This window comes from Petaurus breviceps, unplaced genomic scaffold (assembly GCF_028583685.1).
Source record: "Petaurus breviceps papuanus isolate PSGF00001 unplaced genomic scaffold, PetGlider_PUasm1.0 37, whole genome shotgun sequence".
Taxonomy (NCBI): Eukaryota; Metazoa; Chordata; class Mammalia; order Diprotodontia; family Petauridae; genus Petaurus; species Petaurus breviceps.
In genome coordinates this window covers 18,219,826-18,283,949 of record NW_027186296.1, presented here as the reverse complement: position 1 = coordinate 18,283,949, position 64,124 = coordinate 18,219,826, and the positions used below count along the sequence as shown (strand labels likewise).

General features: G+C 36.4%; 1 protein-coding gene across 1 annotated transcript; it reads left to right on the top strand.

Moving 5' to 3' along the window:
* The first annotated feature begins 14,313 nt into the window (after positions 1–14,313).
* On the top strand, positions 14,314–60,270 carry FAM227B (family with sequence similarity 227 member B). The gene is made up of 6 exons (XM_069098019.1): positions 14,314–14,531; positions 35,456–35,523; positions 44,696–44,731; positions 46,158–46,262; positions 59,339–59,437; positions 60,097–60,270. The coding sequence occupies exons 1-6, from the start codon at positions 14,444–14,446 to the stop codon at positions 60,130–60,132; spliced, it is 432 nt and encodes a 143-aa protein (XP_068954120.1). The 5' UTR covers positions 14,314–14,443; the 3' UTR covers positions 60,133–60,270.
* The last annotated feature ends 3,854 nt before the right edge of the window (positions 60,271–64,124 follow it).

The window sequence follows — 64,124 nt, the reverse complement described above, 5'->3', positions numbered from 1 at the left end:
CAATAATTGTTTTGGGAAGATTTTCTTGAATCGCTCATTGGGAGTATTTGGCTGATTATACAATGAAAAATTATATTTAGGTGCAATTATCTTAGTTATTAGTAGTGATGAAAGAAGAAATAAAAGATTATGTTCCAGCTGTACTTTGATTTCATTAAAGTCTAGCCTCTATAAGCATTATAATTTCCTCTCTTCCTTTTTAAAAAAAAAATTTCATCTTGTACAATACTCACAAGTGTTTATTTTTGACAGCAAGAGTTGGTACAAATTTAAAGAGATATACTTTGGAAAATATGAGAAAAGATTTTTTTTTTGAAGGTCAATCAAGTCAATAGTTGAAGAGTAGTGGGTCATTAAGATTCTGATTCTTGGACCTAGTATTAAAATTTATAAATATATGCTCTGTTGAAACTTAGAAATGTATGCTAAGGTATTCCAAACAGCTTTCAGAATTCTTGGGGGTTTTGACTACACTAGAAATAAAATCAGTTTCATTAGTTAACATCTGATTTTTCAACTCAATAAATACATATATTTTTTGTCTTTATGGAGGGGGAAAGAGAGGGCAATTGGGGTTAAGTGACTTTCACAGCTAGTGTTAAGTGTCTGAGGCTGAATTTGAACTCAGGTTTTCCTTACTCCAGGGCCAGTGCTCTATTCACTGTGCCACCTAGCTGCTCCCAACTCAATAAATATTTAAGAGCTTACTAGAGATCTTGATGAGTAAAACAGTCCCAACCCTTGAGAAGCTTCCAATATTGATCAATGTATAAGACCTATGTTCAAATCTGGACTAATACACTTGCTAGTTATATGACCCTGGGCAAGTCATTTAACATCTCTCTACCTTAAATCCCTTATCTATAAAATAAGGATAATAATAGTATTTGCCTTCTAGGGTTGTTGTGAGAATAAAATGACCTAATATTTGTAAATCTTTTTGCAAATATTAAAGTGTTATATAAATGCCAGCTATTATATAAAAGGGCATATCATGAAAAAAATTTAAGGGACTTGGAACTATCTTTTACAACTATGGCTAAAAAGGAAATACTTAAAAGGATGGAAATGGTCATAAAAGATAAACTAGACAATTTCATTTACATAAAATTAAAAATATTTTGTTTGAACTAAATGTTGCTAAATTAAGAACAGAAACTGTTGCATGGATTTCTTTGCATCAAATGTCTCATACCGTATGTATGTGAGTGTACTCAAGAATTGAAATGATTCAAATAGATGAAGAACTATTCCCTAGTAGCTGAGCAGCCAAACTGTATGAATTTTTTTTACATTTAAAAAAAATTTTTTTAAAAAGAAAACTATCAACAACTATAGGGAAGATTGCTTCAAATAAGTAATAAAGAGAAATGAAAATTAAAACAACTGAGGTTTTACTTTATATTCCTCAAAATGTCAAAATGTCAGCCTGGTGAAGGTTGCTGACTTAGGTCAAAGGATTTTGTTTCAAATAAGACCTATGGTACTCACTACCTATGTGACTTTGAGCAAGGAAGTCTCTTTCTCTTTTTAAATCTCTGGTTTTTTTTTTTAATTTTAGACTTAAATACTAAAACTTAAATACAAAATGCAAAAAGAAAAAGAAATATAAACTTAAATATAAAATAAGAAAAATACATGTTATGTGCACAGCAGAACAAAAATATATAGCAATAAATTTCCATTTCAAGAAAGCCTATATAACAAATACTACACATTGTGTTGAGAGTTGTCAATTTTTGCTTCCTTGAAGGTTTTCTTTTGTTCTCTGCTGTACACTTTTTCTTTGTTCTTTTTTCCCCCTTTCTCCTCTCCCCCTCATGCTACAATTAAGCATGAATATATTTATAGAGAGAGATATAGATTACCTACACATATACATATATACCCATACATACATAAACATATACTTTCCCAAACAGATTCTACTCCTAATCTTTATTTTTATATTTGTGTATATCTCTTATTTCCTATCCCTCCTGACTCCTCTACTTTATTTTACCCACCACCTTGCCTTGCTATTACTTGACCTACCCCCTACAATCTCTCCTTTATCCTCCCATTCCCATTAATCTAAACACCCTACTATATGCTCCTTCCATCTGTTCCCTTATCCTCCCCTCTAGAGATTCCTTCCTTATCCTCTCACCCCTCCCTATCCCCTTAACCTTTTATTTCTTTCTAAATTAAAGACTTTTATGCTCTTCTAGATTTGTATATATTGTTCCCTCTTGAATTCATTCCCAATGAAAATGGGTTTCCAGAACTAATAGCCCTCCTCCCCCATCTAATTCCTCTATATCAGTTCTTCCTCTCACACCTCATTTGTATAAGATAATTACTCTTTTTAGCTCTTCCTGAATGGTTTTATTTTAAAAGTCATACCATGCTTAAGTCTACCCCAAACTTTCTTATCAACTACCCAGTTGCTAATAACAATCTCAGACATACATTTTACATACACATAAAAGGTAAACAGTCTGTCCTTTTGAGTCCCTTGTAATTGATATCTGATATGTACCTTATGTTTCTCTTGGCTCTTGTATGTCAAATCTTCTGTTAAATTCAGTTGTTGGTTTTTTTTTTAAACAAAGTCCTGAAAGTTTGACAACTCATTAAATGTTCATTTTTTTTTTCATTCAGAATTATGCTTAGCTTTGCTGGCTATGATATTTTCAGCCACAACCCCATTTCTTTTTCTCTTTGATATATAGTGTTTCAAGACCAGTAGTCTTTTAGTGGCACCACTATATGTTATTTTTTTTCTTGTTGCTTGTAATATTTTATCCTTGAGCTGGGAGTTTCAGAATTTAACTACTATATTACTGTAGGTTTTCCTCATAGGATCTCTTTCAGGTGGTAATTGGTTGATTTTTTTCTATTTCTACTTTTCCCTGTTGTTCTAATGCTTTAGGACAATTTTCTTTAATTATTTCTGGTGTTATTTTGTCAAGATTCTTTTTTTTTTATTGTAGCTTTCAGGTAGTTCATTTATTCTTATGTTTTCTCTTCTTGCTCTGTTCTGCAGATGAGTTGTTTTTCTTATGAGATATTTCACCTTTTCTTCTATTTTTTCATTCATTATATTATGTTTTATTATTTCTCAGTCTCTTATAATTTCACTGACTTCCTCTTGCCAATTCTGATTTTCAAGGAGTCATTTTCTTCCTTAAGGTTCTGGATCTCCTTTTCTAATTGATTGACTTTCTTTTCATAATTTTATTTTTCTTGGATTGTTCTTATTTTATTTTCTTTTAGTTTTTCCTCAATCTCTCATTTGATTTTAAAAATCTTTTTTAAGTTCTTCAATGAATTCTTTTTGGGCAGGTGACTATTTGACATTACTCTTTGGAGTAGTAGAGGGTTTCTTTGCTTCAGTATCCTCTTCTGAAGATAACCCCCAGTCCTCCCTATTCCCACAGTAACTCTCTATGGTTGGGTTCTTTCTCCTTTGCCTGTGCATTTGTTTGTTTGTTTTTTTGTAATAATTTTGTTTTCAAAATCTCCTCAAGTCCTGGGGTATGGTGGATGGTGCCTCTGGCTTCAGATCCTCCTTAATTTCTCCCCTCTAGCCTGGAGCTGAACCCAAGAACTCCACCCTCTGGTAATTCTCACAGCCAGTGGTGTCCCTGCCCCACTGCTTCTACACTCACCATGGGTGTGCTGGTTCTCTCCCCCTGTGGCTGAGTCTCTGGCAACACAGCTGAATCTGACTCAGCAGGGCTTCCCTCAATCTTCCCCACTCAGATGCCCAACTCCCTTCACTATGCGGGGAGGGGTAAACATTCCTGTAGCTGGTACTGAGGCAGCCTCCCAACCCAGCTAACTCCAGGGTTGGCAGCTTGTTGTTTATGCAGTCCCTAGCCTAGAGGTGTTTACTCCTCACAGGGATGTCTTAGGATTTTTCTTCAGATATTCTCTAGTTGTCCCAAGAGGACCACTGTTCTCCCCCTACTCTTATTTATTTTCACTGCTCTGTGTTCATACTCAGGCACTATTTTATCTCTTTTGTGGGGGAAAATCTTGAGAGTTTGGAATTTTCTGACCTATTCTGCCATCTTCCCAGAATCTTCTCCCAGGGAAGTCTCTTAACCTCAGTTTCCTCATCTGTAAAATAAAGGGGTTAAACTTGATAATCTTTGAAGTCTCTTCCAATTAAAAATGTATGAACCATTGATCATAGCTGATCAAAGAAGGAAATAGTTACCATTGATTAAAAAAAGAAAACACTTGAATACAAGCACAATAATTTACTATTATTGGGGCTATGAATTGTCCCCAATAATTCTTAGGAACAATTTGGAATAATGGGGGGGGGGAAGATCACTAAACCCCTTTGGTCCAGTTAGCCCACCACTTGGCACATATCCTAAGAAAGTTTAAAAAAAGAAAAGATAGGACAGCTTCATATGCGCCCAAATAGCCATAGCAGCACTTTTTGTAGTGGCAAAAAAAAAACAAAACAAAACTGGAAACAAATTAGGCATTCATCATCAGGTGCAGACTGTATGAACAAAATGTGGTGTGTGAATGTAATGGAATATTATTGTGCTGTAAGTAAAGACAAATACAGAATTCAGAGAAAACAGGAAGATTTACAAATCAATGCAAAGAAAAATAAGAACCTGGAGATGAATATACAGTGACTACAGTAATGTAAATGAAAATATTCAAAAGCAGTTAAACAAATTGAAATGATCAATCTTGGTCTCATAGTACTGCTACTGAAACACAACTTAATCTCAGTAGAAAGGTGGAATACTACAGATATTGAATGTGGCATATGTTATTCATGTATTAGCTAGGAAAGGACACCTTACATTATCTCTAGAAAGGCTTCCAGAAGGTCTGTCCAATTGGATTGACCTAACTGAATAGGTTACCCTAATTGAATGTGGTGGATCTAGGATATCTTTCCATCTCCCAGTGCCCCCAGTGAGAACTTTTGAATAGAAGGAAGCAAATCCAAAGGTTTTATCATCAAATAAACCTCCACTTTAAAAGGGAGAAAAGTTCACAGAAGAGCAGTGTGCTGATCTCTGCACTCTAGACATAGTCATCAAAGATTTGGTCTTTTCCCTTTTCCTAACATATGACGCTCTATCTCCTATGTTTGTGCCTTTGAAATGGCTAAGGTCCATGCCTGGAATGTATTTCTCCATTACCACTCCCTCAGAATCCCTCTTCAAGAAACTGCTCAAGGACCCTCTTCTACCTGAAGCCTTACCTGAATCCCTCAACCTGATAACGTCCTCCTTTTCAAACTACCTTGCGTTTGGCTACTTTGTATTTATTTTTATTCTCTTTAAACTTATCATGTATACTTATATATGTCTTAATTATCTTCCCACTAGAATGTAAGTTCCTGGACATTGAAAATTGTTTCATTTGTTATATTTGTATCCCCAGTGCTTTATACGATGTGACTGGCATATGACAGGCACTTAATACATTTTTTTGATTGATTACTCATTTCACAGGAAGTAGGAAAACATAGCAAAAGAAGAATTAAAAAGGGTATCAAGAAACTGAGAAGTGATATGGCATAATGGATAGATATATAGAATTTTGAATTTGGAGTCAGGAGGAACTAGGGTCAGATCATGCCTCAAGCACTAGCTGTGTGACACTTAGCAAGTCCCAACCTCTCTGGGTCTTAGCTCCTTTCTATAAAATGGGGTTGGACTATACAGTCTCTAGGGTCCCTTCCAGCTCTAAATCTGTGATCCTATGAATTATAAGTGTAACCTTTACCAAAGGTGAAAACCAAAAATGAGTTGAGGCTTCCAAAAAACTAAGGAAAATAACAAGGAAACCTTATGTAGTAGTCAGTAAAGACAAAATCATAAAGTGGAAGAGACCTCAAAGGGAATCAAGTGCAAACTATCACTGACGAAAACATTATCCAACAAATTTGGTACCAAGATTTTCTCCCATGAAACTACTTCTCTCTTTACCCTAAATGTTAATTTTTTTATTCAGAAACTTTTCAATTTCATATATGCAGGAATCTTTTTTATATTCTGAAACTGTCTCTATCCCTTGTTTAGTTAAGAATGCCTCTCCATAGATTTGGGGAAAGGGTATTCAGAAGGCTTGCTATTTTGGAGTGGGGGTAGGGGAAAGACAGGGAGAAAAATTTGTAACTCAAAACCTTGTGGAAATGAATGTTGAAAACTAAAAATAAATAAATTGGAAAAAAAGAATACCTCTCCTACCTATACCTATGAAAAATACATAATCTACTTGTCTTTAATTTTTTATGGTGTGAACTTTAGCATTTAGTATTGGTATTTAGTATATATTTAGCAAATCTATCCCTTCTAATGTCTACACAGAAAGTCTTACCTTATAATTAAGAACAGAAAAGAGAGAGGAAGAAAAAAGCAATGGACCTTATTCTTTTAAATTAAAAGAAAGTAGATTCCACAAAGTCATTCAATTTGGCTTCAATTGCTATCAAATAATTCCACAAATCGTTTGTTAGTTCTTCGAAGGAGAATGAAAATCACTATAAGCCTGTGTGGATTCACTAAGAATCAGTAATGCCATACTAATCTCATTTCCTTCGGAGATATATTTCATAGACTATTAGATAAGGAGAATACAGTGGATATGGTTATTCTAGATTGCAACAAATTTGTTTGACAAGAATTTCTCATGAAATACTTGTGGATAAAATAAAGAAATTGGAATTTAATAATATAGATTAGATGACTTGAATTTTTGTTGAATAGCCATACATAAAGTGACCTAGACAGAAGTCTATGTGACAAATCACACCTGCAGGGAAAACTTCATGGAAGCTTCCATTGGTCTGGCCCTTTGAGGCCCTCTCCTTCAATCAAACATTCCTGTTGGTAACTCAGCAATCTGACTGTACCAAGTTTTCAGGTTCCTCAACTCCAGCAATTGCCTTTTCCATTCCCTTTGAGTGACAAATCAACAAATATAGTCATGTAACTTACACTTTATTATCTTTTTGAACTGCATCATATCCAAGAGCCAAAACTTTAAAATTTGATAGACCCCCCCCAACAGCCAATTATTCTACCTTCTCCAATTACTCACTTGCATTAAATATACTCTCCCTCGTTTTCATTACTTTTGGTTCCTTAACCCATGCTACATTCCCAGAGCAACACCGGACTCTACTTCCACTTGCTTTTGTACCCAGCCTTGATGTCATGACCTGTTTCTATTTGCTTCATTAACTTTTTAACTGGAATCCCTTTCCTTCTGACCTACTGCCACCCCCTCCAACCTCATCTCTATAAATTCCACTCTCATATTTCTTTGTGCTGCCTGGCACAGTGGAAATAGCATTGGATTTAGAGCAATTAAGCCTGGATTTTATTTCCAGTTGTTTGGCTTACTACTTGTATAACACTGATGAAGTCACTTAAACCGTCTCTGAGCATCATCTTTCTCTAAAGCTGCCCTTCCTTCCAACTTGACGATTTTGGTTGGTGTACCTACCACAAACTTGAAATTATCTTTGATCCATCATAGAATCATGGGTTTAGAGTTGGAAAGGGCCTTTTTAGAGGCCATTGAGTCCCACTTCATTTTACAGATGAGGAAACTGAGGCATAGAGAAGTTAAGTGCCTGACCTGGGAACACACTCTTAGTAAGTATGTTCTGAGACAGGATTTAAACCCTGGTGGTCTTAGCTCCTGGTCCGGCATTCTGATCCACTATGGAAAGCTGCCTCACAAACTTTTCAGCTTCATTGTACAAGCCAACACAGCTCATCTGATTTTACTCATCTCTCATATTCAAGAAGCTACCACCTTCTATTGATCCAATCTCTACAGCCTTTCTGAAATCCTCTCCTCTCTGTTTCTGCTGTCATCAATGAGGGCAGGCCCTCATTACCACTCACTTGTTCAAGTGAGGCAGCAAGGTGATGCAGTAGAAGGCTGTGTTTAGGAAGACTGAATTCTAATCCTGCCTTATAGGCTAACTAGTTGTGTGACCCTCATTCCTCAACTGTAAAATTAGATTAAAAAAGAAAAATGATCAGATGGGGAAGATTGTTTTATCAGATTTTTCAGATGAGGGTTTAGTATCTAAAATATCTGGGCAGCTAAGGGATACAGTAGATAGCATACCAGGACTAGAGTCAGGAAGATTCATCTTTGTGCATTCAAATCTAGTCTTAGACACTTACTAATTATATGACCTTGGACAAGTCACTCAACTCTGCATCAAGTTTCCTCATATGCAAAATGAGCTAGAGGAGGAAACAGCAAACTACTCCAGTATCTTTGCCAAGAAGGTCCTAAATGGGGTCACAAAGAGTCAGACACAACTGAAACAACTGAAAAACAACAAAAATCTAAAATATCTACATATATGTATATGTATTTGTGTATATATGTATACATATGCACATATGTACATACACACATATATATGTATATGTGTATATATATATGTGTATGTGTGTGTGTATATATATATAATCAAAAGCCATTCCCTAATAGAAACAGTTCTTAAAAGAGAAATTACAAACTATTAACAACTATATAAGAAATGTTCCAAATCACTAGTAGTGAGTAAATAGAAATGTACATCAAAACAAAGTAGTCGGGGCAGCTAGGTGGTACAGTGAATAGACCACCAGCCCTGGAGTTAGGAGCCGGCCTCAGACACTTAACACAAAAAAATTAGCCATGTGACCTTGGGCAAGTCACTTAACCCCAAATTGCCCTCCAAAAAATAGCCCTGAGATTTCACCTCATATGCCCAAAATAACAAAAGATGAAAATAGTAAGTTTTGGAGGGGAAAAATAGGCATGCTAGTGTATTGTTCATAGAACTGTGAATTAGTAGAACCATCTGAAAAGGAATTCAGAATTATGTAAGTAAAATGACTAAAATGTCCAAACTCTTTGACCCAGAGATTTCATTACTAGGCATAAATCCCAAGAAGGTCATTGGAAAAAAAAAGGTTCAATATACATAAAAATATTTATATAGCACTTTTTGTAATGGTAAAAAATTTGAAGCAATGTAGCTACCCATCACTTGAGGAATAGCTAAACAAATTATGATTCAGTAATCTAATAGAATATTTCTATGGTATAAGGAATGACAAATATAATAAATACAGAGAAGCATGAAGAGACTTACCCAAAGTATGCAGTGCTAAGAAAATAACATATACAATGACAACAATATAGGTTGATAAAATAAACAAAAAGAATTGCTGCAAGTTGTTGCAAAATTACAAAGAATAAACTAAGAGATGTAAGAAATCACTTGGGGGTGGCTAGGTGGCCGCAGTGAATAGAGCACCGGCCCTGGAGTCAGGAAGACCTGAGTTCAAATCCTGCCTCAGGCACTTAACACTTACGAGCCATGTGACCTTGGGCAAGTGACTTAACCCCATTTGCCTCCAAAAAAAAAAGCAAAAATAAATAAAGCAATAAAATTTAAAAAATAATTACTTGCCTGCACTCCTTTGCAGAGGTGGGGAATTCCATGGATGTGGAACATCACATATATTATCAGTTTAAAATATATATATATAAATTGATTTTGTTGATGTTTTTCTCTTCCTCTTTTAAAAAAAATTGTCATATGAGATGGCCTCTCTGAAGGAGTGGGGGAAAGGGAAGAACACACGAGAAATTTAGATGATATAAAAAAAAACCCCTCAATACTTGTGAACAATATACATCAGTAATTTTGTAACCAACACAATAATATGAAAGAATAAATTATCAATGTATTTTATATCTCTAGAAAATGGAGTTACCCCCGATGACCATTGAAGAGTTCTTAAAGGCTCAAAGTTTGGTAAGTAGAGTAGCTTATTTTATATTTCCCAAAATATTTCATACCTATGTTGGTTATGAGGATTTTTCTTGACTTTCCCAACAATTGGTATTATTCTTTCCCTAACTTCAAAAAAGACTGAGTAATGGTTGATAATGTGTTTGCTGTCTGACAACTGCAGGTGAAATTCCAAGAGCAGAACATAGGTTTGTACACAACATTTGTTGATCTGACTAAGGCCTTTGATACTATCAATTGTGAGGGCTCACTCACTAAGTGCTCTAGGGCTCTGTCCTGTTCCCACTTCTCTTTTCTCTCCATGCTATTTCATTTGGTGATCTCATCAGCTTCCATGAATTTGATTATCATTTCTATGCTGATTCTCAGATTTACTTATCCATTTCTAATCTCCCTACTGAGCAACAATCTCACATCTCCAACTTCCTAGTAAACATCTCAAACTTGAAGTCCCACAGATATTTTAAATGCAACATGTCCAAAACCAAAGTCCTTATTTCCTTACCTCCTAACTTCCTTATTATTGTTAAAGTTGACACCATCCTCCCAATCACCCAGTCTTGAATCCTACGTGTCACCCAAGGTCCTCTCCCCACATAATCTATTGCCAAGGTGTATCAGCAATGCCATACGCACAATGCTTATGGAAATTACAGATATGCTGATATAATTATCCATCACAAAATACATCATGCTTGCCATATGGGGGAATAAGCTAGAAAATTTATTAAAATACCAAAAGACTGAGTCCCAAAACCAGAAAGTGAAAGCCATCAGAGTAGTTATGACATTGTCACAGGTAGATAAAGTAGAAAGCACCCACATTCTCAAGCCTTTAAAACAGAACAGGCTACCTCAGGCAAAGGTCCTCCTCTCCCCACTCACAGCATCCACCCAGCACCCAGGAAGCGCACTCCCAGCAGCTCCGGCCCCTGGCAGTCCTCAGCAGGAGTCCTTAGCAGAAATTCTGGCTGAATCAAAAAGGGCTTCACACTACTGCTGCCTCTGCTGCTGCTGCCGCCGTCGCCGCCACTGCTAGCCACCGCAGGAACTCTAGTTTGGCTTCCGCTTCCTCTTGCTCCACCCCTTCCTGCTACGTCAGCAAGTCCAATGGGGCATGGAATATCTTTAAATCCCATAACCCTTACACAAGGTCTTACAGTTTTACCTTCATAATATTTCTCACATAAGCCCTTTTCTCTCCTTTGAAATTGCCACTACCCTGATGCTGATACCTCACACCTGGACTATTGCTATAGTCTTCTGGTTGATTTTCCTGGCACAAATTTCCCTCCATTCCATTCCATCCTTCAAAAAACTGCCAAAGTGATGTTTCTTATACACAGATCTGACAATGTCACCCATGACCTGTTCAAGGATATAATCTCTGGAGGTGATATAAATATAAAATCTACTCGCTATCTTTCATAACCCCACACAAACCTTTCCAGTTTGCATACATATTACACGTCATCTGTGCCCCACACCCACAGATAAAGTCCAGTCCTTTATCACTAACTACATGATGTATATCACCAGCAAAGCTATCTCAACATGTATCCCATACCTAAGTGCCACCTATCTCACAAACATCCCTATTTCTTTTGAAAGTATCAACATAATCAACCAAGTTTCCAATTTTGGTGTCATTCCTAAATCTTCCTTCTTCTTCACCCTTCTTTTTTAAGGACCATGTCTTAAATCCAAATCACTCTGGTTCTCATTGATTGGCCAACAATAATTGGTCCTAGTCCAAGACTGATTTGGTCATTCTTTGGGCTCTGATGACTCAGAATGAGTGTAAATAGCAATTGTTTCTGTTTTGGCCAGAAACCCTGGGGGTCTGACCCCAGGAAATTGATTTTTTTTTTTTACTAGGTAAAGGAGGCCATTCTTTGCTTCATTTCTTACCTGGCCTTAATCACTGATTGGGTGTTACCTAAGACAAATTGAAACCTGGGAAAGATCTTAACTTAAAAAGGCCAAGGTCTTCCACTGCATCTAGGGCCATCTCTGGTCATCCTGATCTGGGCCACTGGACCCAGATGATTCTGAAGGAGTGAGGCTGGTGACTTTGCATAGCCCTCCCTCACTTAAATCCAATTCACTTGCAAGTCATGACATCGCCTTCCTGATGTCATGATCCACTTCAAGAATGAAGGATAAACAACAATCATAATCAACCAGTTGCCAGTTCTTGTCAATTCTGCCTCTGAATCTTTTACATGTATCCTCTTCTGCCTACTCACACAACCATCACCAGGTTCAGGCCCTCATTACCTCTTGCCTAGATGATTACTATAGCTTCCTAATGTGCTCCCTACATTGATCCCCTCCTTTCTCCAATCAATGATATTTATTGAATAGCAATTCTATTACTAAAACACAGATCTAATCATGTCATACACACCCTGACTCAAAATTCTTCAGTGGCTTTCTATTACCTCTGGGATAAAATTTAAAACCCTCAGTTTAGGATAGAAAACCCTCTGTGGTTTTCTGCCTCCTTATACTGCTTCCTTTCTTGCCTCCTCCATTTTACCCAAACTCCTCTCTACTTCCTGTTCCCTTAACTTGGTGTCCTGTCTCTCTCCATAGCCATGGTTGTGCATCTGTAAAATGCATTTTTCTTAACTCTATGCCCAGTAGAATTTCTAGTTTCCTTCAGTACTCCTCTCAAGTGCCACCTCTTATGTAGTCTTTTCTGATGCTCCTTATTTTTTTATGTCTTGGCCTTCTTCAAATTTTCTTATGTAGACATATATCTGTACATATTATCTTTCCCAAGTTGAATATCAGGTCGTAGAAGGGAGAGATTAGGTGGTTGGGTTTGTTTGTTCTTTTGTCTTTTTATCCAAGGCCTATCACAGGGCCTAGCATAAAATAGAGCCTTAATAAATATTTTTTGGATTAGATTGGTACAGGAGTCAGCATAGGAAAGTGGAGAAAGGACAAGATCTGGAGTCAAAAGATCTAGGTTCAAACCCTGGCTCTTACTATCTGTGTGGTATTATGTAAGTCACTCAACCTCTCTAATCCTCAGTTTTCTGATGTACCTGGGGTACATGAGGTGTTCAGGGAGGACTAACACCAAGCCCTTTTCAGGGGTGCTTATCCAACTCTGGTGTCCACCTTTACCGACTTTCACCTCTGGTTTCAAGAAGCTGTAATTGGCCATACCCTGGTAAAATCATCTTGGCAGATGGACCAGACCAGGCCTCAAACCTGTTGGTGAGTTAGGGGAATGTCTACTCCAAGCACCTGAAAACTCATCCTGATGGAATGGGTAGATGAGAATAATTTGTTGCAACCGCCATGAAGACAGATAAAGAAGGTGCTTTGGAACGCTCAGAGCTTATTTAAATATCAAAGACTTCAAGGTCATTCACTGCATCCTGGGCCATCACCAATCATCTTGACTTTTATCCTGCCATTGGACTTTGATGACTTGGGAAAAGGGAGTGAGGTTGATGACTTTGCACAGCTCTGCCTCACTTAAATCCAATTCACAGGCAAGTCAAGATATCACCTGTGACTTCATTGGTCCTCTTTAAAAGCAGAGGACAAACAATGACTAATCTGTCTAATGAGGGGATTGGGCTAGATGACCTTTAAGGCCCCTTCCAACTCTAAATCTAAGGTCCTATTATCTTACTTTTGTGTTCTTGGGAAATTCATTTAACCACTCTGGACCTCAGTTTTCTCATGTGTAAAATGAAAAAAAAAGTTGGATTAAGTGATAACTGATATATTTCTTAGCTTTAAATTCTATAACCACCCATAAACCCTCGTTGCTTTGAAATAAGAAGGCATCTTCCTGGAGAAAAAGTAATGGGTAAAAAAATATGAAGAAAAAAGAAAATTAGGTCTGGTAGAAAAGGGGGGGTTGGAGGTTGCTGACTTTATATAGCACTTTAAACATTGTTTTAACACATCATTTCACGAGCCTCACAACAACCTTGTTAAAGAGGTTGAAGTATTATTAACATTTTACAGATAAAGATTCTGAGGCTCCACGAAATGAAATAATTTGTCCATAGTCATACAGCTACTAAGTACCATGAATGTCAGAGGCAGGATTCATCCTGACTCTAAGTCCAAGTGCCATCTTTACTATACCATGGAAAGAGGAAAACAAAAGGAGCACTCTTGGTGATTCTTACCCTTTAGTTATGAAACCATAAAAAAAACAAAAACACCAAAATGAGAACCAGAGCTTACTCTGCTCATTCTAAACATTTTCAGAATGTTTATTTCCCTTACTTTACATATTCTCTAGAAAACTCCCTCTCTCCCAGCTTTTTAAAAAATCATTTTGTTGATTTTCTCTGTATCACCTATTTGAACACAGCAAAGTTGTCTTTTGTAATGACTTTCAAAGATGTATACTGTGAATTGTAATATCAATTTTAGATTGATATGCCTAGAATTGCATTATTTTAATTATTGAATATGTTTATAAAAGTTTTTTCTTCTCTACAATGTTTCCAGGAGGAATGGCCAAAGTCTACTCATTTAAAATATGATGCTTATAAATCTTCACTAGCTGTCAAGAGATTAAAAGATGCCTGTTCATTGGATGCAATTTATACATACTTATGTGACAATGTTACTACAAAACATAAAGCTCTCATAGAAATGGAATTTAGAATGAAGGACTTATTTGATGACTTTCATACACATGCCTCCCTATTCATTGATTATACAAGAAGTACTGCCTTGGAAGGTAATGATATTTCTTTATGCCAAAAATTAATGGTCAAATATTTCTTTAACTTCTATGAAATGGTAAAGTTATATTAAGGTTTATATAAATAATTCAGTTATATTTTCTAATCTTTAAATCCCAAAATGGTCTTTAGCTTTGTAATATTTGAAAAATCAGTAATTGTATTGTGATTAAATTATTAATGTTGTAGTTTTCATCAAGTGGAGACATGTGTCCTTTGATAGGAATGAACTTATAGAACATTGTAGTGTCACAAGTCCTTGTTAAGTGGTGGAATGTATCATGCTAACAGTACTAGGTTCCAGGAAAAAGCAGAGAGATAAGCGCAGTCAGAATGTTACCAAGATTTTAAACACAGAGGGAAGACTCAATTAGGATTTATTATAGAACCAAGGATAGTTCCAAGAAGGCTATATGGTTGCCCTACTAATTGGGACATTTTCTCCTCAACTGTTGGAACAGCATAATCATTCCTGACCCTGTAGTAGAAACTTCTCTGACTTAAATAACATTGAATGCTTAGAGCAAGTAAGATTTTGAGAATGAGAGATCCTTTTTGCCTATCCTGAAATCTCTACCATTTATGTCTAAAAGTAGAGCCACATCCTCTGGAAAGACTTAGGGTTCATGGAAAGGGTTATTTTATGTTAAACACAAGAGTGGGCATTGTTGATCTAACAAAGTAGACTCCAACCTCTTTATAGAAATGCTTTCATCCTCAATGGTCTATCTATTCACCTGGAGCTAGGTACAAAATCATATGTGTGTGATATTGATACAAACGCACACATATATCCCCTTTGACAATCTGGTGAAACCTGTGGACTCTTTCTCAGATTTAAGAAATAAATTCAAGAAATAAAATGCATAGGACTACAAAGGAAATAAATTATATTGAATACTATTTTAAAAAAAATACTAGGGGGGCAGCTAGGTGGGGCAGTGAATAGAGCACCGGCCCTGGAGTCAGGAGGACCTGAGTTCAAATCCAGCCTCAGACACTTAACTAGCTGTGTGACCTTGGGCAAGTCACTTAACCCCAAACACCCTCCAAAAAGAAAAAAAATACTATGTTCATAAATTTCATGAACTTAAAGAATCTTTGTATTAAGATCTGTAGCTACACCAAGAGAGAAGTTAGACTGCTAGAGCTCTGAATATCTATTTGATAGTATTGGTTATTTCTTCCTTTAAGTTCTTTTTTTTTTTTAGGGCAATTGGGGTTAAGTAACTTGCTCAAGGTTACAAGGCTAGTATTTTTGTGTGGATGTTAAGTATCTGAGGCTGGAACCGAACTCGGGTCCTCCGGACTCTGGGGCCGACGCTCTACTCACTGCACCACCTAGCCGCCCCCTTTAAGTTCTTTTTAAAAATATTTTTCCCCAATTAGATGTAAAGACAATTTTTATAATGAATTTTTGAAATAATTTTGAGGTCCAAATTTTCTCTCTCCCTCCCTGACCTCCCCCATCCCTGAGACAGTAAGCAATTTGATATGGGCTATACCTGTTCATTTCATACAAAACATATTACCATATTAATCAGGTTTTGAAAGAAGATACATACCCAAAGGGTGGGGAAAAACATGAAAAAAAAAGAGAGGAAAAATAGTATGTTTCAATCTGCATCCAGACTCCATCATTTCTCTCTCTGGAGGGGGATAGTATTTTTCATTGTGAGTCCTTTGGAATGTCTTAGATCATTGTTCTTGAGAATAGATAAAGTCATTTACAGTTGATTATCATACAGTATTGCTATTACCATGTACAATGTTCTCCTGGTTTTGCTCACTTCACTTTGCAACACTTCATATAAATCTTTCCATGTTTTCATGAAATCCACCTGCTCATCATTTTTTATAGCCCAGTAATAAAGATATTGCTGGATCAAAATGTATGCACAATTTGGTTGCCTTTTGGGCATATTTCCAAACTGCTCTCCAGAATGGTTGAATCAGTTCACAAGTACACTTAGTGCATTAGTTTCCTAATTTTTCCACATCCCCTCCAACATTTATTTTCTGTTTCTGTTGTATTAGCCAATTTGGTATGTATTAAGAGGTGGTACCTCAAAGTTGTTTTAATTTGCATTTCTCTAATTAATAGTGATTTGGAGCATTTTTATATGACCATAGATAGCTTTGATTTATTCATTTGAAAACTATCTGTTCATATCCTTTTATAATTTATCAAATAGAGAATGATTTGTTTTCTTTTAAATTTGAATTAATTCTATATTTGAGAAATGAGGCCTTTATCAGAGACATGCTGTAAAAACTGTTTCCCAGATGTTTGCTTTCCTTCTAATCTTGGTTGCATTTGTGCAAACCCCTTTTAATTAATATATTCAAAATTGTCCATTTTACATCAAATAGTGCTCTCTATCTCTTGTTTCATCCTAAATTCTTCCCTTCTCCATAGATCTGACAGCTAAACTATTCCTTGTTTTCCTAATTTGCTTATGGTATCACCTTTTATGTTTAAATCATGTACCCATTTTTATCTTATCTCAGTATACAGTGAAGATGTTGGTCTATACCTAGTTTCTGCTGTACTGTTTTCCAGTTTTCCCAGAAGTTGGGTTTTTTTTTTTTTATCAAATAGTGAGTTGTCCCAAAAGCTGGGGTCTTTGGATTTATCAACACTAGATTACTATGGTCATTTACTACTGAGTCTTATGTCCCTAATCTATTCCACTGATCCACCACTCTGTTTCTTAGCCAGTAATAGATAGTTTTTGATGATTACTACTTTATAATACAGTTTGAGATCTGATATGGTTAGTCCATCTTCCTTCACATTTGTTTTCGTTAATTCCCTTGGTAGTCTTGACCTTTTGTTCTTCCAGATGAATTTTGTTAAGATTTTTTTCTAGCTCTGTATAATAATTTTTTGGCAATTTGATTAGTGTGGCACTAAGTCAATTAATTTAGGTGGAATTGTCATCTTTATTATATTAGCCCAGCCTACCCGTGAGCAATTAATATTTTTCCAATTATTTAGATCTGACTTTATTTGTGTGAAAAGTGTTTTGTAATTGTGTTCATATTATTCCTGGTTTTGTCTCAGCAGGTAGACTCCCAAGTATTTTATACTGCCTACAGTTGTTTTAAAAGGAATTTATCTCTTGATGCTAGACTTTGTTGGGAATGTAGAAATGCTGATGATTTATGTGGGTTTATTTTATATCCTGCAACTTTGTTAGTTGTTAATTATTTCAAGTCATTTTTCAGTTGATTCTCTAGGATTCTCTAAGTATACCTTCATATTGTCTACAAAGAAAAATAGTTTTGTTTCCTCATTACCTATTATAATTTCTTCATCTTCTCTTATTGCTATAGCTAATATTTCTAGTACAATATTCAATAATAGTGGTAATAATTGGCATCTTTTAAGTCCTAAGCAGGCATTTAGATGTCTCTTTCTGGGGAAGATAAAGTTGAATATATAACTAAGGCTGTGAGAACTTTGACTTTTTCTCAAAGAACTGAAGCTCTGAAGTATGCTGGAACATTTACATATTCCAGAAAGTTTAGACCCTGGGTCATAAGATTCAGGGTAAGTTAGTTCTATTCAAACCCAAGAGTTGGATTAAGCAGTGATGAATCATAGTTAAGAATTTTTTGATAAAGTGACTAATTGTACCTAGAGTTTTTTGTTTTACTATCTTGCTCTAAATTATGCAACATCTATTTGTATAATTATTTTACTTGAGAAGTACTATGGAGTGGTGAATAGACAGCTGGTCTAAGAACCTGAAAAATGTGGCACAATCATTTGACCTCTAAGTTCCCCCAATATAATCCTTTGAGATTATAGTGTAGAACAATTTATGATTAACATTTGTATGAGTTTCTTTAGGGAGAGTGTCTTATACCAAGGAAATCTGAAATCTGGACAAAATAATATTATTAATATTTATGTTTAGTCTTCTAAATAAAGGATCTCAAATATTTTGAAAGTAAAGTTATAACAGAATAGAAGAATTTGCTGCATATTCTTTCATCTCATTTAACTATTTTATCTTCCTATCTTGACTGAAAACAGAATTTAGTCATTCTAAGAGAGGGGATGGATGGGCTTAGAGATGGAACAAAACATGTATTTTGAACATGGCTCATATGGTCATTTGTTTTACTTAACTATGCATATTTCTTACAGTGGTTTCCTTTTTTTCTTTTTGAATATGTGGTAGGGAGAAAATTAAGTGCTTGTTAATTTTTTTAAAAAAGCATTTAATTAAAAAAAAAGACATGGACAAACTGGAAGAGACCAAAATCTGGAATCCATTATGAACAAGGTGTGGTATTTTGTGTCTTTTGGGCAGAACCAAAGATACAGACCTAAATGGAGGCTTCATAATGACATCCTTAATAATTAGTAGGTTAAAGAACAAATAATAAACCATGTAAAAGAGATTTATAATGAAAAAACAACACCTCCTAAATGGAAGCAGCTAAAAACAGTCCTTGGAGGAAAACTTATATCCCTGAGAAGATCCATTAGTAAAAAAGAAAAAAAGAAAGGATGAATGAATTGAAGGTGTAATTAAAATGAGAATCACAAATAAGTAAGCCCAAACAAGAACATTTTGAAAATGAGAGGAGAAATAGATGAATTTTTAAAAATCAATAGAATTGATAAACAAAACTAAAATCTGCTTCTTTAAAAGACTAAATTGATTACCCTTTATAAAATCTAATTAAAAAGGAAAACAAAAATAAATAAACTAATGATAAAATCAGAAGAGAGAAGAAATAAAAAAACTTAAACATAGGCAAAGACAAGACAAAACTGTCCCTATTTGCAGATAACACATTTTATAATAATCCAAAGAATTAGTAAATAGATTAATTTAGGGAAATTAATAGTTTCATTAATGTACAATACAAAATAAACCTACAAATATCAATAGTATTATCATATACCAAATAACAAAATCAAAAAGGACATAATAGAAAAATAAGTTCCAGTCAAAATAAATACAAAATGCATAAATAAGTAGGAAATAGTCAACCAAAGCACACTGCAGACTTGTAGAGATAAAATTACAAATCACTAATAGCTTAAATAATTAGAGGGACATTCAGTGCTTGTGACCAAGCTACAACAGTATAATAAAAATTATCATACTTGCCAAATTAATTAGTGCTACACTGATCAAACTATGAAAGAGATATAATGTAGGACTAGACAAAATAATAAAAAAATCCATGTGGAGGACCAAATTATGTAGAACAGAACTTGGCAAACTACAGCTGCTGGCCAAATACAGCCTGCCACCTGTTTTTCTATGGTTTATGAGCTAAGAATAGTTTTTACTGTTTAAAATACATTAAAACTTTATAAATATAAAACAACAATCTTAGCTCAAAGACCATTAGAAAAAAACCTACTGAAAATGGTGCAGATTTAGTCCATAGGCCGTTGCTTACCTAAACTATACACTGTAGGGAAATGATTTTTAATGGAGGATAACAATTTTTTCTAGGTATTTAGAATTTTGATGTTTTATCTTGAGATCTAGTTTTTTATCTTTAAATCTAGAATCTCAAGGGGAATAATTTTAATGTATATATATTTTTTTAAGCAATCGGGGTTAAGTAACTTGCTCAAGGTTACATGGCCAGTTATTACTGGGTGTGGTGCTTAGTATCTGAGCCCGGATTTGATCCCCAGGTCATCCTGACACTGGGGCCAGTGCTCTTACATGCTGAGCCACCTGGCCGCCCCTAATATATAATTTTTAATAGGAATAAAGGGAAGGTAGCACTTCTGGATTTCAAATCATATAATTATATTATAAAATTATAAAAATATAAAGCAGTAGTCATTAAATTATTCATTTTTAAAAAGTGAAGCAGTGAAGAGTAGTAGAGAGATGTCCTCAGATCCATTAACAAAAGAAACTATTTAAATTATTTGTTGTAAGAATGGATGTCCGGGAGGAAAGGGAAGGATATATTTAGAAATAAGGGTAATATAACAAAAAGGTATCAGTACAAATTAAAATAAAAAGAAAATGAAGGGAGGAGTCTTAAGAAAAGCCTGTGTTATAAAAGAAATGTGAATGTCACTTTGGCATATGTTTGGAACATATATTGGAAAGGGGAATAAACTTAAAGCTAGGAGACTCAAAGCTATTGTAATAGTTCAGAAGAGAGGTATTGAGGGCCTGAACTCCTACAGAGACTGTGTGAGTGAAGTGAAGGAGACAGATGGGAGAGAGCTGTTATAAAATTAACAAACCTTGATAGCCAATTGGATACAAGGAGAAAAGGAGAGTAAGGGGTTGTGAACCAGGTGACTGATAGAATTATGGTGCACTTAACAGAATTAGGAAAGATAAGAAGGGGAGAATCCTTTTCACTGCTTCCACATAACTTATCTATCTCATAACCAAGATTTCTTTTTTCCCACTTAACACTATTTTATTTTTTCCCAATTACATGTAAAGATAGTTTTCAACATTCACTTTTATAAGATTTTGAGTTCCAATTTTTTTCCCTCTCTCCTTTCTGTCATCCCTCTCCAAGATGAGTAGCAATCTGATATAGGCTACACATGTACAATCATATTAAACAGATTTCCACATTAGTCCCATTGTGAAAGAAGAATCAGAACAAAAGGGAAAAACCATGAGAAAGAAAAAAAAAGAATGAAAATAGTCTGCTGTGATCTGCATTCAGACACCATAGTTCTTTCTCTGGATGTGCATAGCATTTTCCATCATGAGTCTTGGAATTGTCTTAGATCCTTGTATTGCTGAAAAGAGCCAAGTCTTTCAAAGTGGATCATCACATAACATTGGTGTTAGAACCAAGACTTCTGCCTAGACAGAAATTTGGCTTGGTGTTTCCCTCTTAATAATCTCATTTCTCACTCAATTCATGGAACTTTGCTTTTGGATCACCCTGGTATTTGTGTGCTTCAGGTTGTCTTCCCACCTGATTCAGGTTTCTCCTTTTAGATTGTGCTGACTTCAATGTGTCAAGTTCCATAGCCAGTAGAACTTAACCTACAGATAAAATATTGACAAGTTGGTTTCCATTCCTTGGGATGTATATGATAAAAATAAAAGTTGGAACAACTTAAGAATAATGCTCACTAGATTTGCTGACTGAATGCACAGGTAATCTGAAGGTACCCAAAACACAAATAAATAGCTATGAATTAGTATAGGCCATAGGGGGCCTGGAATATTGTTGTCCATTTGTTTCCCCTTCAGATCCAGTTGAAGTTCTATGCCTTGTATAAATACGGTTTGATGAACAGGGCGCCTGTTCAAAGAGATCTCAAGGACAGGACATATCAGGCTCATTTTGTGGTTACTTTCACTGCTCAGCCCTCGCAGGAGTGCTGTCTGAGCATGCTTTGCTATTACTTCTTTCAGTGACTATGCCAAATGTGGGATGGCAGGTGGGGAACTGGGACTCTTGCTAGGGAAGAGAGGGTAGCCAATTGCACCTGAAGATCCCTAGCTTCAGCAGCTCTCAGGACTTTCTCATTCCATCCTCCCCTTTCTCTTTCATCTCTGTTCCCTCATACTGTTGGCTCCTGCCTCCACAGAGGCCCTACCTAATACCTTTCAGACCTGGTTGCAGCTCTGTAGCATATTCTGTCCTGGTCCTTTAAGGGAGTATGGAGGTTGTTGTATCTATAAGTAGGTATTGTGGTCAGAAGTTTGATCTGAGCATCTGCTGCCCTCCAGAAATACCTTCCTGACCTAGCTGACTGGATGCTGTGTTAACTGTATGCTTTCTTATCAAAAGGACATAGTCTTTTCTTTTTAAACTCTGAAGTTGTGTTCTTTTAATCTCTGCTTAGTAAAGTTACTTTTATTGAATTTTGTGGCATAAAAGAACCTCATTACGTCTTAACTCCTTACTCTGAATTGTTGAACTGGTCTGGGTTAGGCTTGTCCCAGAATACAATAGTCATGTTAGAGCAAGCATGTGCTGGAACCACAAGAGGCAATTGTTCAATTTTCAGTGTAAGTATTTACAAATAAGGGCTTGATTTATTATTTTGTTTATTGTCTAGATTTAAGAAAGTGATGGAAAAAATTTCAGTAAGGCAGGTTAAACTTTAAAGTGTGCCTACATTTTTTTTAACCAGCACACCCCCTATATTAGAGGCATAGTCTTCCAGTATTTTTCTTTTGAAAGCAAGGCTGACTGTGGCACTTGTGGGAGGGAAATACCTTCCATGCAAGTTTTTCTCTTTACAAACTCTATGAAAGGCTAATTCAGTGATACCCTCATAGAATAGATTTAGGTTGCCTAGAGAGGACACACAAAGGGACCAGGACAATGGCACAGTACACATACATCTGTCTCCATTGCAGAAAACCATCCCCAAAAGTACTACTGCCTTAGGAATGCTGCCCTTGGGCCTAGGTTGTGGTAGCTGGTGTAACTCTGAGTTACAACTCTGGAAAGTGTTACCTGATATAAATGAAAGAGAATTTGACTTTGGAGACTTAACCCACTTCTGAATTGTGCAGAGGCAACCACTTCACCCTTAAACTAAGTGGGGAACAGGAAACACAGGAGTTCAGCATGTCCTCCCACCTGAGTCCATGGGAGTCTAGTGTTGTGTCTTATGGGTCAGGACAGGTGACTAATTTTGACAACCACCAGTGCTGCAGAGTTCCAGGATGATTGGTTCCTGCTGAGGCCTTGAGGGTCTAAACCTCTAGCTGCAATAGTCAGGAAGCTAGTGCACCTAGAGCAGAAAGAGATTAATTGACTTGGGGCCCATCTGTGTTGGGAGACAGAGGAAAAGAAGGTTCCACTAGAGATCCCAGTTATGTGGAAACTATTTTGAATGCAGCTCCTAAGGGCTTCTGTATTTGCCTGGAAGGGTAATGGGCTGGACAGTAGCCTGCCTGCAAGACTGTTACATAGGCATGGCCTCTGCCACTCAGCTGTTCTTAATCAGGGCTGACCCATCCCCTGTTGCTTTGCCTGCTTCACCCACTCATTCAAGTCTCATGGGCTGTTCAGGGTCCAAGGTAGCTGAGTGGAGCTAGGTCTTAATCCACGTACCCTGCCAAATGACTGCTTAGAATGTCAGCCATTTCCCACAGCTTAATTCATTTCTGAAATGATCTGTTAGGATTTCCAGGAACTGATCCATTTCAGGATGGTTCCTGGCAATGGATGTCAACAGGTGCTGGCATATTTCATGAATGACCCCTGTTGCAGTTGGCAAAACTCGGCTTTGACAGTTTAAGCCTAGAGCAAGGAATCATCAGAGGGGTACCAGAGTTACTGATAAGTAAATGCTTCAAAGGGTCTCAGAAGAAGATTCTTCTCTGAGGTAAGGCCAGACCCCCTGAGTCCTGACAATTGCTACGCTGTCAAGGTCACCTTGCCCTACTCACCTAGATATAGAGCTGGACTTCCTAGGGCGCAGCTACATGAACTTTTTTGTTTGGTACAAATAAAAAAGCCTAAAAACTCAGGGAATAGGCTGGGAAAACTTCAGGAGTGAGGGGATTGCTCTCCATTTATCAAAGGCAAATTTGTAGCTTCCACCTGTTCCCAAAGTCAGTCATTTTCCTTGCCGGTTAACCTTTCCCTGGAGTATGGGGTTCTTGGCTAAACTTCGGGGCAGCTGTTGTTGAAGAAAGGCATTCTGAGCTCATAGCTCTGACAATTCCTGCTGCAGTCACAAGGGCACAGCTGTAGGTATTACTAGGGAGTAATTTAACATGATTAGGTAGATCCAAAGCACTTGCCCCTTAACCAGGTCATTGTTGTTCAGGGTGTCTGACTCTGTGACCCCATTTGGGGTTTTCTTGGAAAAGATACTGGAGTAGTTTGCCATTTCCTTCTCCGGCTCATTTTACAGGTGAGAAAACTGAGGCAAACAGGGTTAAGGGACTTGCCCAGGGTCACACAGCTAGTAAGTGTCTGAGGCCAGATTTTAACTTAGCTAGCTGAGTCTTCCTGACTTCAAGCCTAGCACTCTATTCACTGTACCACCTTGCTGCCCTAACCAGGGTTACACAATCCCATAATCCTTAGGCATACTGCAAGAAGGCAATTAGCAGCTGGTTGGAACAGTTAATTAGAAGCTGGATTTTCTGAGACAAAGATAGTGAGGAAGTTGTTCTAGAGAACAAAATACACCTAAATCAAGATAGTCAAGTAGATGTTATATGGAATGAATGAGAGCAAAAATACTGGACTTTAAATTATGGTTCATTCAGGAAATAATTAAGCACACAGGCAATGCACCTAGGGAGAAAGTGACAGGCAGTTATCACAGTCAGAAGCACAGTCCTTTTTCAAAGCAAGGCTAACCAAAGTGGAATAGGATTTAGGCAAGAATGAGTGAAGAAAATCATCACAGAGAGCAGCTACTGCCAAGCACAACATTTGACTTATTCAAAGGTGAAAGACTCTATTAGCAGCTGTCTGCCTTAGGATCATAGATTTGTAAAGTTGGAAGGCACCTAAGAAGTCAGCTAGTCTAACCACTGCCTAATGCATAAATCCCCCTTACAACATGTCTGACAGATGGTTGTCCAGCACCTTGCCTGGCACCTCCAGGGACAAAGAACTCACCACCACCTCTCCTTTAATCACCTACCTCCTCTTGGAAAGCAATCCTTTCCATTTTTGTACAACCCTAATTGGCTTATGTTAAAGAGAAATTGGGATCCTTGTAAATTCTAATCACTGGTCTTCATTCTGCCTTCCAGGTCCAAAAAACAAATCTAATCCCTCTTCCATATGATAATCTAATAATATGAGTGTCCCAAAAGTCTTAGTGCAGTTTAAGCTAATATACCTTAAGTACTTTACCTGTTTTAGCTATATTTAAGCTATATTAGCCTAAAGCTGTAGCTTTACATTTTAAGTTTAAAACTCAAGGTTTTGGAGACATGCTGTATTTAAAGATATGTTCCACCCACTAAATATTTTCATTTCCAGTCTAAATATCTCCAGTTCCCTCAATGACATAGTTTTTGCATTTATTCATCGCCCTATTCCTCATCTACTTTCCCGGTATCCTTCCTAAAATATGGTGCTTAGAACTAGACACTATAGTACCAAAGTTCTTTGTTCAGGGCTTAAAACAGGACTATCATCTTTCTTGTTCTGCATACCTATTTCTATTAACATAGACAAAGAAGGGCAGCCTCAGGATCAGGAAGACCTAAGCTGAAGTCTTGTCCCTGCTATATACTGGCTGGAAAAGTATTTAATTATGCCAGATAACTCTCAAAAACTGTAAATTATAGAACAACTGTCACTCTGAATTGGTGAAGGAATTTTCCCCACCAGGAGTTCCCAATACAGTAAAATCATGTGGACCAAGAAAAACCCAAACAGGAGGGGTAAGGGGTAAGGGCAAGGCAATTAGGGTTAAGTGACTTGCCCAAGGTCCCACAACTAGTAAATGTGTCAAGTGTCTAAAGTCATATTTTTACTCAGGTCCTCCTGACTTCAGGGCTCTATTCAATGCACCACTTCACTGCTCCCATTAACTTTTTAAAAGACTCTTACATCCCAGTTCTTATTCCTACTAAACTTACAATCCATTAAAATTCCTAAGTCATTTTCACATGAACTGCTTTCTAGAAACATCTTCTCTGTCATGTACAATTTTATGTGAGTTTTTTTTTTGGGGGGGGAGAAGACCCCTGTAAAGGACTTTTTACATTTATCCCTATTAGATTGCCTTTTCTTAGTTTTAATTTACTTTTCTAACTTACTGAAATGTTATTATATTCCAAGTGTGTTATTCCAAGATTAGCAATATTCTTTAGATTCCATTCAAAACTTAATTAGATATATGACCACCTACTTCACATTTATTGCCTCATCCTGTCAACATGAACCTTGTAAGAGACTTTGCCCAATACCTTGATGAAATACAGATAGACGATATTCATGGGCATTCCCCTGACCAACCAAATCTAGAAATCTTCTCAAAGGAAGAAATAGATTGACTTTAGAATAATATGTTTTTTAAAGAACTTACATGAGGTATTAGCATGATCACCTCTTCTACTTCTAAGTGCTCATCAATAAACCTTTTAATGACCCATTTGAGAATTTTGCCAGGTATCCATAGAAAACTGGGAAAATAATTGCCATGTCTAGTCAATTCATCCAAATCATTTGCTACATACCTACCATGGACAATGGTGTTAGCTTCCCTCCAGGAGCTTACAGTCTGACAGGGAAGGCAATGTATGTATACAGGGTGTCCCAAAAGTCTTAGTACAGTTTTAAGCTCAAAACTTAAAAATCATACTTTGTTGGGAAGTGACCCTGGACTTTTATTTTTTGGAGGGCAATTGGGGTTAAGTGACTTGTCCAAGGTCACATGGCTAGTTTTTGTGTTAAGTGTCTGAGGCCAGATTTGAACTCGGGTCCTCCTAACTCCAGGGCCTGTGCTCTATTCACTGGACCCTAGACTCTTGAAGGCTACCAGTGATGTACAAACTCTGGATATTTCTACCACATGGAAAGTTTTAAGCTTAAAACTGCACTACGATTTTTGTGATAGCCTTTGTGTAATAGACAAAAATAAAAAAAATTTCAAAGAGATATAAGGTAATTGAGTGAGGAGGACGCTAGCATGTAGGTGAATGAAGAAATACTTCAAGGGGCAGCTAGGTGGTGCTGTGAATAGAGCACTGGCTCTGGATTCAGGAAGACCTGATTTCAAATCCGGCCTCAGAGACTTAACACACTAGCCGTGTGACCTTGGACAAGTCACTTAACTCCAATTGCCCTGCCCTTCCCCCTCCAAAAAAAAATTAAAAGAAATACTTCATGTGGTCCTATGGTCCAATTCAAACAGAAAAGGGGGAGGAGGTACTAAAGTGTAGGTAAGGATCCCTGTGGCTATATATTGTCTTAAAAGATGACATTTTGACATTATCTTCCATTGTATTTTTGTTTATTCTGTTAAATTTTATGGTTACATTTTAATCTAGTTTGACCATGAAGGATACTTGTTTGACACCTCTAATGTAGAAAGTGGTCCTTGAGCTGAATTATAGAGGAAATTAGATTTTAAGAGACAAAAATGAAAAGGGACAGCATTTCAGGTAGGAGGGACAGCCAGAGAAAAGGTGTATAAATGGAAGATGTAGTATTGTCTGTAAGGAACAGAAAGAAGACCAGTCAGGCAAGACCATAGAGTTCATGCAAAGGATTAATGTGTAACAAGGTTGTAAATGTAGGTTATAAAGGGCTTTAAAAGCCAAAGCGTTACCATTGGATCCCCAAATCAATAGGAAGTCAATGATATTTATTGAATGGGTACTAAAATAGTCAGACCTTCATTTCAGAAAAATCACTTTGCTGGCTATGTAGAGGGTGAGTTGAGGCTGGGAGACCAATTAGGAAGTGATTGTAATAGTTCAGGCAAAAAGGTGATAAGGAGGGAAATGGAGACAAGAGATATTATGGGGATAGTAGGAGATGGGATTTTAAACTGATAGGATATGTGGGGTGAGTGAGGGAAATCAAGGATGATGCCAAGGTTGTGAGCCTCCATGACTGGATGGATGGAGGGAGATACTCTCTAAGAAATAGAATTCAAAAGACGGTACAGTGTGGGAAGAAAGGTAATGTGTTAAGCATTAGTCATATTGAAATTGAGATGCCAATCCTACATAGTAGTTAATGGATAACTTTAGAGAGAACAGCTTCAATTGAATGGTGAAGTTGGATATCAGATTGCAAAGGGAGTGAGAAGGGAGGAAGGTAAGACAAGTGTGGATAGCTCTTTTCTAGTAGATTGGCTATAACAGGAAAGTTTAGAATAATTGCTTGAGGGGATGTGGAGTGTAGTTAAAATTTTTAAAAGATGGGCATGTTTGAAGACAGCAGGGAAAAGAAGCAACAAATCGGGAGGAATTGAAAATAAGAGTGGAGGCATAATTTGTGTACCATTTGTGGGAGATGGGAAGGTACTGGATAAAGGATTCATGTAGAGAAGGATTGTTTCTTCATTGGAGATTGGAATAAAGGAGAAGGGAATAGAGGACAATGTGAAAGGGGTTTTGAGATGAAGAAAGTTGACAAAGTAAGGCCTCTCATTTTCTCAATAAATTAGGAGGTGATGTCGTTGTTTCTCATGGGGAATCTACAGTTTGCCTCATTTTCCCAAAGATCACCCACAATGATTAAACAATCATGATGATTATTTTTTTCAGTGCCTGGGAGGCAGCAAACTGAACTCATTGAAAAGTAGTACAGCAGGGCAGCTAGATGGTGCAGTGAATAGAGCACCAGCCCTGGAGTCAGGAGAACCTGAGCTCAAAACCGGCCTCAGACACAACATAAAAAACTAGCTGTGTGACCTTGGGCAAGTCACTTAACCCCAATTGCTCTACCTTCCCCACTCCAAAAAGCAAAAAAAAAAAAAAAAGGAAAAAGTAGTAGAGCAATGGTGAAAAAAATGAAGGACCTGGAGTTGTCAGAGACCTGAGTTTGAATGCCCACATCTGACGCTAGCTGTTCAAATTTGGACAGGCCTCTTAATTACTGTTTCTCAGCTCTTAATGCATGTTAACTTTGCTTGACTTGACTTACTACCTCTAAGTACCCACCTTACAGAATTGCTGTAAGGAATGAGATAATGTATGTAAAGTACTTTATAATCCTTTACTGAGAGAACTTATGGGTTCTAATTCTATCTCCTCATTTATATTAAGTTTCTATTCTCTGCCAGTAATTTTTATTCTATAATTTCCTTGTCTGGAGTCAGCCACTTTGGTATGAAAAATATAAGTAATTGAAAATTATAATTGAAATTATAAAAAAATTATAATATGAAACTGAATAATTTTGTCTTCTCTTTGTTGTCTATTCTTATCTTCCCTTCTACCTCTCAAAGACTCCTACCCATTCTTTAGTCTTCTTGACCTCACTATAGTTTTTTTAAAAACCTTTTTTGTTACCTTTAAAAATCAATTGTTGGGGGGTGGCTAGGTGGCACAGTGAATGGAGCACTGGCCCTGGAATCAGGAGGACCTGAGTTTAAATCCAGCCTCAGACACTTAACACTTACTAACCATGTGACCTTCGGCAAGTCACTTAACCCCAATTGCCCCTCCAAAAAAAAAAAATCAATTGTTGGCCTCAGCACATACATGGCTTTTAAGCTTTCCTAGTTTTTAATAGGATATGAGTCATCTCTGAACTCCCAGTCATGCTTCTAATGAATATGCATAGACTCATTAACAAGGAGCAGTTTCCTCCCTCCCCCAAACCCTGTACTCCCAAACACATCTTCACACAGAGCTAAAGTAAGGTGGGACACTCCATATCTCTGCTTTCTCCATAAACCCAAGTTACATGTAAGAATATCTTATTCACTAGATATATAAGGCCTGATATGGAAAGAAAAAAATTCTCTTTAAATATTTCTCTTGGAGGAGGGAGAAAAACTGTTGCTTTAAAGAATGTACCAGGAAAAAAAAATTTTAAAACACCAAACAAAAAAAATATCTCTCCTTTACCCAGACCTCCTCTTCAGAATAGTATTTTTAAGTGTTCCGTCAAGGTAGTTCAGCATAACCCTATTCTGAGGCCAAAATTGAATAGAAAATATAGAAATATTTGAGAAATTAGGGGAAATATAGTATTGAACAGTGGGGAAAAGAAGTTTACATGGAAAAGGTTGTATTTTCAATTTGTAAATGTGGTCATGTTGGGATATGATGGCATTTTAGGAACAAAATATTTAGAAAAATCAATAACAAAATTTATGAATATTTTATTGGTTTTAATTAGTTATTCAAGAAGAGTTTATTGAGTACTTTCTATGTGCCTAGCACTATGCTTATCAAGATAATAGGCTGATATTCATTAATGATCGAGGCCAAGGTTTCTTAACCTAGGTCTGTAAACTTCTTTCTTTTATATCTCAAAAACTTCATTTCAATATAATTGGTTCCTCTTGTAATCCACCAGATAACCAGAGGGGTCCATGACACATACACAGGAACTTAAAACCACCATCTAGTCTTAATATTCATTTGCATTTTGTGAAGACAATTTCCAACATTTAATTTCTCAACCTCTATAAAGTCTTATTTTGATGGGTTCTTTTTTTAAATTTTTTTTTTCATTTTTCAAATGCTTTATTAACTTCTGATTTACATCATTCATTTCTGCCAGATTTTGAGTTACAAATTTTCTCCCTGTTTTTCCCCTACCTACCACCCCGAAATAGCAGTCCCACAGGATATCCCCTCCTCCAATCTACTCTCTCCAATATCTTCTCCCATACCCCCTTTGACTTTTCCAGTAGGGCATGGTGGATCTCTATGCCCCAGTGCCTGTATATCTTATTTCCCAATTACATGTAAAATAGTATTAATAATAGTATATATATATATATATTTTTTTTTTTTGAACATTTGATTTTAAAACTTTGAATTCCAGATTCATTCCCTTCTTCTCTTGTCACCTACCCTTACTGGGAAGATAAGCAATAGTATCAATATTCAGTATAGGCTGTACATGTGTAGCTAATGCAAAACATTAACAAAATAGATATATTGTAAAAGACTGACTTTATTTCCCTCCCTCCTATCCCACCTCCCACTTGTTCGATTCTCTACTTTGATCCCATCCCTTTTCAAAAGTGGGTGCTTCCAACTTCCCTCTCCCCCCAGCCTGCCCTCCATTCCATCATCCCCCCTCTGATCCCCTTCCCCCCTAATCTCCTGTAGGGTGAGAGTATATATTTTGTTCCCTCCCTGAGCCAAATTCAATGAGAATAAGGTTGACCCATTCCCTTTTGCCTTCTTATTCTTCCCCTCCATTGTAACCATTTTCCCTTGCCTCTTATATGAGATAGTTTACCCCATTCTGTCTCTCCCCATCTCCTCTCATTATATTCCTCTCTCACCTCTTGATTTCACTTTTAAGTATCATCGCTTCCTATTAACTTGGTCCTGTGCCCTCTATCTATGTATATCTGTAAACATATATACACACATTCACATATGTATTCATATGCCGTATACCCTCCGATATATATATTTCTATTCCCTTCAACTATTTTCATACTGAGAAAATTTTCGTCAGTTACAATTATCATTTTTCCATGTAGGAATGTTAATAGTTCAACTTTGATAAGTTCCTTATGATTTCTTTTCCCTGTTTAGCTTCTCATGCTTCTCTTGCTTCTTGTATCTGAATGTCAAATTTTCTATTCAACTCTGGTTTTTTCAGCAAGAGTACTTGAAAGTCCTCTATTCCACTGAATGACCATATTTTCCCCTGAAACATGATATTCAGTTTTGCTGGGTAGGTAATTCTTGGTTTTAATCCCAGCTCCTTTGACCTCCAGAATATCATATTCCAAGCCCTTCGATCCCTCAGTGTAGAAGCTGCCAGAACTTGAGTTATACTGATTATGTTTCCACACTATTCAAATTGTTTCTTCCTCGCTGCTTGTAATATTGTCTCCTTGATCTAGGGATTTCAGAACCTGGTTATGATATTCCTAGGAGTTTTCTTTTTGGGATCTTTTTCAGGGGGTGATAAGTGGATTCTTTCAAGCTCTATTTTGCTCTCTGGTTCTAAAACATCAGGGCAGTTTTCCTTGAGAATTTCTTGGAGGATGATTTCTAGGTTCATGGCTTTCAGGCAGTCCAATAATTTTTAAATTATCTCTCCTGGATATATTATCCAGGTCAGTGGTTTTTCCAATGAGATCTTTCACATTGCCTTCTATTCTTTCATTTGTTTGGATCTGTTTAACAGCATCTTGATTTCTCATAAAGTCATTAGCTTCCATTTGCTCCAATCTAATTGTGAAAGAATGATTCTCCTCAGTGAGCTTTTGAGATTCTTTTTCCATCTGGAAAATTCAGCTTTTTAAGGCATTCTTCTCCTCATTGCCTTTTTGAGCCTCTTTTGCCATTTGAGTTAGTCTATTTTTTAAGGTATGATTTTCCTCAGTCAGGCTGTTGACTCCCATTTCATAATTTTCTTGTATTGTTCTCATTTCTCTTCCCCATTTTCCCTCCACTTCTCTTGTCTGCTTCTTAAGGTCCTCTATGGCCTGTAACCAGCTCATATTTTTCTTGGAAGCTTTTGGTGCACGAGTTCTGAATTCACTGTCTTCCTCCTGTTCCATGCTTTGATACCCTTTGTCCCCAAAATAGGAGTCTAATGTTGGATTGCTCTGCTTGGTTTGCTTCCTTTGCCTGGTCATGTTGCCACTCAGTCACTTGACCCCTGGGATTTTTCCCACAGTAGGACTCTGCCACCACACAGGGGAGCTTTGTTCCAAACACTGTGGTTTTCGCAGCTGCCAGAGGAATTAGTTGGGTGCCCTCTCTGAAGCCTCCACATACTCTGGCAAGCTGGTCATGCACCCCAGGACCTCCACCCTAGACCACAATCCAGATCAAAGTAGGTTAAAGCAAGAGTTATTACTCCTCAGACTCGTCTCTTGGTCCCCCTGCAGTCTGCAGGCCAGGAGCTGAAACTGCCATATGGCTGAGGCTGTGCCACAGCCTTCATTGGTTTCCTGCCTGTAATTCCAAGCAAAGGCAACTTCCCAAGGTTCAAAATACCAGCATAGGTGCTCTCCATTTTGTTCAGTGACAAATTAAGAACAGAGAGAATCAACATATAGTATAATTCATAATACAGCATTTACCAAGTGTGATTTAATCAAGTACTACCCCACCCCTGGACATTACATTGATTTAATCAGTCACAAAGTCCCTCTTCTAAATACTACTCCACCCCTAGGATGTACATTCATTTAGTCCATCACAAAGCCCCTCTTCTCAAATGGAGATTACTTTCCAATCATAAGTAAAGTACATTCATTTCTTCAATCACAGAGCACAAAAAGGTCAAAAGTTCCCCACCCTTGGATTACAATTCAATCTACCCCAGAGTTACAACAAGCTTAAGCACAGCATTTAATACCCAAATGGAGGTCTTTTCTTCATCTTGACAGCAGGCAAGTTCTCAGCAATCTTTGTTACTGGGGAGACAAAGCTTAGCAAGGCCACAAGATACATTGCTAGTGTCTTCATTCATTCTCTGTCTGCAGAACAGTCCTAGGACCCCTGAAAACATTAGCAAAGCTCCCTTCCAGGATTTCTGTAAACATACAACAAGAAAATCCTTATTCAGGGCTTCTGAACCAACAGCAAGGTTCTAAAACCTCTGCAACAACAGCACTGTCCTTCACCAGTGGACAGAATTCACTCTCTGTCTGCAGAACAGTCTCTGGAGCTCTAAACCAACAGCAAGTTTCCGAGACCTCTGCAACAATAGCACTGTCTTTCACCAGTGGAGAAATATGGCAAAACAACATCAAAACAGACAGACAAAGTACCAGCACAACAGCCATGTCTCCTCAGACCTTGGCAGCTCTGGGTGGCAGCTCTCAAAAGTTCTGGGCAATTCAAACTGGCCCTCAGCAATCCTCTCAGTCTCTCTCTGCCTCCAAGGTTCTGCTTTCAAAAATTTCTTCTGCCTCTCTCTTTTCTTGTGTCTCTCTAAATTTACATCACCAGCTCCTCCCAGTTCAGCCCTCTCTTTTCATGTCAACAAGTCCATCCCACAAGTGGGATTCACAAGCTCTGGGTTTTAGCACAATCAAATTGAAAACCAAGCCAATACAGGGGGATCTTTATATTCCATTACTATTACACCTCCCTGGGGACAAAAGCTGAGGTACTCCCAATTACTGGGTCCCAAAGTCCACACTGCACTGACCTCTCACTTTGTCCTTAGCTTCTATGTGTTGATTATTCTGGATCATCACAGCTGCTGGCGATCTGGAGTCCCTCCAGCCGAGGTCATTTCCCAGAGCACTGCACTGGCCAATTCTTGCCGGCCTGCCAGTCTGTACTCAGCAGGAGGTTAGCTTCTCTGTGTCATTTTGTGGGTTCTGTAGCTCCAAAGTTTGTTCAGAGTCCCCTTTTACATGAATTGTAGGTGGTGTGGAGCCAGAGCCACATGGAGTTTCTGTTTTTACTTGACTCCACCCCAAGAAAGCCTTTAATGGGTTCTTAAAGGCTATGATACAGCTCTGGAAATTTCTGCTATTGGGAAAGGCTTCCAGTGTGGTCTTGGCAAGAGCCTATTCTTGTGTCTGCTTTCTGAGGACCAATCTAGTTGATAATGAAGAGGCTAATCACCAGTAGCCTGGTCAACTGGCTATGGATTCTTTGGCCTCAAAAGCCATGAAACAAAGAAAAAGACAGACTAGCCCTCAGCCCTTTATAGCTCACTTCTGCTTGTTCAGCAATGGTGGTAGAGTGATAGGAAATGGGTCAGAGGGTGCAAAGAATCAAACAACTTTTAAACTGTATATAAACATTAACAGCTTTTACTCTAAATGTGAGATGCTTATCGAATGATCAATAAGTTAAGGAATTAAATTATATCAATCTTAACATTCTTGCTATAAATGAAACAAAGTTACTGCCGAACAACTTGCATTCTCCCTTACTATCCATGTGGTGTCAAAAAAACTGGAGGAGAGCCCCCAATGCACTGAGTGGACCTCCTCTGAAGGATACACAGGACATCATGGATAAGAGTTCAATGGGATAGAGGGGTATGAATGAATTGTGAATTGCATTGATGAAATACTATATCGATGATATCCCAGATTCACAAAAGTGTCAAAGTAAGGTGGTAGTAACATGATGTTTTGAAAAATCTTTAGATCAGGAGTTAGACAAGCTGGGTTGAAATCTCAGTTCTGAAGTATGACTTCAGGAAATCACTCTGGGTTTCAATTTCTTCATCTGTAAAATAAGGTGGTTGGACTAGACAGCACCTGTAGTCTTCTCTAACTCTAAAATTCCTATCATGGTAAGAGCTCCTATGTTGATGAAATATGAAGAAGGTTGATAATCTTTTCTATTTCTAAGTCATATCTCATTTTTTAAAGATCATAATAGAAAATTGGAGAAAATGAGGAAAATGATAGATCAAAGAAGGAGGAAAACAACATTTATGGTATGTATTTTATTTATACAATTTTAACATTTCCTTGAAATTTGCATGTTCATAATTTAATGTTTTAGGTAAACTATTTATTAACTTCCTTCATCAGATAGAGTATATAAATTTTTGGATGTAAAAAATGTGCATTATTTGCAAGTAACGTGGACTTTTCCTTGAAATCTGTACTAGTAACATATGTGTTTTTTTTCAGTGTGTACTATTTCAGTTTCTGCATTGTAGCTAATGTCCAACATTAACCCAAGAGACTGTTTAATATTTATTATAAACTTGGGGTGGCTAGGTGGTGCAGTGAATAGAGCACCAGCCCTGGAGTCAGGAGGACCTGAGTTCAAATCCTGCCTCAGACACTTAACACACACACACACACACAAACTAGCCATGTGACCTTGGGCAAGTCACTCAACCCCAATTGCCCTCCAAAAAGAAAAAAAAAACAAATTACAAGAACTTCTCCACCCTATACACATACCCATACTAATAATATTAATGAGAATTTTCATCGTTATTCACCAGAACGATTAACAAGAATGTTTTCCCATGGACTTATCTCTATCTTAAACATGCTCATTATGATAGTTTTGTGGACTGAATCTTGACACAAGTCACAGTGTTTCTTGGCATTTTGTACCTAGTCTATCCCACTCAGACAAGGTTCTCTTTTAAGATAGATATAAGTATTTATTAAATGCATGGGACTAAAACTTACCTTGGTTGTTTGATAGATCTTCTAGCTCAAAAGAAATATGGTTGTTTTGGGGGGGTTTTTGGCATGGAGGATTAAGCCCTGCCAAAAAATATTAAGAGAACATTTGCATAAAGACAGCACAAAGAAAAAATAAATTAGAAAAAGGGTGTGAGTGTGTGTGTGTGTGTGAGAGAGAGAGAGAGAGAGAGAGAGATTTTTAAAGTCTAAGAGTTGAGAAAATGTCTTCAAGTTTTGAAAAGCACCTACATGATACTGTCTCTATTCAAACTGGTGGAAGTTTAATTTCATTGAATTTTAGAGTTTAATTAATTATCTTTACAACACTCCCTTATGAACAACCACCAGTGTTCCTTTCTTCCCTGGGATTGTGACCCAGAACTGTGGATGGACAGTAGAATTGACAATCAGCACCAGCTGTACCCAATGCCTACAAAGAGTCCCCCTCAATCTCTGTCTGATTATTCAACCCTCTTACCACCTCTGGGCTGAGAGTTCCTGAAGTTGTTCCTGCTGCTTTTGTGGCTGTTAATGCCACCAATGCATGTGTGGGTTCTGGATAGGCATTCAACCTGGTGTCATAAACTCTTTCTGCCAACCTCTTAAGTTTTCTTAGGCTAGAAAAATATCTTGCCTCAGTGTTTTTTTGTTTGTTTGGGGTTTTTGCTCTGTTGATCCAAAATTTGATTTGAGGTGTTATTTTAAAGTTGTTTGGAGGGGAATATTGAAAGAATTCATCTGGGTGCTTTTATTTTTAAACTCTTCTTGGTTTTAAAATAAAAGTTTATTTACATATGGGTTCTCCAAATCTTTTTTACTTGTATAAAAGAATAACTTAAGCATTAGAATTTTACTTTGTAAACTTAAAGGCATCTATCTGTCACTTTAATAGCTACTTTTAGAAAGTGACTTTGACATTCAAAACTTGTCAGGTTGCCTTTCTTTTGCTCTTTAAGAAACTAGGCTTGCCTTACAACGACATCTGAGGATTCCATTTGAAACCAGCATTTATTTAATTTTCAGCTTCTTAATATAGTGAGCTGTACTTGGAATAATATGCCCTGATAATTATTTCCTACCCCACCCTAAAGTCACTTAAAACACCTTAAGGGATAAAATTGTTTTAGTTCTCAAATGTAATGTGTTTCCCACCTGCTTGGGAAAACTGAGACTTGTGAATAGCTTGGATTTAGGAGTTCTGAGCTATGGTAGGGCTAAAGATAATTGGGTATTCACACTAAGTTCTGTCACAATATAGTAGGCCCCTTGGGAGGAGCTACTAGACATGGTGTTAGGAAATCCTGAGTTCAAATCCTGCCTCAGACACTTACCATCTATATGACCCTATACACATCATTAACTCTAGGCCCACAAGTGGCCCATACACTTCCAGCCTAGAAGAAATAAGAAGACCTGAGCCCCAAAAGAAAAAGGCAGACCTTCAGAATCTTCAAGTGAGTACAACAGCCATTGGTAGCTTTTCTGACTACCACATGGGGGCTTTTCACGGTATAATCAAAGAATCTTAGAGCAAGAAAAGACTTTAAGAGTTTATCTGACCCAGTCTCTCTTCCCACACACAAATCCTCTTTTAACATCTCTGACAGATAGCCAATCAGTGTAAACCCTTCATGTTCTGTGGACGTTATGGCATCACAAGGAAGCCCATTTCATTCTTGGACAACTTTAAGTTTCAGGAGGTTCTTTTTATAAGGTCAAAATTTGCCCCCCTGTAATTTCCTCCCACTTATTCTTCCTAGCTCTACTTACCCTCTGGAACAACACAAAGGATGTACACTTCCTGTTTCATGTAATATCCCTTCAAATGTTTGAAGACAAATATTATCTTTTCTCCTGGGTCCCTTAGATCATAACCTTGTTAATTTTGGCATGCCACTGTTGTCTTTCTGAATATATTTTGTAGACTTGTTATCATTATCACCTCCTCGAGGCCCCTGCCAATGCATGGCCTGGAGAGAGGCTGTAGACTTCCCAGGTGCCTTATGAAAAAGCTTGATTAGTCTGAAGCACATATATTACCCTCCCCTTCCTATATCTGCTTTTCAGGACAAAATCCTGTTTATAGTATTTTTAAAACCAGCATCTTCTCTATTGTTTGCAAACTTGACTCTCACTTACCCCTGGGAACTGATGGCAATAAGGGTTAGTAGCATCCTTTTGTTAATTTTTAAAATTGTTTTTAGGGATTTCTTTTTTTCCAATTTATTTATTTTTACTTTTCAACATTCATTTCCACAAGATTTTGAGTTACAAATTTTTCTCCCTATCTTTCCCCTACCCCTACCCCAAAATAGCAAGCCTACTGAATACCCTTTCCCCCAATCTATTCTCTTATATCCTCCCTCATCACCCTCCTAACTTTTTAGCAGGGCAAGATGGATTTCTATACCCCAGTACCTGTATATCTTATTTCCCAATTGCATGTAAAAAGCAATTTTTAAACATTTCTTTTTAAAACGTTGATTTCCAGATTCTTTCCCTTCTTCCCTCCTCACCCACCCCCACTAGGATGATAAGCAATTCAATATAGTTTGTATATGTGTAGTTACTGCCGGGAGCCACTGGGTGCCAGCCCCAAGTGTGAGCAAAGATGTGATAGAGAATTTACCAGGCAATGTGGGTAGTTCAAGGAAGAACTCCCTTTATTGATTCTTTGAACAAGGTTTTTATAGAGCAAAAAGATAAAGGAAACTGTAACTCGAGTTTTCTTATCACTATTATTACAGGAGGTTTAGGTAATGTAACAATATCCTGGATGAACAGAATGTCTCTAATCTAATAAGGATTTAACACCTTTTGGCTAGAATCTTAGTGCAGGGCAAGTCCTTTGATCTCAGAACTCAGGTAACATATTATTTAAATGCAGCACATCATAAAGGAAAATTCCAGGAGCTAGCTTCAAAAGCCACAACTCAAAGGACTCCCTTTAGAACCAGCTGTTGAGATTTTATCTGAGTGCTGGATCAAATATTTTGACTCTCCACAAGTTATGCAGAACATTTCCATAGTAGTTATACTGTGAAAAACGAACTATAATTCCCTCCATCATATCCCACCCCCACTTATTCTATTTTCTCCTTTGACCCTGTCCCTTTTCAAAAGTGTTTGCTTCTAACTACCCTCTCCCCCAATCTGCCCTCCCTTCTATGATCCCCCCTCTTTTCCCCTTCCCCCCCTACTTTCCTGTAGGGTACAATACCCAATTGAGTGTGTAGGTTATTCCCTCCTTAAGCCAAATTCAATGAGAGTAAATTTGACCCATTCCCCTTCACTTTCCTGCTCTTCCCCTCCATTGTAACATTGTAACAGTTTTCTCTTGCCTCTTTTATATGAGATAATTTACCCTAATCTATCTCTCCATTTCTCCTTCTCCCAATATATTCCTCTCTCACCTCTTAATTTTATATTTTTTATACATCATCCCTTCATATTCAACTCATCCTGTGCCCTCTATCTATGTATACATGTGCATACATATGCACATGCACACCCTCCTATACATATATATGTACGTATGCACATATATACACATATATATTCCCTTCAACTATCTTCATACTGAGAAAAGTCTTATGAGTTAAAATTATTGTTTTTTCCATGTAGAAATATAAATAGTTCAACTTTTATAAGTTCCTTATGATTTCTTTTTCCTGTTTACCTTCTCATGCTTCTCTTGCTTCTTGTATTTGAAAGTCAAATTTTCTGTTCAGCTCTGGTTTTTTTCAGCAAGAATGCTTGAAAATCCTCTATTTCATTGAATGACTATATTTTCCCCTGTAGCATTATATTCAGTTTTGCTGGGTGGGTGATTCTTAGTTTTAGCCCTAACTCCTTTGACCTCTGGAATATCACATTGCAAACCCTTCAATCCCTTAGTGTAGAAGCTGCTAAGTCTTGTGTTATGCTGGTTGTGTTTCTGCAAGACTCAAATTGTTTCTTCCTGACTGCTTGCAGTATTTTCTCTTTGACCTGGGAACTCTGGCATTTGGCTATAAGATTCCTAGGAGTTTTCTTTTTTTTTTCTTTTCTTTGATTTTTTTTTTCTTTTTTAGTTTACATCATTCATTTCCACAAGATTTTGAGTTACAAATTTTCTCCCAATTTTTCCCCTACCACCACCCCAAAACAGTGATCCCACTGAATATCCTCTCCCTCAATCTGCTCTCTCCTATATCTTCCCCATCCCCCCTCCTATTTTCCAGTAGGGCACGGTGGATCTCTATGCCCCAGAGGCTGTATATCTTATTTCCCAGTTACATGTAAAATAATAATAATTATTATGTATATATTTTTAAACTTTTGATTTTAAACCTTTGAATTGCAGATTTTTTCTTGCCTCCCTCATCCCTCACCCTTACTGGGAAGATAAGCAATTCAATATATGTTGTATATGTATAGCTATGCAAAACATTTCCATAGCGGATATATTGTGAAAGACTGACTATATTTTCCTCCATTCTATCCCACCCCAACTTGTTCTATTCTCTACTTTGCTCCTGTCCCTTTTCAAAAGTGGGTGCTTCCAACTTCCCCCCCCCCCCCCCAGCCTGCCCTCCCTTCCATCATCCCCCCTCTGATCCCCTTTCCCCCTACTCTCCTGTAGGGCAAGATACCCTATTTAGTGTGTATGTCATTCCCTCCCTAAACCAAATTTATTGATGATAAGGTTGACTCATTCCCTTTTGCCTTCCTGTTCTTCCCCTCCATTGTAACAGTTTTCCCTTGCCTCTTCTATATGAGATAATTGACCCCATTCTATCTCTTCCCATCTCCTCTCATTATATCCCTCTCTAACCTCTTAATTTCACCTTTTAAGTATCATCCCTTCCTATTCAACTGGTCCTATCTATGTATACCTGTACACATATATACACACACTCGCATATGTATTCATATGCCCATATACCCTCCTATATAGACATATATGTATATATACATATATACATATGCATTTCTATTCCCTTCAACTATTCTCATACTGAGAAAAGTTTCATAAGTTACAATTGTCATTTTTTATGTGGAATGTAAGTAGTTCAACTTTGATAAGTTCCTTATGATTTCTTTTCCCTGTTTACCTTCTCATGCTTCTCTTGCTTCTTATATCTGAATGTAAAATTTTCTATTCAACTCTGGTTTTTTCATCAAGAATGCTTGAAAGTCCTCTATTCCATTGAATGACCATATTTTCCCCTGAAACATGATACTCAGTTTTGCTATGTAGGTGATCCTTGGTTTTAATCCCAGCTCCTTTGACCTCCGGAATATCACATTCCAAGCCCTTTGATTCCTCAGTGTAGAAGCTGCCAGATCCTGGGTTATCTTGATTGTGTTTCCACAATATTCAAATTGTTTCTTCCTGGCTGCTTATAATATTTTATCACTGATATGGGAACTCCAGAACCTGGCTGTAATATTCCTAGGAGTTTTCTTTTGGGGATCTTTTTCAGGATATGATTGGTGGATTCTTTCAACCTCCATTTTGCCCTCTGGTTCTAAAACAGGGAAGTTTTCCTTGAGAATTTATTGAAGGATGATTTATAGGTTCTTTTTTAGCTCATGGCTTTCAGGTAGTCCAATAATTTTTAAATTATCTTTTCTGGATCTATTTTCCAGGTCAGTGGTTTTCCCAGTGGGATATTTCACATTGCCTTCTATTTTTTCATTTGTTTGGATCTGTTTAATAATACCTTGATTTCTCACAAAGTCACTAGCTTCCATTTGCTCCAATCTAATTCTGAAGGAATGATTCTCTTTAATGAGCTGTTGGGATTCTTTTTCCATCTGGCAAATTCAGCTTTTTAAGGCATTCTTCTCCTCATTGGCTTTTGAGACTCTTTTGCCATTTGAATTAGTCTATTTTTTAAGGCATTATTTTATTCAGTCAGGTTGTTGACTCTCATTTTATAATTTTCTTGCATCATTCTCATTTTTCTTCCCAATCTTTCCCCCACTTCTGGTTTTCAAAATCCTTCTTAAGCTCCTCTATGGACTGTAAGCAGCTTATTCTTTTCTTGGAAGCTTCTGGTGCAGGAGTTCTGGCTTTGCTGTCTTTCTCCTGTTCCATGACCCAATCCTTTTTGTCCCCAATAAAGGAATCCAGAGTCAGACTGCTGTGCTTGACTTGCTTCCTTTGCTCGCTCATGTTGCCACTCAACTGTCACAGCTCCTGGTGATTTACTCTCCTGAAATCTGCTCCAGCCACCACTAGTTTGAGCTGGCCCAGCACCAGAACCATGTGGCTCACACGGGACTGTGCTTGGCTCCCAGCTCAGTGTGATAGACACTTCCTGTCGGCCTGCCAGGCTGCCTTCAGTGGGAGATTTGTTTCTCTCTGTCACTTTGTGGGTTCTTTAGTTCTAAAATTTGTTTAGAGTCATTTTTTTACATGTATTAGTGGTAGTGGGAGATGAAGACACAAAGAGGTCCCATTTTTACTCTGACATCTTATCTCTGCCCCCCCCCCCAGCAGTGCCCTTTTAAAGATAATAATGTATGCAACCCTACCTCAGATGTTCAGTAGCTGTGTGATCCCAGGTAAGTTATTTAACCTTGTTTTCCTCAGTTTCCTCATCTGTCAAATGAGCTGTAAAAGGAAATGGAAAACCACTCCAGTATCTTTGCCACAAAAACCCTAAATGGGATCACAAAGAGTTGAACATGGTCTAAATGACCAAAGAACAATAACAACATTAGCAAACTTTGTAATAGTAGAGTTCTATTGAGTATGGAAAATTTATTGGAAAGTAACATAAAGATAAAAATAACAAAACACCAATGAAATATTTTAAAAGAAAAAAAAACCCAACCTTAGATTTAAAAGTTCTAAAGGACATTTATAGATTATTAGGAAACAAATGTTCAATATGAAAAATTGGAATGACTTACCCAAGGTCACATAATAAACTAAAGGTAAATACAGAATTAAACCAAATTTCCCGAGTTCCAGTCTCCTCCTATAATATCACTCTTCTTCAGCGTAAACAACTCCAGTTTCTTTAACCATTTTATCCAAGAAATGGTTTCCAGACTGATTATATCTTGTGACAGTTAAAATTGAATGTGACATTACATATGTGTTCTGAGAGTTGATGAGGACACTACATTTTTGTTAAGCCTAAGACTTTGTTAGTTTCTTTGATAAATGTCAGAATATTCCACTATTTGCTTTTAGTCTACTTAAATCTGTTATTTTCACATTAACTTCTGTCTAGTTAAATCTTTCCCATACTTGGATGACTTAGGGGAATGTGTGTGTGTGTGTGTGTGTGTGTGTGTGTGTTTGTGAGAAGTTTAAATTCAGGAGTTTTTTAATTTATATTGAATATAATCCTGTTATCCAAACTATTAACTATCCCTCCCAGCCATCACCCAAGTGTCCCATCATCCTGCTCACATTTCACCATTTTCTCTTGAAGTTTCTTGTAAGAGAATGCCTATTAAAATACCTATTAAAATCCTAATTACTACATTTTTCTGATTGAATAGTAATCTCCCCCCCCTTTTTTTTTGCTTTTTGGAGGGCAGAAGGTAGGGCAATTGGGGTTAAGTGACTTGCCCAAGGTTACACAGCTAGTTTTGTGTTAAGTGTCTGAGGTCGGATTTGAACTCAGGTCCTCCTGACTCCATGGCCAGTGCTCTGTTCACTGCTCCACCAAGCCATCCCAAATAGTAACCCTTTAACAAAGATGATTGTGGTCTTTTGGAATAAGTTATAGTTTGGGAAAATAGATTGGCTATTAGTGGACTGGCTACTCCTTCCCTAAGTACTCACAAGCCAACTATTAATATTCTATTCTAGAATTATACTATGTTGCCTCTCTAACAAAATACATGATTCATCATGAGCATAACTGGTGTAAAATAGTTAACCTAGGTGAAATCACCTCAAATGGTAGCCAGTAAGACAAAAAGGGAATATTAGATCATATGAACATGTTGGAAATAAAAGACCAGTAATGAAGATTTATAATCAAAATGCATTTAACTGTTATAAATGTGTATAAAACATGTATGTAAAATAAGCTCTCTAAAAAAGTAGAGAATGGGAAAAAAGAAAGGGAAGGAAGTGGATAGAGGGTAGATTGAATATGAGGGAATTCTAATGGACCCTGCTTGAAAAAAAGTAAACGTTGAAAAGAGTAGTCAATTTACTCAGTTTGTTGTTGAAATAATTATGGCAAGTATAGCAATTATAGCATATGTATATATGCACATCTACATATATAAAATAGATGATCTCTAGAATAGTAAAATAACTTATGTATAAATATTTCAATTTCTTAAAAACCTTTAGTCAGTTAATTGCCAATACTTATGAACATTAGAACTAACACATATGGCAACTTATATTGTTAATCTAAAAAGAAAAGATAAAACTTAAGGGCAAATGGGAGTTTTTATATGAGTTTTTTAAAGTTTTTTTTTTTTACTATTTTTCAGTATCCATATTTTACAACTGAAAAGAAGATTGTAGAGGTATTTAAAAATTCTTTTCTATAAGAACACATTTTAGATTAAACCAATATACTATGTTAAAAAATGTTTAAAGTAATATGAATTTATATATTGAATCCTAGAAAATAAAGGTTTTAGATTTGTTTTAACTTAAATTTTAATATGAGATGTTTTTGCTACTTAACTCTAGTTTTCATTCTTAATCTTTTATATAGAGTATCTGGTACTTTCATAATTTAAAATTTTAAAATATATACTTTGGTAGCATTTTAAATAATTAAGTTAGTATCCATAAAACCATTTTAGGGCATGTTAAACATTTTCATCTATGGTAGTGTTATAAGTTACTGGAATTATCAATTGCTGGAAATAGTCATTTCAATAATGATGAAAATGCTCCATATTCCTGAATTATTTTAAAAGCTTAAAAGAGAAAGGACATTTTTAGCTCCACCAGATGTGGCTATATCTAGTAGTCAATCATCATTGCTGATCTTATCCTAGATAGGGCTGGATATCTGCTTTATTGGATTATAACACTGATTCTCCACCTTCAGCATGATAGGACTGGCTGTAAGACTGAAACAGGAGCATCCTTCTCTTAGCCTTACTGGACTAAAAAATAAAAATGGAATAGGTTCATTATTCCTAGGAACTTATTCTACTGTGTATGTCAATATATCCCTAAGGCAGTTTAATTTTTTCCTTTGTTGAATCAGAAATGATGGTTTAATTAACCGTCTTTTGTCCCATCTCCTTTGTATAAAAAGAGACAGAAAGAGGATACTGCAGAGAGTAGCAATGATGTTCAAATGGAGCGCTGGGGCCTATATATTTTGTTCAGACTAGTTCATGGCAGGAAAATTAACTGGGCCTCATTGTCCAGTAAACTGTACCAAGCTAGACTTTTAGGCTTTATTTTCTTTTCTCTTGTTTTCTTAGGGGGAAAAAAAGACTTTAGTAAAATTTTAGATAGATGATAGCAATTGCTATGACACCTAAGACTGTGGGAGAAAAAGTAGAGCTGGTACTAGCAGGGCACCCAGGAAAGAATGAGATGAAGACAACTGTGGACATTGAGATATTCTTTCCTGGGCCATTTCCTGGCAGAGTCTGGATTATATCCTGAGTGTCCAAGTACATTTTTTCAAACTCAGTACCTAAATATCTTAATCTCTTGGCATTTGAATATACTGAGTATCTCAATCACCAACAAAGCAGAACATTATGAGGTGTGTAGAGGGTGGTGGGTTTAATTTAGTGTCACAGTGCCTAGCACATGGAAAGCAGTCAATAAATGTTTATGGTTAGACTGATAGAGAAATTTTAAAAAGACTATGTTACAGTTTTAAAATAATACATTTCAATAATATCATATGAAAACACACCAGAACACTAAGAAAAGTAGAATAATTATTGTCCTATTATTTCTCCCACCTCTCTTTAGAATTGTACCTTCTTAGGTTTCAGAGTAAACATGCCTTCAAAACTACCCAGACATTTGACAGCTTCCGAAATTTTTCTTTACGTTTTGAAAACTCAGAAACTTGACGTAAGTAATCATTAATTTGCTTTGCCAAAGAGTGGTCCATCATAACATTATCTAATGATCTAAGCTTTTTTTTAAAAAAAAAACATATTAAAGCATACTAAATGTAAAAATAAATACGAATTAGTTATTTAAAATCAGTAGTGCATAAAGCCTAGTATTTATTGCCTGCTGAAAAAGCAAGCAGAATTAATGACCTGGAGTTGTATGATGTTATTTAAAATAATATTAAAAATATTTTGCAGTTTCTTGTAAGAGAATATTTTTAAATTGGGGGTGAGGCAAAACTTCTCTGCTGCTCTTAGAAAAGTATGTAGGACATAATTCTATGGTAGGTTTCTATTTTTTTCAGAGTATAAAAAACGTATTGTGTGTTTGAATGTTACATGTTGGTATGAGAAAAGACATTTCCTTAAATGGTTATCTGTACAACTTTTGAACAGTATATTCCAAATTTAGCCTGTTAGACTAAACAGTAAAAACAAAATATAGAAAGGTCATCATATAGGTCACATGCATGGAATGAATGAATGATTTTCCCAACTAACATTCAGAATCTACATGTATAAGTTTGCATTGAAAATTTGGCTTATTGACAAATGTTCTTTAAAGAGTAGCATGAGGAAATAAAATGAGATACATTTTCCCAGGGCTTGAAGTATTTCCTTAGTATAGGCAGGTAGTTGGCCTAGTGAAAAGAGCACAGGACGGACAGTCAAACAATCCTAAGTTTAAATCTGACTTCTGACCACTACTACTGTGTGACCCTGGGCAGGCCAGCTTACCTCTGTCTGTATCAGATTCCTCATCTGTAAAATGAACATAATAATAGACCCTACCTCTCAGGGTTTTTTGGAATATAAAATGAGAACATTTGTGAATGGCTTTGCAATCTATAAAGCGTTATAAAATTCAAGTTGTTATCATTATTGAAGTGAGTAATATGTGGAAAGAATAACTTAATGTATGATACCTTAGACATCTGAAAAAAGAGTAAGAACCTAGTTTTTGGTGGTGGTGATAGTGGTAGTGTTGAATTGGGGATCTTTGGTCTAGCTTTGGCCTGCTATAGTCATTGAGGCAGTTAATCCAAGCAACAAAGTTACCAGGTGTCCTGAGGATTGTGCTCAGCTCCCTAGGATGTGGCTAGGGTGATGTCATTATCCTGCCCTCCCCATCTTTCTCCACAACCAGATTTTCTTTAACTTCTTAAATTGATGGTTCAGATGAGAGATTCAGCTTAGGCAATATTCCTTTTCACAACCTACTTTATTGAGAATTTCCTGCCATGTACACCAGGGACCCAAGGAAGATAGCATTCTTATTTCCCGTGTACCCATTAGTATGATTTTCCTGTTTAGTTCCTGTAGTTGTATCCTGCCTTGTTTGATGGTAAGCTTTGCCCAGAATAGATCTTTACAATGGTACAATACCATCATGTTGAAGTTCTGCTTGTCCCCCGATAAGTTTTTTTCCCCCTAATGTCCAACACAACTTGTGGGTGTAACAGGGTTCATTTAAATCTACACAACCACAATTGGTATAAGTCTGCTCTGAGAAAAGCAGAATAATGATTCTTTCAGGTTTGCAAAGAACTTTCTTATATTATGTCATTTGAATCTCCAGTGACTCTGTGAGATAAGTCCTACCGGCATATCTATCTTTTACAGATGAAGACATTACAGATTAGAGATCTGCCAGAACAGACACTAATAGGTATCATATATACATTTGAACCAAGTCCAATGCTCTCTCCACAACCTGTCATGGGAACTCTAGCAAACACCACCTTGGATCCTGATTGAATACTGTGCTTAAAATAGATTATATAGAATTTTTTAAAGGGCCATTCAGCTTTCCTCCTGGGATTTCTACAGGGAAAGACAGATTATCTTGAAGCAAAAAACAGAAACAAAAACAAAAATAGAGTGCTGAACAGAAGTGTGTGATTCTTCTAATAGTTTAAGAAGCCTTTATACATGCCATAGTATGATTCCTTCAATATCGAGGGCCCCTGGCATGCACAGTAAGGAATTACTCCATACATGTGTACATACAAATGTGTATGTACTTATGTAAATGAGCACATATATATTTGTAAAGACAACAAATTTGTGTAATATTTGGAAAACTTTTTGAAATTATTGAAAGTGCATCATATCATATGTACCTTCATTACTTTAAATCATAAATTTAAGTTTCATAGACAGAATCTGGGAAATCAGATTTCAAGAATATCTCTGCTTATGTTGCAAAGTTGTACCTTCTGTTTTAGTGATGTAGTCTGGCCTGGGGGAGGGTGGAGGGGTGGTTCTTATGTAATGCTTTAATATTACCAGGGATGTGGAATTGGTGATGAATTCCTCTAGTGACACCTCTTACAAAACCAAATTGAGCCTTTATAATGGTGCTAAGAAAGTTGAATATATAACTCTACATGTTACACAAGCTGAAGAAACAGCTTCAAATGTAAATACTGCCCATAACTTTCAGGTAGAGAGCTCTTAGCAACATACCCAATGAAAGAGAGGACATGCACATGATATATTATCAGCAGGTCAGTTCAGATGTATCAACATATTATTCCAGTGGCAGAGAATGATGCTGCCTCAGTAGATTTAAAGATCTGAAGGGCAGATTTGACAAAAATGGTCACTTTGGGAAGTGACGTTCACAGGCTTCCACAGGATCAATGATAGGGGATTTGAAGCTGGAGGGAACCTTAAAGGTCAGCTAATCCAACTCCCTAATTTTATAGATGATGAAATTGAGAAGTTAAGTGGTTTGATGAAGATAAAACCCTTCTTAATGAAGTAAGAAACTGTCCTAACAGTTCATCTAACCTGACATCAGACAGTCTTGATTTATCATCACAAGACAATAAAGTCACAGAGTTATGTTACAGGAAGAGGGATAATGACAAGATGCCTCTGGGAACTGGTATTTGTAGTACAAATGGTACTTGTAGTACAGTGGTACTTGTAGATTTTGACAGGTCTAAAATGTAGTTGATTCCAGTTGTGGTGTTTTAGTAACCAATAAAGATTGGTTCAGTATTATACTAATACTAAAGTTTAGTGTAATTCCTCATTGCTTTATCAAGTACTTTCTTAATAAAGGAAGGAAACATTTATTTAGCATCCACTATGTACCAGGCATTGTGCTAAGCACTTAACAAATGTAATCTCATTTGATCCCCACAATAACTCTTAGAGGTAGGTACTATTATTGTCACCATTTTATAGTTGAGGAAACTGAGGTCTAGTGACTTGCCCTGGTTTATAAGCTGATAAATGTCTAAGGTTTGTCCAGATTTGTATGCAACTCTTCCTGACTCTATCCCCAGTACTTTATCTATTGGACCACCTCTGTATTTAAAGAGTGATTCGACTTACTACGATTCTCTGTTTTTCAAAGTGGGTGGGAGAGAATAGAAAAGTACAGGCTTTAGACTCCATGAGGGGGAAAAGTGTATTATTTTTCCAGTGAAAAGACTAAGGAATTATGTAAGCACCTAAAACAATGAAGCAGAAGAGAATAATCCTGCAATAAACATACTTAGAACCACTGAAAAGAAATGAGTTAACTAAATTGACTCTGAGAGAGGTTGAAGGCCTAATATAAGAACTGAAGGAAGAAATGGGGATATTAGAATAGAAGCTAGGAAACTCTAACAGAACAGTGGGCACTCTGAAAAAAAGGATAGAGGATAAAAACAACTTAATGATAACATAAGGAAAAATAGCAAAAAAAATCAAAAGCACAACTGAAAGAGAATGAAAATATGAAAATAACTAATTTGGAAAATTGAGTGCAAAGAAAGAATTTTTAAAACATCAGGGTCCTATAAGAGAATCATGATACAGAGAAAAGACAAAAGCTAGCTATTTCAGGAAGTCACAGGGAATAATTCTAAAAAGTATTGTAACCAGCAGGTTACATTACAAATAATAAAAATTATCCTTTAGGGGAGGCAAAACCAAGATGGCAAAGTTCGAACAGCAACTCAGTTGAACTCTCCTAATATTTCTCTCCAAATAACTGTAAAATAAAGCCTCAAATTGAATTCTGGAGTAGAAGAGCCAATAAAAGGTCAGGGTGAGATATTTTTTCCAGTACAAGGCAAGTTAGGAGGGTGGCAGGAAAGGTCTGTGACACTGGGATTGGGGTTAGCCCAGAGTGTAGCACATGCCCCAGCAACAGCAGCAGCAGGTCTTAGAAGCAGCTACAATAGCAGTTGCCACAGCTTCAGGAGTTCTCAGCCCAGAGACAGTAAGGGGGTTGGACAACTGGGCAGAAAGAGATTATAAGGGACCCTTTGCTGGCAGTGGGTACAGGACCTCATTGCATTGCTTATATACAGTTCCTACTTGCAGCACCAGGTTGTAGTGCTTGCAGCCACGGGGGAACAAGGGCCCAGATCTCAGTTCCAAGGAAGAAAGAAAGTATCAGCACTTGTAGCTGTGGGAGAACTGGAGACCTTGTTACGGTTCCAGAGTCAAGAGGAAGGCTAGCACTTGTAGCTGGAAGAGAGCAAGGTTCCTTCCTGGATAAAGACAAGAACACAGTCTAGGACAGCAGTGACCACACCTCTCTCCAGATCATACCACCTTGGAAGCAATGAAAACTTTCAGACCCCAGACCTAGCTCTGGAAATAGTCACGTGAAAAACCTGAAACTTGGGACAGTGCTTTAGGTGAGGTAAAAACAGTAAGGATAACAATCGTGACCTCAGACAAAAGAAAAGCAGACATAGACCCAATGAAAAGAGATTAGCAGGAAAATGACCTTTTGCTAAAAGGTACCATAGATGATGAAGTAATATCAATACTAAACATATATGCACCCAATGGCATAACATCCAAATTCTTGAAGGAAAATTTAAATGACTTATAGGAAGGAATAGACAAGAAAACTATACTAATGGGAGACCTCAACTTTCCCCTCTCAGAATTAGATAATTCTAAACATAAAATGAATAAGAAAGAAGTTGAGGAGATGAACAGAATGTTAGAAAAGTGAGATATAGACCTCTAGAGAAAATTGAATGAAAATAGAAAAGGAGTATACCTTTTTCTCAACTGTACAAGGTATCATCACCAAAATCAACTACATATTGGGGCATTAAAGCCTCACATAAAGGGCCATGGGAAGATAGATTAAAAATTAATTGAAAGCTAAATAATCTAACCCTAAAGAATGAATGTTTCAAAAAACAAATCATAGAAAAACCCAATAATTTCATTAAAGATAATGATAACAAGGAAACAATGCATCAAAATTTGTGGGATGCAACCAAAGTAGTTCTTAGGGGAAAATTCATATTTCTAAATGTTTACATCAATAAAAGAAAGAGATCAATGAATTTGGCATACAAATCTTAAACATTAGGGAAGGAAAAACAAACTAAAAATCCTCCATTAAATGCCAAATTGGAAATTCCAAAAATTAAAAGAGTCCTTGTCAGGCAAATGCAGAACACAAGACAACTTAGAACTGTACTAGAAGAGTCACTAATTCAATAAGCATATTCACTATTTTGTCCTTAAACTTTTGTGCACATAACCCAAAGGCATTCAAAGACAGGGGAGGGGAATGTCCCTCAAATGGAAATATTCAAAGCAATATTCTGTTTGCAAAAAGCTGGAACAAAGTAGGTTCCTGTCAATAGAAGAATGGCTGAATAAGTTATGATAGGTGAATGTAATGGATTAATATTGTGCCTTAAGGAAGAATCAAAATGCTGTGTTTTGATAAACTTGAGTAATAAGTAATTCAAAATAATGATAATAGGAGCAGAACAATATAATGACTGTGATTTTTAAATGAAGAAAATACTAAAAGGCAGATTGACTCATACTAAAGACAATGATCAATACTGAGTCTAAAGGATAAGTGGTGAAATAGACCTCTCTCCTCTGGTAGAGAAGGGTGGGTCTCACAGGTACCAGAAATTTTATATACTGGCAGATATAATTTCTCTTGTCATTTTTGCCTACCTCTTTTTCTTTGTGACAAGAGAGATTCTATGGGGTAGGGGTCAGGATGAGGATATATGGAAATGTTTGTGGTATAATAATGAAAATTGCCAGTAAAGATTTTTTTTAAAGGAGGAGGGACTTGAGGAAAGGAGAGTGAAGGCAATAAGTATTTATCCCTATGTTTCAAGCACTGTGCTAAGCACTTTACAAATAATATCTCATTTGTGCCTTACGACCTCTAACATTAATACTTGAAGAAATAGAGGAAACCTCAAAAAACATTTTCCAAAATATAGCTGTCACTGATCATTGGCCAATAGATTTAAAAGCACCCAAACTCTTTGGTGTTCTCTATACTGAAGATCTTTGACAGCCCATAGAACATCCAGACATAGAAAACTTCTCCAGTGACTCAGAACTTGGGAGAACAGACACACCAAAAAAGCTGTCGGGAAACAACATACTTCCACATCTTCACTCCTCTACTACAAGGACTTCTCACCTTTCTCCGCTTCCAAAAGAAAAAGCTTGACAGCAAGGGAATGAGCCAAGCCCAACAAACACCCAATCAAAAATCCAATGCCCTACCTGTTTTTTTTTTCCCTGATATTTTCAAGCAACCTAAAAATTAGAAATGGGCAATTGCCCGTATCCACCACCTGCTAGCTACTGCCCCATAGATCAGGTGTTCTAGCTGCTATGGTGCTTTAAAATAGCACATTTGGGAATTGTGTACTACTACACTGGCTGCAAGCCATGACTAACGGCCTAAAATTGATTCTAGTATCAAAATAACTGTTAAGGGACGTAGCCCATGCCAGACTTCTTGATATAACCTGCCAAAAGCACTCATTTCCCATTTTTAAATGGCCAAATAAGCCTTAGGGAAGAATTCATATTGATTTTTTATAATCTTTCCAGGAAAAAGAAATTCATGATTGTAGTAGCTTCTTCCTTAAAATTGCTAAAAGAGAGGCTTTCCAGTTAAGATTGCAGAAAGTATTGAAGAAATCCAGACTTCCCACAAAATCTCTCCAAATAAATGTAACAAATAGATATAGGAAAGAAAACAGTGACAACATAAACAAAAAAAATTTTAAATCTATGAAAATAAAAAGGGTCAAAGTAAAGAAGAGTATTGATATACATTTTTAAAAAAGAAGTGTCATCCTTGAATTAAGCTACTATTATTGATAAAAGAGAAGTTCAGATAAAAAAAACCATGCAGTTATTAAAATATAATACAGGATATGTTTAGTGAGATTTTATTAATCCCATATTAACAATAGAAATAAGAAGAAAGTATATATAATCTTCTAAATGTATGACTGGAAAAAAGAGCAAATGACCATTTTATATATAGACACACTAAATTCTCCAATGAAAAGATACAGTGGATTAAAAAGCTGAATGCAACAATATAGTATTTACAAGATATATATTTAATCCAAAAGTATCTAAATAGTTTCAAAATGAAAGAACAGTCTAGCATTTATCATACGATTACCAAATCATTAAAAGAAGTGATATTAATTATCAGCTTAATTAAAACAAGAAGCATTAAAAGAAAAACAAGGACATTACACTATGCTAAAGTGTTCTATGTAAAATGAGAATATATAATACTAAACATGTGCACATCTAATAATTCTATAGTAGTATTCACAAGAGAAAAACTCAGCATTCTAAGAAGAAATCAACTAAAATTAGTAATAGAGAGATTTGACATCTCAATGATCAGAATACTATAATTTAACAAAAAATGCAGAATAAAAAAGTATTAAACTCAATTTACTAGACACAGAGAAAGAACTTAATAGAAAAATAAAGGATGTATTATTTTTCAAGTAGTTGTGGATGTGAAAAATTAATAATAAACTGAAGTACAAAGAGATATCATTAAATGCAGAATAGCAGAGATTCCGCTGGTTAGTATGCAATAAAACTAGTAGTAAATTATGATGTCATGAATGAAAACATATAGACTGACAAAAAAATCCACTAAACATGAAGTAAAGACTAAGTGAGAGGTAACAATAAAATAAGTATCAGATTACATTAAAGATAAGTAATATAAATAGTACATATTAGGATATGGGATGTAGCCAAAGCACTATTTCAAGTTATATTCAGAGCACTCAATGTCTACATCAGTAAGAAAATAATGAATTAAAGCCACGATTTTTAAACTTAGAGCAGAAAAAAAGCAACAATTGAACAAAGAAAGAAATGCCATCAAGGTTAGGGGCAGTGAATTTTAATTAAAAAAATAATTGAAATTATAAAATAAATTCATGAACTGTTTTAAGAGAAACAAAATGACAAAAATAGTAAATCTAATAAAAAGATTAAATTTATGTAAGAAAAATTAGAAATGAGAAATAAGGCATAACAATGAAGACAAAGAAGGTCAAGAAAATTATTAAATAGAAATCTATTAAATGTTATAGAAATTATATATTAAATATATTATTAAATATTAAAATATATATTTATATGTAATATAGAAATTATACATAAATTTAAATAAATTATATTACATATAAATTTAAATAAATATATAAATTTATATAAACTTAAACTGCTTGTGCACACACCCCATAGGCGTTCAAAGACAGGGGAGGGGAATGTCCCTCAAATGAAAATATTCAAAGCAATATTCTGTTTACAAAAAGCTGGAACAAAGTAGGTTCCTGTCAATAGAAGAATGGCTGAATAAGTTATGATAGGTGAATGTAATGGATTAATATTGTGCCTTAAGAAACAATCAAAATGCTATATTTATATATAAAATTTATATATATATATAAATTATATATTATTAAATAAATTATATATTAAATTTATAGAATTACTATTAAATTTGAGGATCTATCCAGCCTCAGACACTTAACACAAAACTAGCCATGTGACCTTGGGCAAGTCACTTAACTCCAATTGCCCTACCTTCCCCCCTCCAAAAAGAAAAAAAATTGAGGATCTAAGAGAAATGTGTGTAACAAATGGATATTGAGTCAAAAAATTAATTGTACTCTTAGTAACAAAACTAATACAGCAATTTATCCAAAACAATTTTTCACTCTGACCAGATTGGACCAAATTGGACCACAGATGCCCAAATGGTTCATTGTTAAAAAAAATAATAATAATATTAAAAATCATACATATGTCAATGAATGTAGGAAAAGCCTTTAACAAAGTACAATCTGTGTATGTTATAATCCTTATAAAGCATAGGGCCTTTTTGTAATATGAAAAAATGTATCTAAAACCCCAAACCACCATTTTTTTTTCATTGGGAATGAAAACTTTCCCAAGAAATACAGGAGTAAATCAAATGTGTTCCCCTTTTCCACCATTATTTGACATAGCACTATAAATGCTAGTGAAAACAATAGCCAATAAGCAAATATTTTATTAAGTGCTTCTTACATACTTACTGAGGATCTGTAAGGTCCTGTGAGAGGTACAGATATAGGCAAAGTGGCAACAAAACAATCTCTATTTTCTAATGATGTGATGACTTTCTTAGAAGACCCAAAGAATCAGCAAAGAAACTAATTTAAACAGTATGTTTAGTAAAGTAGGAGCATACAAAATAAATCCATAAAAATAAATAGTATTTCTACATAGAAATAACAGAATTGAAAAAGAAATGATATTCAGGGAAAACCCACTTGAAAAAAAAACTACTACAAAATGCATTAAATATATGAAAGCTAATCTACTTTGGAACATTTAAGAGATTCTGGGAAGATGGCAGGAAATTACCTAACTTTCCCAAATTCCCCCACAAATAATGCCTCAAAGTGAACTTTAGAGCAGCAAAAGTAATTAAAAGTTGGGGTGAAACAATTGTCCAGCCTAAGAACACTTTAGAGGGCATTAGGAAAGATCTGACCTTCTTGGGGTAGTGGTCTGGCTTGATTTAAGTGCAGATACCTTTGGCAGGTACCTCAGAATTGACAAACAACAAGTCTGGGGGAAGCTGTGTTGGAAGCAGCCTCAGCTTCTGTGCTACTATTCTCTCTGTCTCTGTCTCTGTTTCTGTGTGTGTGTGTGTGTGTGTGTGTGTGTGTGCGCGCGCGCGCGCAGATGTCTACCTCTCCCTCTCCCTTTCGTTCCCCCTGACTGCCCACTTATCCTCCTACTTGAATGACCATTTTTCAATCTCCTTTTTGGGATCCTCATTCATTTTCCATCTTCTAACCATTGTCATAGCTCAAGGCTCAATTATAAATCCTCTCCTTTTTTCTCTCTCTATTTTATCATAGTTTTCTCAACATCTCCCATGGGTTCTATTATCATCCTCATGCAGATAATTCCCAGATGTGTAGTCCCACATCATCAACCACCTACTGGTCATTTTGAACTAAATGTTGCATAGGTATCTCTTCAACTTGTCCAAAACGGTACTCAGATCTCTCTACCACCTCTCTTTTGCACCCATAAAAACATTCACTTTTCTCCTGACCTTCCCTCGTTCTTTCAAGAGCACCACTGCCTTTCCAGTTACCAGGCTTTGCAACCTCAGTATCACCCTCAATTCCTCATTCAGATTTCACCCCACAGAGTAGATCAGTTGGCCAGTGCTGCCAGTTGTATCTCAACTCTATCTTTCATATCCTTCACCTTTTCTGCACTCACATGGCTGCTCTCCTAAGTCAGGCACTCATCACTTACCTCCTAGACTACTGAAGTAGTCTACTAATTAGTCTCTGTACCTCAAGTTTCTCCCCTTTCCTGTAAGGAATTCCTAAAACACAGATCTAACCATGCAACCATATTAAATACTGCTAAAGCACACACAACTATTTTGTAGTTATATTTAATAATAACTCTTATAGCTCTATTTAAGAGCTCCTCATTTTATATTTTCTTTTATGGTTAAGTATTTTCTTCTCCATTAGAATGAGTTCCTTGAGTTCAAGAAATATTTTGGTTTAGTTTTGTATCCTGTGTCTAGCACAGTGCCTGGTACATATTAGGCACTTACTTTTGATTGATTAAAAGTCATCTAATACAACCCTCTATTTTAGAGTGCAGGTACAATATCAAAGATGTAAGGTCACACATATAACAAGTAGCAGAAATATTAGAACTCAGGTCTTCTGACTCTGAATTCAGTGTTCTTTCTATTGTACTGCTTGTCATGGAATAAATTGCTTTCGTGATCAAGGCCATTCATAATCTAGTTTACAACTACTTTTCTAGTCTTCCTATTAACCTTCTTTATGCACTCTCCATTCAAGTCAAACTCTAAGTGTTCCCCATACACAATATTCTGTCTTCTATAGGGAGATGCAATATTTAGCATCCAGTTTGAGGGTGGGAGTAGGGTGGGGATTTACTCACAATATAATTTAAAATTTAATCTGCATTATTAACATTTTCTCCATTCCTTTCTTAAGTCTAGACAATCAACAAAACAATAAATCAAGCCTTAATTTATAATGTTTCTGAGGTGTAAATGCTCACATTGAAAATTTAACAGTCAGCTCTCACCAGCTACTTGGAGTTGCCTCCAGCACATCCCTGATTCTCCTACCTTCATGCCTTTGCTTGAGGTCCTCATCTCTGGAATTCACTCTCTCCTTACTTCTGTCTTATAGAATCCTAAGCATCCTTCAAAGTATAGTTCAGACCTCTCACATAAAGCTTTTCCCTGACTCCACACCTCAAATGATTGGTACTTTTCCTTAAAATTATTTTATATTTATTTCCTTGTACATATATCCAATTTGTCTGACCTTCTAGTAGAAGTTTTTGGAGGGCAGTGATAAAATATTTTCTTGTCTTTATAACCTCATGACTTAGAATAGTACCTTCCATATATTAGATGCTTAGCAAGTTTGTTGAATTGAATTTAAAATATTATAATCTAATAGAGGGATAAAACATGCATAAATCTAGAAATGGTGCTGGGATATGGTGTTGCACTGGACAGGCTGACTAGGCCATTAATCACTCCTACTCCCCCATGTCCTCTACCCTTGGGCTGACCAAGCTACATCACCCATTAGGTGGAACTTCCCTTTCAGATGTATCCTGGGTCTCTTTTCTGAGGGGACTCATAGTGGTAATGAGAATTTGAAGATCTTCCCTGCCCCCTTAATAAGCCTAAGGGAATTTAAAAACTTCTTTGAAAATGAACTCTGTCCCCTAATAGGCTGAATGAAATCACATGGAGCCTGTGGTGGGAGGAGTTTGCTGAAGGGTAGAGTAGAGCCCACAGGAAGATGGGAGTCAGAACAGCTAAATGGTGGGAGAGAGAAAGGATGGCAGGCAAGCAGACAGGTTTGTGAGTAAATGTTGGTTTGTAGGAAGGCTAAAGAATGCTGTGGCTTTCTGTGCTGTTGTGGCTCATTAACTTCTTTGCTACTGTAATGGAATCAGCTTACTGGTTTTGGTATTCAGTTTTCTGGTGTCTGAATAAATTTTATGCTTCTGTCTTCTATATGGAGAGTCTGTTATACTTTGCAATTGATCATTATGCAGGTATATTTATAGTTATCATGTGTGCTGTGAATATTGAACCAGGTGCAAGAAAAAAATCATGAAGGTTCCATTTCAGTACCAGCCTAGCTAGGTGAAATCCTCCCTCATCTACTGCTGGTTTTATTCATTACCCAGAGAAATCACGTATAAGCATTAACTTCCTGCCCTGGGAAATTTTAAAAATGAATCAATAATTCTCTCTGTATCTATCTGTATCTGTCTCTCTCTCCCTCTCTCACACTCTTTTTTCCCATACCTCTCTCTCTTCTCTTTCTTGTCCTTCTTATTTTCTCTTCTATTTCTTTCTCTTCCTCTCCCTCTCCCTTTCACCCCCTCTCATTTAAGACCATAGGGCAATATTTTCTTCTGTTACTGGGTATGTAGGAAAGTTATGATTTCATTTTCAGGGTTGTTGGAGTTAAATGTTGTGTTATCAGAGGTCCTGACATATAAGGTCTACTCAGGTTAGAGAGCCATAACCCAGATAAGGTTTACGATATATACTACATTAAACATATTCTATGTAAAGATTTATTTTTGTATTAGTGCTTTTACAGTACATTTTCATTTGACCTACATACTTAATTTTTCCCCCCAAAGGTAAAGAGTTTTAAAATTTGGTTACCTTTGCTGCTCACAGAATCATCTATTACTCTCTTACAAGATGCCTTTTGGTGGTGGTTTCTCCATAAATATAAGGTATGATAATTGCTTTTATTTTAACTTTTGATTATCATTTTGAAATGATTCCTCAAATATTCCTTTTTTTACTTTAAATTTTTCTATTTATTTATGTATTTACATTTTCCTCCATCTGCCTCCTGTTGTAAAACAAATAGACAATGAAACCTCTCCTAACAAATATGCATTGTCTAGCAAAACTAATTCCCCCATTGGCCATGTCTAAAAATGTATGTCTCATTATGCTTTTTCAATTCCTCACATCCCTGGCAGGAGACAGTGATGTTTCATCTGCACTCCTCTGGATTTCTGACTTACAATTGCATTATTCAGAGTATTTAAGTCTTTTAATATTCCTTTTCTTTATAAAGCTGGTGTTATGGCATACATTGTTCTCCTAGTTCTGCTCATCTCACTATGTATCAGTTCATAGGACTCTTGCCAGTTTCCTCTGAATCTAACCATCTTGTTATTTCCTATAGCACAATAATATGCCTTTACATTAATAGATCATAATTTGTTTAGATATTTCTCCAATGGGTAAGCACCCCCTAGTTTCCACTTTTTTGCTGCTATGAAAAGAACTAATATAAATATTTTTGTAAATATAGGTCCTTTTTACCCTTCCTTAAACATTGTTTCTACAAAGGCAGCCCTAACATAAACATTGTTTCTAGGTCCCTTCCACAGAGAATAATTCTTTGGTGTACTGATGGTGAAAAGTTGTTTGAAGTCTGGAATTCCCCTGGAGGAGTCAAGGTTTTAAACTTGGCATTCAGAAATCCCACACTCAGCTTTCTAAAAGTAAATCAGAAAAAGATTTGTGAAGCTAAGTATATTGCTATAAATAAAACAATAGCTTTTCTGCTTTCAACTTGATGAATCTATTTTGGGATTTTAAATGTATTTTCCCCCACAAAGTAAGTAAAAAAAAATATCACTTCTCTACCTTGATCTGCCAGACTGGCTCTCAAGAAGATGGTTCCAGAGGGTAGGAATAGATTCTAACAGGGTTCTTCTGGCCCCTTTCATTAGATCATGTAGTTGTAACTCTGTATGTTTACTAAGTTTAATGAATCATTTCTTTCAAGGATTTGACTTACGAACCACAGGTAATTGGAAGTTCTCTCCCAAGTTTAGTAATATTTGCAGATACTACAATCTTTCATATTCTCCCACATGCCTCTAATCTTGTAAGTGTTTTGAAGTAGAGATACTAACTCTACCTAGATAGCTAATATAATCACTCAGGTCCCTACTCTAACACACACACTCACCCAAAGATAGAGCACAGATTAGTCACCTGACTCTTATTTTGTGTTACCACACCTTCATCAGGATGCAGTGAGAGACAGACATATTAACTACTTTGATGATCTCAGTTTGGTGAAAGGTAGATTCTCTTACCATATCATACAATTAGTATGTGGTCTATACTGCTTAGGGAAAGTATGAGAGTTAAATTCAATTATTCCTTCCAAAGTGATGCTTTATCATATTATCTAATTATTCATGATTGTGGAGTCGTTTCAGTCATGTATGACTTTCTGTGTCCCCATTTGGAGTTTTCTTGGCAAAGATACTAGAGTGCTTTGCCATTTCCTGCTCCAGCTCATTTTTACAAATGAGGAAACTAAGGCAAACAGGGTTAAGAAACTGAAGCCCTCCTGACTCCAGGATAGGCAACACTCTATCTATTATGCCACCTAGCTGCCCAATTATTCATTACCAAACCAAAATTAGCCATAATTCACAATGCATCTCTTTGGTTATGGTCCCATAGAAACTCTTTATTATTTTTCGACAAGGATTAAATCACAGACAAAATGCATATATTCATTAGCTATCAGTCAAACCAGGTAACACAGTACATAAAGTGATGAACTAGGTGTCAGGAAGACCTGAGTTAAAATCCTCACACAAGCACTAACTGTGTGGCCCTGGATAAGTCACTCAATCTCTTAGCCTCAGTCTCCTCATGTGTAAAATGAGAACAAAGATAGCACCTAGCCTGCAGGTAATTGTGAGGATCAAAAGACCTAATTAATACTTTCCCTCTGGAGATCATCTCCTTTTTTTAACCCAGTTTATAGCTTGTTTGTAAATAATAGTTTGCATGCTATCCCTTCCATTAGATTGTGAGCTCCTTGAGAGCAGGGACTATTTTTTGCAACCCTAGTGCTTAGCACAGTATCTGGCACTTGGGAAGTCCTTCATAAATGTTGTTTAACTGATGTAGATTTAGAAGAGTACTTAAAGTAATAAAGAGTCCCCCAGATGTAAAGCTCATCAGTATCATTCAAGATTCTGAATGTGTCTCCCCACAATGAAATTAGGGAGATATATCACTTCCTCACCTAGGTCTGCCAGACCAGATCCCAAGAAGAGAATTTCAGGTTCAATTCTCTCATTTTTCAAATAGGGTAATTGAGGCCCAGAAAAGCTAAATGTTTAGCAAAAGTTATATATGTAGTAAGGAGCATAGTGGGTGAAACCCAAATACTCTGGCTCCAAATTCAGTTCATGTTCTGCTAGACCATATCAAACTAATAAAGTATGCAATCAAGCTATAAAGAAGTTTTTGGTGCTTATGTAACATAACATTTTTTCAGGTCCCTAATAGTAAAATAATTCTTTAAATAAAAGATGTCTCTTCTATAGACTTAACTAATTGCAAATTATATTGACTGACTATTCAGGAAAATCAAGTTGTATCCTAAATCTCTAGTAAATACAGACAGACAGACACACACACATATACATATGTGTATATATGTACATATGTATATGGGCAGCTACATGGCACAATGGATAGAATGCAGGGCCTGGAGCTAAGAAGACTCATCTTCTTGAGTTCAAATCTGGCCTCAGATACTTTTTAGCTGTGTGACCCTGGGCAAGTCACTTAACTCTGTTTGCCTCAGTTCCTCATCTATTAAATGAGCTTGAGAAGGAAATGGCAAGCCACTCCAGTATTTTTGCCATGAAAACCCCAAATGAGGTCATGAAGAGTCAGACATGACTGAAACAACTGAACAATAACATGTATATATATATATCTGTAGCCTATATATTTGTGTCGCCTATATATTGGTATAGATAAAAACCTATTATCTACACTACACAAACATACCCTATGTATCTCTAGCATATATATATATAATAGCATCTCTATCCTACATATATGCATATATGTAGCCAATATATTAATGTAGATACAGCTTATATATATGCATATGTGTGAATGTAGGCTAGCAATAAGACATTTGATTCATATTTATATATACACATATGCACATACACACACTTACAAACATATATAGATACACATATATATATATATGAGATTTAAGACACACTTGATTCCCCCTAATTAGTCATTACAATACTGTATACAGTATTGATTTGGACTGATATATAGTTATATCAATATTACTGAGAATAGTGGCATTGTTTTATGTATTTTTGCAAATCTCTTTAATGTCTGGCTTAATAGAAGACATTTGTTTTCTCAAATCTACTTCTGTATTCAATCTTTTACAATGTATTGTTTCAGTGGAAGAAGATCCAGGCTCACACAGATATGTAGTTGGAAAAGTGAGGTGTGTTTTAACAGACAAATGACATCTTAGTAGTATTAAGAAAATAAATTTGCCCTTTTGGACCCCTTGAAAGGTACTCATGGATCCCCAGGAGTCTCTGAACAACATTTTGAGAGCTACTACTCTAGGCAATTCTCTAAGACTATTAGTTGCCAAGAAGGTACAGACTTGCATTGGTAGAGGGAGTTTACTCACTGAGTTATTGTTTCCCCCAAGGAAATCATATGTTTTGTCTGTATCCTTATTCCTAATCCTCCACAAGATTTCTACTCTGCAGATTTATCATGGGGTGTAAAGCATGCTATGGTATTATGTGCCAGACACTGTTCTAAGCCCTGGGCATATAAAGAAAAGCAAAAGATAATCTCTACCCTCAAGGAGCTCATAATCTAGTGTCTGGCAGTTTTTACCCAACTGTAAAGGTTTTGTATGATTCTAGCAGCAGATTGTCTGCTGCCCAAAGATCAGCATAAGGAGGCTCATGACCACTAAGCAATGAACTCTTTGGATATGGCACATGAAACAAAAATAAAAGATAACCTTCTGTCCTATACTGCCTACTTCTGTTTCCATGGTACAAGTAGCAGAATAGGGGAAAATGGAACAGAGGATACTAAGGCATGTAACTGATGATGCTGTTTGATTATGAAACACATGCATCAGACTTCTGACTTTATCATTCAATTGAAACTCCTCTCTCCAGTTACCAGTAAGCTCTTATTTCCTGAATGAAATTGCTTTTTCTAAGTTCTCATCCTTTTTCTATTTCTCTATAGCATTTGATGATGCTGACCGCCCTCTCTTCTTCAATGCTTCTTTCTCTCTAGGTTTTCATGATGCCACGCTCTCTTGATTCTCCTTCTCCCTGTCTAATGACTCCTCTGTGTTCTATACTGGACAATCATCCAAGAAGCCATAGCATGCACAATGGTCACACCCCAGTATAACCATCTCAGGAGACAGGCTAAGCCAGGTTGAAGGTAACTGATTGGCTTCAAGCTGACTGTTGGTGAGTTAGGAGATGTCTACCACAAGAACGTGAAGTCTTCTCTTCCCCATTTCCCTCCCCAGCAGAATGGGCAGATGAGATAAATTTGTTCCAA

Bases quoted from the DNA above. Each gene is read 5' to 3' on its own strand.
- FAM227B (XM_069098019.1), top strand. From the start codon at position 14,444: ATGGAATTTAGAATGAAGGACTTATTTGATGACTTTCATACACATGCC. The intron at 44,732-46,157 runs GTATTTAAAAAT...ACCTCTCTTTAG, and splicing joins CTGAAAAGAAGATTGTAGAG to AATTGTACCTTCTTAGGTTT. The intron at 59,438-60,096 runs GTATGATAATTG...CATTGTTTCTAG, and splicing joins GGTTTCTCCATAAATATAAG to GTCCCTTCCACAGAGAATAA.